At 37.6% G+C, this 72,089-nt stretch overlaps 3 protein-coding genes across 6 annotated transcripts; 2 read left to right on the plus strand and 1 right to left on the minus strand.

The window, feature by feature from the left end:
• The first annotated feature begins 6,805 nt into the window (after positions 1-6,805).
• Positions 6,806-25,582, plus strand: LOC110618646 (homeobox protein HAT3.1). 4 transcript variants are annotated; one of them, XM_043958635.1, is made up of 9 exons: positions 6,808-7,321; positions 14,348-15,917; positions 16,722-16,887; positions 17,051-17,174; positions 17,284-17,396; positions 17,493-18,050; positions 18,785-19,093; positions 24,639-24,724; positions 24,856-25,035. In XM_043958635.1, the coding sequence occupies exons 2-9, from the start codon at positions 14,668-14,670 to the stop codon at positions 24,857-24,859; spliced, it is 2,610 nt and encodes an 869-aa protein (XP_043814570.1). In that variant the 5' UTR covers positions 6,808-7,321; positions 14,348-14,667; the 3' UTR covers positions 24,860-25,035. The 4 variants fall into 4 exon arrangements, with proteins under 4 accessions (XP_043814569.1, XP_043814570.1, XP_021617517.1 ...); XM_021761825.2 differs by having other exon boundaries at positions 6,812-7,321; positions 24,639-24,728; positions 24,856-25,582; XM_021761826.2 differs by having other exon boundaries at positions 6,812-7,321; positions 14,358-15,917; positions 24,639-24,728; positions 24,856-25,582.
• Positions 25,583-31,162: 5,580 nt separating this feature from the next.
• LOC110619375 (TIP41-like protein) lies at positions 31,163-38,933 on the plus strand. Its single transcript, XM_021762783.2, has 8 exons — positions 31,163-31,442; positions 32,089-32,274; positions 35,961-36,051; positions 36,587-36,700; positions 36,796-36,855; positions 36,984-37,025; positions 37,394-37,522; positions 38,709-38,933. The coding sequence occupies exons 1-8, from the start codon at positions 31,300-31,302 to the stop codon at positions 38,817-38,819; spliced, it is 876 nt and encodes a 291-aa protein (XP_021618475.1). The 5' UTR covers positions 31,163-31,299; the 3' UTR covers positions 38,820-38,933.
• A 1,131-nt stretch (positions 38,934-40,064) lies between these two features.
• LOC110619377 (zinc finger protein 4) lies at positions 40,065-41,264 on the minus strand. Its single transcript, XM_021762784.2, has one exon. It carries the CDS (start codon positions 40,999-41,001, stop codon positions 40,420-40,422), a length of 582 nt encoding a protein of 193 aa, XP_021618476.1. The 5' UTR covers positions 41,002-41,264; the 3' UTR covers positions 40,065-40,419.
• Between the last annotated feature and the right edge of the window lie 30,825 nt (positions 41,265-72,089).

Genomic DNA, 72,089 nt, shown 5'->3' on the forward strand with positions numbered 1-72,089 from the left:
TAATGCCTCGTCGAAGTCTTTGCAGTTTGTAGGGCAAAATCTTACCCTTAGTTCCACGTAGAAAATTCCCTGGGTTGTCTCTTTCCCTTCCTCCTTATAGGTTTGATTAAGCCATTGACACCACTGATTTGCTTCTCTTTCTAGATGGAAAGAGGCAAATGAAAATCTTTTATGACTATAAAGCATTTGATAATAAAAAAATTTCCCCACCTTTTCAAACTACTCAATTGGATCATCACTTGAGAATCGAGGAAATTCCAATTTAGTTAGTTTTGAAGTAAATAGCTGTCGACCCGGTCGTGATGATTATGGGACTCCTCTCTAGCAATGTATGAATTGAGACTTGGAGGATTAATAATCGGCTCATTGCTAGTGCTACTTGATGGTGTTCATTTAATTTAGGAATTTTGCTCAATTCAGTCTTCATTTATTTCAACTTGTCAGATATAACTTCTTCCATTCGAGAGAAACTATTCTAGAGTACCCCGAGGCAAGCTTCTAAGTTTTCAATCCTTTCTTTGTTAATGGACATAACTTTGATGCCAATGTTAGGTCCTAGTCAAAGCTGTAAAGATGTTTTGATTGCAAATGAATTCTACTTTTAGCTAGAATAGACCAAAGATTTGTTTCTTAGAACATGCTTGCGTTTTTTTGAAATTGAAAAGTAATTTAAATACAAGATAAAAGCCGCCAACTAGGTGGGGGAATGAAAGGAAGGGAAGTAGGAAGAAACTCGGGTTGTAATACCCGGCTAGACTCCGGTATCGGAATTCCTACTGTCCGATAGAATCTCAGATGTCGAAAACCTCTAGAAGGGTAAAACCATGTTTTTATAAAATGTTTTAATGTATTTTACGATTTTAAGTAAGAAGGAAATTGAGTTTTGAATGAAAAAGACCAAGGAGGCATTTCCAGGTTCGGCCGCCGAACGTGGGATAGTTTAGGAGGGCAAGTTAGGCTTCCGAAAGTGGCTCAGGTTCGGCCGCCGAACCCCATGTTCGGTAGCCGAACTTGCATGAGTTTTGGAGGCACTTTAGGCTGCCGAAAGGTGGTCTAGCCAGCCCCTATAAAAGGGCTCCATGGCCGAAACGGATGAGTTTTCTCCCCATTTTCGGCCAACGGTGAGTCCATGCTCTCCCATGGTTGATTTTTGATGTTTTCCTCCAATCTTTCGAGTTTTAACAAGTTTTATCTTGGTTTGAAGATATTTGAGCAAAAAGAGCAAGTTTTGGAGCTTGGAGACCCAAGGAGTGAGATTTCTCCCATCTCCGAGTTAGATTGCCTCTCCTCTCGATCTTCAAGAGGTAAGAGTAGATCTTTAGCTCATTTTATGTTTTAAGCAAGTTTTATAAAGGTTTATGGGGTAGAAATGCATGTTTTGGTTTTTATTGAGTGCATGGATTTATGTTGAGTTTTTGGAGCAATGTGAGTTGTATATGTGTATTTGATGTGTTGTAGTTGGGGTTTAGGATAGTTTGAAGCCCCTAGGAGCTTATGTGTGTGTGTATGCATGTTGTGGAAGTCTTGTGTTTGAGTTGAAAGGGTTGGGAGGCAAATGTGCATGTTGGAGGCTGAGTTCTGCCCTTTGGAAGAACTCAGGTTCAGCAGCCGAATGGACTTTCGGCCGCCGAACCTGCCTGTGAAGGCAAGCCTTTGGCTGCTGAACCCTGCCCCCGAAAGTGGACTTTCGGCTCTGGAGGGAAGTTTCGGCTGCCGAAGGTGCCGTCGAACATGCATGAGTTTCGTCTCTGGAAGGAACCTTCGGCCGCCGAAAGTGCCGCCGAAGGTGCATGACTTTCGTCTCTGGAGGGACTTTCGACCGCCGAACCTGCCACCGAAAGTGCCTTGTTCAGCCTTCCTTTGCATGATTTTTATGATTATTTTAAGGTGTTTTAGGGAGTTTTTGGGGAGTATTTTAAAGTCATATTCATGTATGTTTGGTCCCTCATTTGAGTCCACCTATATAGGTTCGGACCCAAGGAACCGAGGACCCCCAGCAGTGAGCTAGCTGCTTCAGAGTCAGTTAGAGGTGAGTAGAATAAACCTTTATGTTTTAAATAAATGAAAGATTTAGCATGACTCATGCATCACGAATGCCATGTGATATTATAGGTTGTTTGCATTAGAATCCACGAATATGTTGCATTGCATTATTTGATGTTGATGTGGATGGATGTTGGATGATCCTTTAGTCCTCATATGATATGATGATGATGATACGGTATGGAAGACCAGTGAGGCCCATTCTACGCCCCTGGCACAATGTAAGAGAAAGACCAGTGAAGCCCATTCTACGCCCCTGGTATAGTTGGAATGTTATGTTATGTTATGTTATGTAAGAGAAAGACCAGTGAGGCCCATTCTACGCCCCTGGCATAGTTGGATTATGTAGAGGACTACTGGTGACAAGTCCATCCTTGATGTGATTTGTCTGTGATGTGATGCATTCCATTATAGTATATGTTTTAAATATTTTATTATTTTGCTCACTGGGCTCTAGTAGCTCACCCCATTTCCCTAATCCCCCAGGTATGCAGGTACGGGATAGGCCAGGAGGTCAAGAAGAGTAAAGTTATGTCTATGTAATAGTTAGATGTGGACATGATGAATTGTAAAGTATTGAATAGTCATGTAATAATGATATTGAGGATTAGAATTGTGCTTGACCCTATGTGTATGGTTATCCCCTTTGATACATGATCTATAAAATATTTTTATGATGTTTATATTTAACCAAACTTAATGTATGTTATGATACCCCATTGGAGCATTTGATGAGGGCTCCAGTGTGTGGTTTATGTTTATGGTTATGTGCATGCACAGGTTAAGCTTGGTAAAGGAAAGAGAAAGTTCAAAATTTTTATGTATATGTTGATCATGTATGGGATTAAACAGGTGTACAGGTTGTATGTTAGGCTTGCTACGAGTCCCGGCGGCCTTAAGCCGATCTGGATCCTAGCGCCGGTAGCGGTCCGATTTTCGGGTCGTTACATGGGTATCAATTTGCAAAGGAAGGAAATGTTGGCTAAGTTTGGGGGATAATGAAATAGAGAGGCGGGTTAGGAGAATCAGATACAGATAGGGAGATGGGGAGGAAAAATGAGAGAGAGAGATGAGGATGGAGAGGGAGATAGAGAACAAAGGCTTGATCATGGAGAGAGGATAGAGAGGTGGGTGGGGGGGGATTGGGGAGAGAGAGTGGGATAGAGAGGGAGGAAAAGAGAGAAAATGAAAATTATGGAAATTTATTTTTAATCAAAATTTTTAAAAAAAGTCAGCTACTAGACTATATCAGCTTTTGTTATCGTTAAGTTTCTATTATAAAAGAAGAAAAGATAAAGAATGAAAAAGAAGAAAAATAATAAAAAAAGGCTACATTTTTACAATTTTCACTATTCTTTCATGATATATAGTTCATATTTATAATGAGAAATTATCAAAATATAGATCCTTAAATTTAAAAAGTTATATCCTTTAAATTAAGGAATAAATTTTCTTCTTAATTTAAGAAAAATTTTATCAATTCTAAATTTTGTTGAATTTTAAAATAAATAAAAAAATTAATTAATTAAAAATTATTGTTTCTGAATTTAAATTCTAATCAATTTTTTTAGTCAGTTGATTTTTCTCACAAAATATTAATTTCTATTTCAATTAAATTCACCTTTTTGTAACGACCCGAAAATCAGACCGCTACCGGCGCTAGGATCCAGGTCGACTTAAGGCCGCCAGGACCCGTAGCAAGCCTGACATGCAACCTGTAAACCTGTTCAATCCCATACATGATCAACAACATACGTAAAAATTAAAAACTTTTCTTTCATTCATATTCTCATGTGCCAACCTCAACCTGTGCATGCTCTGAACATAATCATAGACTTAAACATTGACCCCTCAGTGGGATCTCAACAATGCTCTCAATGGGCTACCTAGCAAGCGTTGGGTTGGTCAAACATAGTCATCCATAAACATTAAAATCATGTATATAACAAAAGGGATTACAACAGACTATGGTCAAGCACACTTCTAAACCTCAATATCATCATTACATAACATGGCTAAGCATAACATTACATCATTACATAATTTGTCATGTCCACTTTCTATCTATTACAAAACAAAGACTTCATTACTCTTGCTGACCTCCTGGACTACCCTGTACCTGCAAGCCTGGGGATTAAGGGAGAGGGGTGAGCTACAAGAGCCCAGTGAGCAAAATAGTAAAACATTTAAAATATATGATAACATGAAATGCATCACATCACAGCTAATCACATCAAGGATGAATTTGTCACCAAATAGTCCCCTACATAGTCCAACTGTGCCAGGGGCGTAGAATGGGCCTCACTGGTCTTTCTCTTACATAACATAACATAACATAATCCAACTGTGCCAGGGGCGTAGAATGGGCCTCACTGGTCTTTCTCTTACATGGTGCCAGGGGCGTAGAATGGGCCTCACTGGTCTTCCGTACCGTATCATCATCATCATAGCATAGGGGAACTAAAGGATCATTCAACATTCATCCACATCATCAAACATATTATGCAATGCAACATATTCGTGAGTCTAATGCCAACACCCTATTATATTTCATGGCATTCATGATGCGTGAATCATGCTAAAACTGATTTATTTATTTAAAAGCATAAAGAGTTATTCCACTCACCTCTGGCTGAAGCTCTACTGACTCTGAGGTGACTGACTCACTGCTGGGGTCCTCGGTTCCTCGGGTCCGAACCTACACAGGTGGACTCAAATGAGGGACCAAACATACAAGAACATAACTCTAAACTACTCCCCAAAAACCCCCTAGAACATCATGAAACAATCATAGCAAAACATGTAAAAGAAGGCTGGACAGGGCAGGTTCGGCGGCACCTTCGGCGGCCGAAAGTCCCTCCAGAGCCGAAACCCAGGCAGGTTCGGCGGCACCTTCGACGGCCGAAAGTCCCAGACAGAGACGAAAGTCTCTTTTCGGGGGCAACTTCGGCAGCCGAAAGGCCTGCCTCCCAAGCCATGTTCGGCGGCCGAAAGTTCCTTCGGCTGCCGAACCTGGTTTCTGCCAAAGGGCAGAAACTTGGCTCCCTTTGCACAAAACCTTCTCCCTTCCAATCCAACATGCATATAACTCACCAAAACATGCAAATATACATACATTGGCTCCTAGGGGTTTCAAACTACCTAAAACCCCAACTACAACACACAACAACAACACAATCCAAGCCACATTGCTCAAAACATAACATTAACTCAAAAACCTAACTATGAGCTAAACATGCATTCTACCCCATAGATCTTGCATAAAACTTACTTTAAACATAAAATGAGCTTAAGATCGGCTCATACCTCTTGAAGATCGAGAGAGAGACGTCCTAAACTCGGAGGTGGGAGATTTTGAGTTCTTGAACCTCAAAGCTCCAAAACTTGCTCAAATCTCTTCAAAACGACATAAACCTTGTTAAAACATGAAGGATTGAAGGAAAATCATAAAAAATGAACCATGGAGGAGCAAGAACTCACCGTGGCCGAAAATGGGGAGAAAACTCGCACGTTTCGGCTATGGAGCTCTTATATAGAGGCTGGCCAGTTCACGTTCGGGGGCCGAATGTGCCCCCACATCTCATGCATGTTCGGCGGCCGAACATGAGGTTCGGCGGCCGAACCTGGTTTCCTTCAAACACAACTTTCGGAGGCCAAAAGCGCTCCCAAAACCTATCCACGTTCGGCGGCCGAACATGACTTTCGGCGGCCGAACCTGGTAAAAGTTCCATGGTCTTTTTCATTTAAAAACTCAAATTCATTCTTACTTAAAAATCATTAAAACATGAAAACATTTGTGAAAACATGGTTCTACCCTTCTAGAGGTATCCGACATCCGAGATTCCACCGGACGGTAGGAATTCCGATACCGGAGTCTAGCCGGATATTACACTTTTATTCTAAAATTTTAATGTTTTTCTTTTACATTAATTTTCATTAAATAAACATTTTAATTTTAACTTTAAGAAAAAGAGAATAAAAATAAATTAAAAAAAAAGAGATGAAGAAGATAAAATAAACTCTAAGTCTAATTTTATTTTATTTATTTTTCATGAAAAGATAAAAACGTACTTTTAAGATTTAGCTTTTTTTCACCCTTAGAGTAGAAGTTAGTTAAAATAAAAAGGACATATAAATCTTGACAATTTTTTGTAGGGATTTTATTTGAACTCTTAAATTAAAAAGTAAAAAAAATGTACAGTTAATTCTTATTTTTATTTTTTATACTTATTTTTTAACCTTTTTATCCTTTACATATAATAATAATATATTTTTATTAGAAAGTATTCCATCGGTTTAAAATTAAACCGTATTGAATAAATTAAAAATTAAAATTTTAATATTTATAAAAATTAAATTGAACTGAATTAATCTGATTCAATTCAATTCGGTTCAGTTTGATCGATTTAAATTTTTAATAAAATTTTTTATTTTTTAACCTTTATTTTTATTTTTATCATTTTAAAATTTAATTAAAATATTTTAATTTTAATATAATTTAATTTTCATATTATTAAAAATAATATATTATTATCACTAATAAATTAGATTTAATTTTATAATTTTTTTAATTAAAACTAAATTAAATTAAAATAACTGAAATTTTTAAAATTAAAAATTAAATTAAATTAAATTAAAATAAATAGAAAATTAAACCAATTTTTTAAATTAATATAGTTCCATAAATTTTTTCTATTTGACCCGAACGGTCTCTCCTAATTTCCATTGAAGAGGGGAAGCAATTCTGAAGTTTGCCAAGGGAATAGGGTTTTATTTGTTTCATTTATTTCTGCTGCCCATGCCCAAAACGACACAACTCTATCTCCACCGAACATCTCTCCACCCGATACCCATATAGCAGACCCGCCACCAGCTCCATTCCATCGGCCAAGACCCACGCTCCAGCGTCTTCCCCACTCTCCATTTTCGATCGAGCACCCAAACCCAACTCCACTGAACCAAACCCACGAGACCCACGCTTCAGCGTCCTTCCCTTCATCTCTGTTCCTTCTCTTCCCCTACTCTTCATTTTCGATCGAGCACCTGAGACCCAGCTCACCTCGAGAAACCCAGCTTCACAAACCATTAGCCCGACACCTTCTCCCCCACCTCCTTCTCTCTTTTGCCTTCGGCCAGACGTACAGAGCCCTGACAGTGGGGCAATTTCCTCCAGCGAGCGGCACCAGCAACAGCCCCTTCCATCGTGCATAATATCTATGTGACAGTTCCAGGAGACATTGACGACTTCCACCCGTCGGAGACAGAGCAAAGAACTTGGGTATTCATAGATTTTACTATTAGTTGTTATTGTTCATTTTCAGTTTTACTTTCGTGATTGAATGCAAAACATTCTTTATTTTGGTTCTAAATGTTCTTGATTTGAGACCCATTATGATATTAAATATCTTGTGTTCGAGATTTATGGTCAAAGTCTGGTTTTCTTGCTATTGGAGTTCTGATGCTCTGTAAAGTGAAATGGTAAGGCTGCTATTTCATAGATAGAGACGGGTTTAATCTGTTTTGGGTAGATACCTTTTGCCATTGTTGTGAGGGTAAGTGGGCATGGGTTCATTTGGCTATAGCTGGCTTTGCTTTGTTTATGTAATTTGTGTTATCTCCTGCTGTCTGATACTATTTTGTTGTATTTGGTAGCAAGGTTGAGTCTGTCTTGATTGAATGACTGTATTGACTGTGAGTTTTTGGCAATGGTTTGGCTGGGTCTATCTTGATTGAAGGACTGAGTGCTTAAGATTTGTGAGTAATACACAGATAAAATGAGTTTCTAAGGTTGGTTCTCATTCCCTCAATACTTACAAGTAACAAGTGTTATGAGAATAACAAAAGGACGGACCTAAAGAAATGCATTCCAAGGGTTAGGTCCTGTTCTTGATTCTTCTTTTATGATTTAAGCTTATAGTTGCTAAAAGTCAGTGTTTACTTGAATACAGTAAGTGTTGACCTTAGTGAGAATACTAATGATAATTATAGGTTCCCAAAGTAGTTTGATAGCTTTGCATTTATAATCTCTTTACGAATAATTTAAAATATTTTAAAGGAATACATGTTTTAATAGTCAAATTTCTTTTGAATTTCGTTACGATTGAATATCTATTTGCACTTCTGTACTAATTAAGATTAATCTATTGAACACCTAAACTTAAATTGTAACTTATTCATCATTTGAACTTATAAAAATCATAATAATTAAACATAAATTAATCATATTATTGATAATTTATCGGAAAAAAGTTAAAAATTGATCACACACGTTAATGATTGTATTCTAAATTTTGCTAACAATGCTTTAAATTTTTATAAATTGACAAAATTAGATGAACATAATTTTACCTTTTTATGACAAGTTAGAGTTCAATCAATAAAATTTTGAGTATAGTTAGTAATAAGTCGAACTATTTTTTACTTCTTTATATAAAACATCAATAATGGTTAATTTGTGTTGAATAATTTTTATAAGTTTAAGTGTATAGGTTATGATTTTAGTTCAGGTGTTTAATGGGCTAATATAAAATAGTATAGAGGGGTAAATATACATTTGGCCTTTCATTACTCCAATTCATCTCTAAAATCATAATAAAAATCCTAAATTTAATATTTTGGTTTGAAGTAGAGTCCTCTTTGAACCATTTTAAAGATTATAATAAAAACTCTAAAATATAATATTTTGGTTTGAAGGAGAGTCCTTGAACCATCTTAAAATTATAATAAAAAAACCTAAAAAATAATATTTTGGTTTGAAGGAGAGTTGTCCTTAAACTATCTTAAAAATTATAATTAAAAATACTTTGATTTGAAGGATAGTCCTCAATGAACCATCTTAATGAGGGTCCTCCTTGAACCACCTTTAAAAATATATAAACGAGAAAACTTGAAAAATAATACTTTGATTCGAAGTCTAGTTCTCCTTGGATAATTTGTTTTCTTAGAAGTAAGCAAAAAGATAACTAAATAAACAAAAAATGATAATTAAATACTGAGGAAATTCTAAAACCAAGTTTCTTCAGTCCAAAGGAGAGTCGTCCTTGGATGGTTTTTGTTCTAAAATACTAATAGAAATTATAGAGTTCGAGCAAGAGCCTCTGTCGGATCTTTTTCGTACCTCTTCTAGTTGTTTTTAAAATAAAAAATAATAAACTAAATAATCATTAACAAATAAAGTCATGTCTTTTAGAAAGTAATAACTGAGGTTGGTAGATTTTAAGCTGTATTTTAAGTGTGCGGCATATGCAAAATTATAACATTTTCAGTGCAAGTCGAGTTATTGAAATAGGCAAATACCATGTTTTAGAGGAAAATCTCAGTGACTTCATAAGTGGTAATTTGCATCCACTTTTGCGATCATTTTAAAGTTGCTTAAAGATTGAATTAATATGAGTAAAATCATCAATTAATTTTGCGAATGATAAAACTGGTTCATCGGGTGATGAATCGAATTCTTTAGCTATTAATTAACCGATTCCTTTTGAATTAGAGTCCTAATTGAATTTTGGCCATATTAATTCAATTTCTTAATTGTTATGTTTATGACATTTATATTCCTTTAAAAATTTTTAATCAAATGGAGTGCATATGATTCTTTTTTTAAGAAACAAATTTATTGTTAACTATTGAATTAATATAGGTTAAGATTATAAGTTGATTTCATCGATGATGAGACTTCAGTTCTTCACTAATGGGTTAAACTCTTTAGGTATTAATTAACTTACTTATTTTGAATGAAAGTCCTAATTGAAAGAAGAAAAAAAAATCTTAACCATGTTAACTCAATTTTATTTGTTATTGAATTTTCAATAAATTTCTAAATAATGAATTATGTGCTTAAATTCATGCCAACTTAAAATTTTCAATGATCAAATTAAAATGGGTTGCTATCTCTTATTAATTTTACCGATGATGAAACTTTAGTTTATTGAGTGAGTCTTCACTGATGAATTGAACTTTTTAGATATTAATTAATTTCCTTCTTTTGAATTAGAGTCCTAATTGAAAGAAGTGAAAATCATAGCCCATATTAATTGAGTTTCTTATTTTTTATTCCAATATTAATTTTTGAAAAATTTTTAGAGGAATTTTTAATTCTATTCCAATTTAATTTATCTTTACAAGATTTGAGTATTTATACATAAAGAATAAACCTAATTTAGAAATATTTGCAATAAAAATAAAATCCCTATAATCAAGTTCAATTAGAATTCTAAAGATCTAATCTTTCTAATTAGGAATCTTCTATGTTAGCCAACACTCCCCTCAAGTTGGTGCATAGATATGACACATACCCAACTTGCAAACCAAAGTGTGATAGGTCTTGTTGGCTGAGCCCTTCCCTAAACATATCAGCTAGTTGTTTATCAAAAGCCACATGATCTAATCTCAAGACACCATTTATTAAATTCTCTTTAATAAAGTGTCGATCAATCTCTATGTGCTTCATTCGGTCATGTTGAGCCGAAATGTGAACTATACTGATGGTAGCTTTGTTGTCAAGTGCAAGAGTAGTTTGTCCTTTTTCAACAGTTTCAATTTCTCAAACAATCTCTACAACCATAGGAGTCCACAAACACCTTGTGCCATCGCTCTATATTTCATTTTAGCATTTGATCGAGTAACAATATTTTGCTTCTTGCTTCTCCAAGTGATAAGATTTCCTCCCACAAGTGTGCATTAACCACTAATTGACCTCCTATCATTAAGGATCTAGCCCAATTTACATCTGTGAATGCGTGTATGCGGAGATGACTATGTGTAGAGAATAAGAGACTTTTTCATGGAGTAGACTTTAAGCGGTCATTCCTCCAAGTTCTGAGTGACTGCTTCGATCCATACAAAGTCTTCTTTAGCTTGCACACCCTTCCTTGTATTTTTTCATCAGCAAATTCAAGAGGAATCTCTATATACACTTCCTCCTTTGAGTCTCCGTGGAGGAATGCATTCGCTGAGGGAAGGTGGTGCGTGAGTCACACGCGCCAAGATCTTGGTCACCGAAGGCTAGCGAACAGTTGGTGAAGGGGCTGCGGCTCCAATGGGATAGGTGATGAAGAAGAAAAATAGATCTAGGTGGGTGAGTACCAAATTTGGTTGTCTAGGGTTTTGAAAGTTCAAAATTGAATTGCAATCTTAAATCAGGCAAAAACTTTAATACTATAAAAAAATTTTGGGAGAAATTTTTAATTCTATTCCAATTTAATTGATCTTTATAAGATTTGAGTATTTATACAGAATCAACTTAATTTAGTAATATTTACAATAAAAATAAAATCTCTATAATTAAACTTAATTAGGATCCTAAAGGTTTGGATCCTCCTAATTAGGAAACATACTCCTAATTAGGAATCTTCTATGTTGGTCAACAATTTTATTCATATGCATCCTCTTAAAATGGCAATATGGATCACTTGAATACAACTTGACTCCATTTGTCTAAAAGTTTACATTAATATTAAAGCAATTTATGTAATAAATAGATCATCTTCTTATGTATGCAAAGAGCTTTTTCTTAAATTGTCATTTATCTTATTTTCAATAAAATGAAAATCATATGCCCTCTTTACAAGATTGCTAATTAAAATTAAAATTTTCTTTAAAAACAAGGCTTCCATTTTTTACAATATGGCGCCATTTTAAATTTTATCTCATTTTAATTTTAAGTAAAATTTAAATTTTCCCCATTACTCTTTGCATTTTAAATTTAATTCCAAACAAATTTAATTTTAAAATTTATTCTTCCAAGATTCATGGTCAACTTTTAATTTCCAGCAAAATTAAATTTTCTATTTGTTTTTCAATCACTATTAAAATTAAGCATTATAAATACCTCGTTTAAACTTGTCCACTTGTCAAATTTGGAAGCCTCCTTTTTATAAAAATAATACATTTAAAAAAATTGCATTTTTAAATCTTTCTCTAAAATTTAAACTTTTTTAAAATAAATAAAATAAAATAACTAAATGGAGTCAAAATTCACTTAAAGATTGAATTAAGTACTTACATGTGTATTTGATTCACTTTAATAGTGAAACATTTAAATCAGCATGAGGCACTTGATTATAAAATTATGAATTCTAAGATTGGATCGTTTGGGATCTTTCAAGGAAAACAAGGGAAAGTAGAGCGAGAATAATGCTAATAGCATTTTTGATACACAAGAGAGGAAATAAAAAAGATATGGATGCTTAAGAAGGAGGAGAATCACTCTAGGCATGCTTTCCTTCCAAACCAAAACAAATACTCATTCCATCACTAAAAGCTTATAGAATACTAGCTTACATAGGATTCCTAAAAGTTCAATGAATTGGCCTATTAGGATAGGTATCTTGAATAGAAGAAGTCTAATTATTTATCAGTAGGAATTATCTCTGATGAATACTCACATTTCCTAAATAATAATAAAACTTGCGTTGTTGATAATATCTATCCAATTGGTAGGTATTGAATCACAGAATTAACAACAAAATTAATTATCAAAATTGGAAACTAAATTATTGAAGAATCTCATGATTATGAGAAACCATGCAACTGTCAGCAAAAGTATTGGCTTGATTAGTGCTTTTATTATAAATTTGAAATAAGGTTTTATATATGTCATGGATTTAGGCGGTCAGTAGACAACAATGTAATTCTCTTATTCTAAATTTCAGCATAAGTAAAACAATTTATTTCTTTTTCCCTTCATTGCACATGGAGACTTCTATTTTGTTGCTAAGGAGATTCTTCTAGAAAACCTTTAAGTCATGCACAATACATCTTTGTTTAAGCATGATACTGCTGTGAATCTTCATTTCCCTTTCTTATTTGACTTTCTTGCTTCTTTCAAAACGGTCTAAACCGTTAGTCCTTTGCTGAAATTTTTTAATGTGCTTTGTATGGCAGATTCAGAATGCAAGGCGTTTCATATCCCATTTATTTGTTTACACTTCCAATAGTCTGAAAGTTATATTTGCATTGCTGTTTTACTGAATTGTACGCAGTTTAATTTGAATTTTTGATCATATGTTATTCCCTAGAAATTTTTTGCATTTATATAGATTTTGATATTTTGGCGTTTGTTAAACCAGCACAGAATGATGCATGGTAAACATTTAATCTTGTTTTTTTTTTTTCTGAAATTTAATCTTGTTTGGGCTGGCACAATATTGAACATGTATTTTGCTTATAAGAGCATTTACAATTGTGTCCTTTGAGTAAATTTAATAATATTCCAACTTTCAAATAAAGTAGCTACTTCAAATAGCAGGAACTTAATTTGCTATTTTCTTCAAATAAGAACTTAATTTGCTATTTTCTTCAAATAAGATGAAAGTGGAAGTTATTAGCAGTGTTACATCAATAAAGTGGTAGCTAGTAGGGTAGACACTTCTTATAAGGGTCTAGTGCTATATTTATTTATTTATTAAAATAAATTTGTGTAAAGCCTAGTGTAGCATACAAGCGAAACTACTTGGATGGACCGATTTACCCTCATGGCTCAAAAATTCAAATACAGTCTTATTCTCATTTACTCAATTATGGTCAAAGTATATACTTCCTCCGTCTCATAATTTTTGTCTACTTTGCTTTTTCATACAGATAATAGATTTTGTTAACTTTTCAATTATACCCATTTTCAAGATATTAAATTTTATTAAATAGTAAGAGATGTTTTGAAAGGTTCATTGGAGATAAGATAAAATTAAATAGGGTTATAATAGTCAATTTATATATTACTCTAGTGCAAAAGAGGAAAGTGGACAATAATTTTGGGATATCTAAAAAAGGAAAGGTGGACAAAAATTATAGGACGGAGGGAGTAATAGTTATGTCATTTCCTTCTCTCTCTTAGATACTGTTTATCAATGTGTATATGTATATTAACCAACATGATTTTAGAGTCATATTCCGGTGACCCCTCTTATTCCCCTTCAATCTCTGAAACACAGTTAAGGTGCAGAATTTCTTGGTTGCAAGAGAACCTAAACCCAGACGAGTCAAACTTTCTTAAAATGCATGTAATCAACTAATTACTCATTTTGTTCATAGTACATACAAGTTGCATATCTTGATAAAATCTTGTTTCAAATGAGAACACATTGCATGTCTCGGACTTTGTAGAAGTCCATAGTGTTAGGACCAGTAATGGGAGTTTGAGTTCCCATAACAAATTAACCATGTGAAGGAAGTTTGCCTTTTTCCTAGTATAATTATTGAAATGCCTTTAGACATGCTGTCTCTCCAACTTAGCTTATATGGGTTGGCCTATTGATATATTATCCTTTTGGTCTTTCTCTCAAACATTATTGTCATGTTTCCTCAGTATGTTGCAGGTGTGTGCCTGTGTGGAGTGTTCATTTTGCAACAACATCCAGACTAATTCATTCGAGTGAGATTTGTTCCTTTGACTGTCCATTTTGGAGCAAAACCTTGTAGAGGGTGGATTTTAAATTATATTGTTTTGGTTCTTTTGGCTAAGAATTAACTGTAGACTAATGCCAGTTGTTCATATTTGATGTCATAATGCATTGATTACTAGTGTCTTACTAGCCATACAAAAAGTTTTACCTCAATTGATACTGGAAAAAATTGAGGAAAACTTATTGTGGATAGGAGAGCTGAGATATATTTCTACTAGCTTTTATGTTCAAGGCTGAGCACATGGGTGTTTCTCCAGCACAAGTTACTTTTGATGCAAAAAGTTACTCATTCCATAATCAAAGCACACCAGTAGAAACACCTGAATATGGTGCTGAACATAAGCATATTGAAATATTGGAACAAAAACATCAGATTATGTCAGAAACTGTACAGACTGAACCAGGTGATACTAATACTGTAGTCTCCCAATCTGGTGCTAGTGAAGCATTGCATCAGTCCTCTGAAGATGCTAGTGAAGCATTGCATCAGTCTTCTGAAGATGCTACAAAAAGTTCTCTTTCTGAAAATTTAGAATGGCCATCAGAAGGCACACGCAAGAGTATGTTGACTGATAAAAGTTTAGGCCCTAGACCAATTACAATAGACCAGAAACTTGAGTTTGATTCAGAGGATACATGTAATGGACCATCAAAAGAGCAATATTCACTTCGCTCTGGGATTACAGAAAATCATAATGCACTACCGGCCTTCACTGTTAATGAAACTGCAGATGCAGCCAAGAATTCTCTTACCGAGGATTTGGAATTTCCACATGAAGATGCTCGGAATAGTAGTCAGATAGATAAAAGTTTGTGCCCTCAACAATCTATTCCTGAAGAGATACTTGAGTTTTCTTCTGATGGTGCTCATTGTGAACCATTGATAGAAAGACAAAAGGCTGGCTGTGACATTGTAAAAGGTGAATTGTTGGAAATCAGCACTCCATTGTCTAGTTGTACTGCAGCCAATCATCTGGAGCCACCTCCTGCTCTTGTCGCCAAGAGTTATCCTATTATATGTTTAGGTCTACCTCATTTCAAGAAGAACAATGTTCCTGCTACCAAAAAATTACTAATGCTTCATGATGATATGGATACACGCTCAAAACTTAAACAATCAAAAACGCCATCTAAAGATATGGTTAGTAATTCTAGCCGGATGGGCCGGAAGGTTAAAATAACTGCAAAATCATCAAAAAGAAAATATGTCTTACAATCTTTGGTAAGAAGTGATAGAGTTCTGCGGTCAAGGTCACATGAAAAACCTAAAGCTCCTGATTCCAGTATAAACCTGCCTAAAGTTAGCTCCAAAAAGGAGAAAACAAAGCAAAAGAAGAAAAAGGGACAAGGAATGAGAATTGAAGTTGATGAATATTCAAGAATCAGGAAACATTTAAGATATTTGCTGAATTGCATGAGCTATGAACAAAGCCTGATCACAGCTTATTCTGCAGAAGGCTGGAAAGGACTAAGGTGTGTGCTATTACCAAAAATTTTCTTTAATTTCACCTTTTTTCCCTTAAGAGGACTTTTCTTTGTAATGGTTTTAATATGAGCTCTGATACAAATATTCGCTAGGGCTTGTTTCTAATTTACTATCCAATATGATTGTTTTAACTGCTTCGCAATAGCATTGTTAAGTTCAATTTAACCACTTGAATAAGTTAGATGAATCAGGTTTAGGAAAGAAGAAGAAAATCACTAAATTGAGATATACTGGTTGGATTATATCGGATGTAATGCCAGCGTCTTATGGAAATGCAATAAAAGATGGAACTATAAATTGGATCTGAAGTAATGGACCAACTATATGGGTTGTGTATCCTTGCCGAATCTAAATGCAGTATATATTCACTTATTCAATTCTGAAATTGAAATATTGTTTATGTGTCAACTGGGTATCCTAAGTCATTCCAGTCTATATCATGCTCACTCTTATTTTAATAAAATGGTAATGTCGTCAAAGAAGTGACCCAAATGAGCCTGCAGTACGGTGGATAGTGATGCCCCTACTGTCTGCTTGTTATTCTTGAGTATCAATGTTAAGTGATGCCCCTGTCAACTGTCTCTTTTGCACACATGCTAAACCATTTTATCCAAAATATTATGGTATCAGCCGTTGCATGGTATTCTTGGGAAGGAGATCAATCAACCCTGTTTAGTCTGATCTTGGGTTCTTCTGTACTCATTTCATGTGTATGCTTGTGCACACACATCCATTGTATGTTTTTCACTGGATAACGACAATTTGCATAAACCATTTTTATGATTTTGCAGCCTAGAAAAGTTAAAGCCAGAAAAGGAGCTGCAACGAGCTACATCTGAAATTTTTCGGCGCAAATTGAAAATACGAGATTTATTTCAACGTATTGATTCACTGTGTGCTGAAGGAAAGCTTCCAGAATCTTTATTCGATTCTGAAGGACAGATTAGCAGTGAGGATGTAGGAGATTTTTGTATCATTCTGTTATCTTTAATTGACATTCGCTTTTTGACAGATCTTCTATTCGCTCGTTGCTAAAATTAATACTTTTTTGGATTTCTTTTAGATAATGGATGTCTTTTGAAAAATAGTAGTGCTTAGACAAGAAATTCTTTTATGGCAGATATTCTGTGCAAAATGTGGTTCCAAAGACTTCACTGCTGATAATGATATTATACTTTGTGATGGTGCTTGTGACCGAGGGTTCCATCAGTACTGTTTAACACCGCCATTGTTAAAAGACGAAAGTAAATGCTATTCACCCATATGATAGTCATCAGTTGGATAATAGTTGTTATCTATCTACTTATCAGTTATGCTTTCTTAATCCTTTTATTTTCCTCTTATGGCCTACAGTTCCTCCCGATGATGAGGGTTGGTTATGCCCTGGATGTGATTGCAAAGTAGATTGCATTGAATTGCTTAATGACTGTCAAGGAACAAATATTTCTATAAGTGACAGCTGGGAGGTAACTGATGTTGTCTCTGACCTTGTACATTTGTTACTTACAAAAAGTACAAACTCCTTGATTTTGTTGTTCTTATCACACTCATCTCATTTGCAGAAGGTTTTCCCTGAGGCTGCAGCTGCTGGACAAAATTCAGATCAGAACATTGGACTTCCATCTGATGATTCTGATGATAATGATTATGATCCTGATGAACCAGAAATTGATAAAAAGAGTGAGGGAGATGAATCAAGCTCTGATGAATCTGACTTCACTTCTGCATCTGATGAATTGGAGGCTTCACCTGGTGATAAGCAGAATTTGGGGATTCCCTTTGATGATTCTGAGGATGGTGATGATGACTATGATCCTGATGGTCCAGATATTGATGAGAACGTGAAGGAGGAGAGTTCAAGTTCTGATTTTACATCCGACTCTGAGGATCTTGCTGCTTATCTTGATGATAAAGAGTTGTCCAGAGAAGTTGAAAGCCCTGGGTCTAGTGGACCCCAAGGAGGTGTTGTTAGAGAAGGATCTAAACATGGTGGAAAAAAGATGCAATCTTTACATGGTGAGCTGTTATCCATTTTAGAGCTGAATCCTAGACAAGATGGAGGCACACCCGTTTCTGAAAAAAGAAATGTTGAGAGATTGAACTACAAAAAACTGTATGACGTGAGTGTCTTTTCATCCTCTATTTTGATTGAGGTTCTCTAATCTGGTCGCATTGCCAGTTTATTTTTCTTTTTTATTATGAATGGTTTATCATAATTAGATCCTAATCTTCTGTTAAAAATCGTAGTTTCATTTGCTTATTGTTGTGAAGTGTGAGAAATGTACTGTAGTTTTTCTTCAGCCTAAATATGAACTGAGTTTCTGCCTCTTTCTCATGGCATTAGAGTTGTTATTAGAGCTTCTTTTTTTTTTAAACTCTATATAATGTGTTCACACAGAATACTTAAAACTTTTGGTAGTAGAAATAATGATAATGCTCAGAAGTCACAAGTCAATTTGGTGCATGCCCATGTGTTTGCTTACAGAATGAATAGTTCTATACCATGCAGGAGATCATATCTGTTAGCCCCTATTGTTGGTGTTGTTTTCAATGAAGACACTATTTTGTGAATCTTGTCTACAAAAGTAATATCTAGTCTCTGTAACTGATACAGGAGATGAGGATTCTGTTAAGCTTTTTGCTTAGGTTTGAACTAAAAATTTATTGTATTATATTCCATATGAAATTATCATCCAGCCTTTCTGGTACTTATGGACAGATGCAGTGCAATATGTAGTAAGATTTCTTCTTGCAATGACCTTATAACTTCACATGTTCTAGACAAATCTTTGTGCAGTCCAATGTTCACTCTTCTCTCTAGTAACTTTTCTTGTTTATGTATCTATTTGTGAAGGAAACATATGGAAATGTTTCATCTGACTCAAGTGATGATGAAGATTTCACTGATACTGTTGGACCAAGGAAGAGGAGGAAAAGTACAGAAGTTGCTCCAGCATCAGTAAATGGAGATGCTTTTGTGATCAAGAATGGAAAGCAAGACCGAAAAGAGACTGAATATGCTCCTAAGAAAAGTCAACAGTCTAACATCCAAAATACAAGCATATCACCCGCTAAATCACAGGAAGGTTCTTCTCCATCTAGTTTATGTGGTAAAACAGTTAAACCATCTGCGTATAGAAGGCTTGGAGAAGCTGTAACTCAGGTACTTTCTTGTGATTAATATATATCTACCTCTTGAATTTGCCTGTTGTGTGACTTTTGTCTAGTAAATAATAGAGTATACATTAAATTGAAGAATGAAAGAATTATGGCTATCAGGTTAATATGTCTCATCAAGCGAGCGGGACATCTCATCAACACCAATCGCTTCTCTTGCTCATTTAATAAAATTATTTTCTTTTCTCAAAATGAGCAAAATAAAAATACAAATAAGTCATGATAATTGTGCTTTCTCTACGGTACCCTAGTTTCTTTAAGTATGGATAATCTAGTTTATATGTGAAATTAAATAATTAGTTGACTGGATTCCATACCAGCAAGTACTATAATCTAGTTGAACATTAGAGTAGATTGACCTTAAATAAATAAAAATTGGGAAAATATTTAGTTTTTGAAACAATGATGAAAAAAGGAGAGAGAGAGAGAGAGAGAGAGATTTTGAGAGAATGATACTTGATAATTTCCCTCAAGTCAAGCCCGTTGGAGTATATATACTGCTTAAAAGAAGACAGAGGGAGATTTTGAGAGAATGATATTTGATAATTCCCTTCCCTCAAGTTAAGCTAGTTGGAGTACAAGAATACATAATAAGTAAGAAAATAAATCAATCCCTTAATTAAAACCTAATCATATCCCAATCATATCATATAATCTAAGCACCTAATTATGCACACAATCACTACAAATGTAGGGTATTTATAGAAAGTATCTCAACACACTCTCTCTCAAGATGGAGCATACATGTTATATGCTCCAAGCTTGTTACAAATGTACTCGATTTGTGAATCCCGAAGAGATTTTATGAAAACATCTACTTGCTAATCATTTGAGTTGACAAAACTGGTAGAAATGTATCCTAACTCAATCTATTGCCTAGTAAAGTGATAATCTATCTCTATATGCTTTGTCCTCTCATGAAAAATTGGATTCAATGCAATGTGGAGACCAGCTTGATTATCACATATTAGCTTCATTTGGCCACTATCGCTATATTCAATTCCTGAAGTTGTTTTAACCAAATAAGTTCACATGTTGACAAAACTCTCGCTCGATATTCTGTTCTGCACTTGATCTTGCAACTACATTCTACTTTTTACTTTTTTAGGATATAAGATTTCCTCCAATCATAATACAATATTTTGAAGTAGGTCATCTATTGAAGGAAATCCTGCCCAATCTGCATCAGAACACCCAATAATTTGTGAGTGATCATTGCCTTCATATAGTAGACCCTGTCCTGGAGCTCATTTGATATATCTAAGAATATGAATGACTACGTCCTTGTGACTACTATATGGGGTTTGAAGAAATTGACTAACCACACTTACAACAAAGAAAATATCTAGTTGTGTGATAGTGAGATAGTTGAGCTTACCAACTAGTCTTCTGTATCTAGCAAGATTCTTTAAGTAGCTCCCATGTTCAGGAACAAGTTTGATATTTGGATACATGGGAGTATCCATATGTCTATAGTCTAACATGCTTGTTTCTTCCAAGATATTCAAAGTATATTTCCTTTGAGAAATTACAATACCTGTTTTAGACTGTGCCACTTCAATCCCTAAAAAGTACTTCAATTTTTCAAGTGTCTTTAGTTTAGAAATGATTGAAAAATTGTTGCTTAAGCTGAGAGATTCCATCATGATCACTTCCAACAATGACAATATCATCAACATAGACCACCAAGTAGATACATCTAGCACCATTATGACGAAAAACTATAGAATGATCGAATTCACTTTGAGTCATTCCAAACTTTTGAACCAAAGTGCTAAATCTTCCAAACGGTGCTCTCGGAGACTGCTTTAGACCATACAAAGATCGCCAAAGACGACATACTAAACCTGACTCCCCTAAGCAACAAACCTTGGTGGTTGCTCCATATAGACCTCTTCGGCTAACTCACCATGAAGAAAGGCATTTTCGATCCTAGTTGATGAATGGTCTAGTGATTGATTGCAGCCAATGAGATAAAGAGACGAACATAGGCAATTTTGGCTACTGGAGGGAAAGTATTACCGTAATCAAGTTCAAATATCTATGTAATCTTTAGCTACAAGATGAGCTTTGAGCCTATTAATTTTACCATCCAACTCTATTTTAACTGTGTAAATCTATCAACAATCAAAAGTAGATTTACCAGGTGGTAAAGGAATCAGTTCTTAAGTTCTATTATTATGGAGAGTAGTCATCTCCTCAATCATAGCATTGCACCATCTTGGATGATCCAATGCTTCTCTAACTATCTTGAGTAAAAAACAGAAGACACAGTGGAAACAAAAGTATAGGAGACAAAAGACAAACAATGATAACTCAAATTATAAATAGGATTAGGGTTTCAAGAAAGCGAATACATTTGCAAAGAGCAATAGGAGTAGTTGCTTCTGTTGAAGGCATGACTGGAGGAGGTAATGAAACTGAATGTGAGTCATTAGAATGTGATGAATTACCTGTGCCAGGAAGAGAAACATCATTTTTGTTAGCAGGGAGATGAGGACGACATGAGTAGACTTAGAGAGGTGGGATAAAAGTGGAAGATGAACACACTTGAGGTAAAGAAGAAATAAGTATCGGAGTTATAGGTAAGGCTATAGGAACAAAAGTTGTGTGCTAGGTCAAAGGAAAAATAAGGAGAAGTTGCAAAAAAGGTGATATCTGCAGATAAAATATTTATTAGTAGCAGGATCATGGCATTTATAACCTTTTTGAAGCCAGGAATATCCAAGAAAGACACATTTAATGGATTTTGGTTGGAGTTTGTCTTTGCCAATATTATGATCATGAATAAAACATATGCATCCAAAAACCCATGGGGATAATTGATTCAAATTTCGGGTAGAAAATAAACCAGAATGAGGATTTTGTTACTGTAAACTAGACGAAGTTATTTGATTAATCAAATAACAGGCCATAAGGACAGTTTCCCCCAGAACATCGTGTTAGAGGAGTACTTAGTAAGGACTATTTCAATCAAATGCCGATTTTTTCGCTCGGCAAACCCATTTATTGTGGGGTATGAAAACAAAAACTCTGGTGAGTAATTCCCTGAGTAGATAAGAAGTGAGTGAACGAGAAAGACAAATATTCACTTGCATTATCACTGCCTAATAACTTAATGCGAACACCACATTGGTTATGTATTTAGGTTTAAAATTTTTGAAAAATAGAGAACAACTCAGAACGGTTCTTCATTAGAAAAAGCCAAGTGCAACGAGAATAATCATCAATAAAAGAGACAAAATATTGAAATCCTATAGTTGTACTAACTCAACTTAGATCCCAAACATCTGAATGAACAATATTAAATATAGAAGTGGCCCTATGATGGACTCGCTGGAAAAAGAAGATCAAATTTGTTTTCCAAGTTGACAAGACTCACGCTCTAAAGAGAGTAAGGAAGAAAGACAGGAAGAAAGACTAGGAATCAATTTTTATAACTTGATTAGATTTGGATGTCTCCAACGACTATGAATGAGTTCAGCAGAAGTGGTAGACATAAAAGCAGCCGGAGGGTTGAAAGTGGAAAAATGGTACAATCCTTGTGACTTATATCCTACTCCAATCATCTTCCTAGTATTCTGGTCTTGCACAACCACAAAATCAGCAATAAATGTAATTGAACAGTTAAGATTTTTAGTCAATTTGCTAATGAAAATTAAGTTATACGGACATTCAAGAGTAAATAAAACAATAGTCAATGAAATAGAGGGAAGGAGATGTGCATTACTTATTCCTTTAACTTGAGTTTGTGAACCATTAGCCAATGTGATTTTAGACGGTGTAGAAGGTGAAACAAAAGTAGAAAAAAAAAATTGTGATTACCAGATATATATGATTAGAAGCACTAGAGTCTAGAATTTATGAACCAATAGGTAAAGACTTAGTTAGATAAGCAAATGAGTTACTAGAGTGAGCAATGTATTCTTTATAGTCTGTTGCATTTAGAGTGACTGAATTTGATATTTGTGACTTATTGTCTGGTGGTAAAAATGGGCCGGCCATGTGAACTGAATTGATACCAAATTTGAAGGAGTTTGAAATTGCCAGATCCGAAACATAGATCCAATCCGTGAATAGTAGATCCGAAGCTACTGTTTACGAGGGATGTAGAAAGAAGGGTTGGGCAGGTGACTTGATGTAGAGGGATGGAGTCGCCTTTCTCTGGCAAGGCTGGGGGAAGGATCGCCGGCGTGAAAAAAGTCGCTGGAAAGATCACGTGCCGGCGTGTGGCTGCTGGTCCAGAAACTTGTGACTGGCATGTATGGCCGGACAGACGGCTAGGAGTCCGATGCTGGGATTCTGAAAGGTGACTCGCCGACAACCCCCAAAGCTTCTTAAGTAGGCGGTGAGATGAAACACTCACGGGAAAGAGAGACCAAGAGTAACAGTGGCCTTCTCCTAAGAAACAAAAATGGGACTTGGGGAAATCAGACCAACTAGGCTCTGATACCATGAAACAATGGTGAAAAAAGAAGAGAGAGAGAGAGATTTTGAAAGAATGATATATTTGATGATTCCCCTCAAGCCAAGCCAATTGGAATATATGTACTACTTACAAGAATACATAATAGGTAAGAAAATAAATCTATCCCTTAATTATAGTCTAATCATATCACATAATCTAAACACCTAATTATGCACACAATCACTATAAATTTAGGGTATTTACGGAAAGTATCTCAACAGTTTTCAAAACTGGTTCTCACTTGATCCCTTCATTTGAATCTGAATTTTAATGAAGTTTGTTAATGGATTATTACTTCCTGGATTATGTCTGCAAAGTCTATCTTTATATTTGCCTCCCATTCCTCCCTTTTAGTCCATATTTGAGGATTTTGTTGGTTCTCTATCTGAATTGGTTGAGAAGATGGCTCTTGAGTGCTTCTCCATCTAAGTTGAAGTGTTATCTGCTAGTAAATTGCTTGCATAATACAATTTTATTTCTCCACTTCAAAAGCAAATAATTTCCTTCTCTTTTTTCCCACACTTATTTAATGTTTGCTCAGTTCCTTTGCATGCATTTTTTAGTAACCACATTATCATGCACCACTGTATAGGTAGTAACGATTTGCTTTTCAGATCTTTTCTTGTTGTTTTGGAGATTCATCCTACATAATGATCCTTGTTTGACTTTTAACCTACACAAGCAATCAATTTGGAGAAATCTGATTTTATTGGCAAAGAGAATTATTTATTTACTTCTGTAAACTTTGAGAAAATATGATTGTGGAATTTGGTTCTGTTCTCTCTCTCCTCTCTGCCCCTTCCTCCCTCCTCCTCCCCTCCTTTTCCAGGTCGAAAGGGGGTGGTGAGAAGAGGATTAGAACCTCAGAAAATTATAATCACAAATTGAATTCTTACGTAGTCTGGATATCATGAGTTTCGCCTTGCTTATTATTCTAGCTTGGTGATGATGAAAAAGAATAACAACTATCATATTATGCCATTCTTTGTTTTTCTAGATTTGTTTTCATAAATATACATGCGCACACAGTAGAGACTAAGTTAATGGCCATTGTGCTTTGCAGAGACTTTACAAATCCTTCAAGGAAAACCAATATCCCGATCGAGCTACAAAAGATAATCTGGCAAAAGAGCTAGGAGTCACTTTCCGGCAGGTCTTATATTCTCTTGTCGCCAACCGTGAACTCATGCTATTTTTGATTTCTTAGAATAACCTTTTACCCCCTTTGAGTTTAGTGAACATTGTTTCATTTTCTTTCATTTCCTTATCCTATTTTGCAGGTAAATAAGTGGTTTGAAAATGCTCGATGGAGCTTCAATCATTCATCATCTATGGATGCACTGGTCAGAAAAGCTTCAGGGAAGGATTCTCCCCTACCTAAAACAAACCCAAAACTGCCAGAAGGACGTCAATCTGCTGGCAAAGATGCTACGTTGGATGGAGCTCACAGTGAGAAAACACCCAAGATTAGTAATGCCACACCAAAAAGCAACATTGGAGATGCAAGGGATGCTAAATTGGGTAGTGAAAAAGGCAGCAAACAGAACTCTAGAAAGAGAAAATCAGGAACAGATTCAACAGCAGAGGCGGCAAAAAAGCTTCCAGCTAATTTACCAAAAGATCAAGAAACTCGAGCAGGTGGCCGAATGACGAGAAGTAGATCTCTTAGATGATTATTCTTCTTTACATCCTCCTATAGGATAATAGAGACCATGATACCTACTGGAAAAGCAAGATATATAGAGACAATCAGCTGCCGGCGTTTGCCTTCAGCCCGGAAAGTGATCCAACATGTGGCATTATGTTTTCGGTGATGTGATAGTGCTCCAGTTTTCTTATTCCATAGAGTTGCTTGGTTTAATGCTACCTCTTTATAGTTTTTTCCCCCTCAGTATTAATTATTACTGTCCTCTCCTTAATCCCTGCATTTACCTTAGCTACCTATATGTGGGGCAAATCAGCTCTGCTAAAATTTTTTAAGAAAAATTCAAAATATTTATTTTTTAATTTTTGAAGTTTATTTTATGTTTTTAATCTAATAATTTATATGACTAATATATCGATCAATTTTATGTGAATAAATTTTATTCTTGTAAAAATTCTCAATGTCAAAAGATAAATGAGCGATAGCATTCAAAAATGCAATTCGGTGATCTATAAGTAAAATTAAATGATTCAGAGTTTAAGGATCTTTTTTTTTAATAATTTTTGCAATGTGTACTTGTTTAACATTTTTTATTTTTGTGAATTTTTAATGTTGAAATACAAAATATATCTATAGTAAAAAAAATAAATATATGGCCTACTAATAATGAATATATATTATTAAGAATATTAAATTGTTTTATGTTTTATTTAAGGGATAATTAAATATCAAATTTAAATAATATATTATAATATTAAAAAATTAAAAAAATTACTATGAGTCTTTGAATTTTAATGAAATTTATCAATTAGTCTTTATAATTTTTAACTTCAATTAAAATGTCATTAATATTTTTAAAATACAACTGTTATATTCTTCGGTTAATAATATTAAGATATTCCCTTGAAGATATAAAAATTTTAAATACCATCACCTAATTTCTAAATGTAAAAATCATTTTTCCTTTTCCTCTTTCTGATCCCCTCATCCAATGTAAAAAAAAATTATCTTCCTGGTCCACTCATCTACATCGCATTGGGATCCATGCGCACTAGAGTTGACAAACCAAGACGTTGCGATGTTGGGGTCGATGGATGATGCAATGCTACTGGGGCCAACGGATGCTGCGATTCGTTGGCCCTGCGATTTTAGAATCGACCGACGCTGCGACGACGGACGGACGCTGCGACGCTGGAGTCGACGAATGCTGCAATAATGACATTGAAACACGAGAGTGCACTGTGTTTCTGGATTTGAGTCTTTTTGTGCTTTGTTTTATGGGCAACGACGTCGATGATGAAAGGGGAAGATGAATCGTTGAGGATACGAGAGCAGCGGTTAGACAAAACTTTTTCATCCTATTACAATCTATTCTTATCATTCATCGTGCCAGAACTTGGATTCCTTGAAGATGTTGGCTTTTGGGTTTGATAAATGAGTGATATTATTTTTCTTAAATAAATTTGGTTTTGATAAATGAATTATATTGATTTTGTGGAATGAATTTGGGTTTAATGGATGAATTATATTGATTTCGTAGAATGAATATGGATTTGATGCACGAATGAATCTGTTTTTGATACAGTTAATTTAACTTTGATTGAGGAATGAATCTAGGTATCAAGAGTAAATTTGCAAGGGTATTAAGGTTAATTTTGTAATTTCGAATATTCTCTCTTATTTGACCGTTAAATTTCATTTTTGACAATTATTATAGAACGTAATAGTTGTATTTTGAAAATGTGAAAAACATTTTAATTAGAGTTAAAAATTATAAGGATTACCTAATAAATTTTATTAAAATTTAAAAATTTAATAATAATTTTTTTAAAAAAATTTGAGTGATAGATATTTTAATTTTAAAAAATAGAAATACCTTTATCAATTTTTTTATTTCAAAATTGATAATTTAATTTATATTAAAATAATATTAATTACCATGTTAGTAAATACGAATAATTTTTAGATAGTGATATTGATATGAGAATTATATTAGAAGATATTCATTTATATAAATTGAATTATAAATTTAAAAAAAAAGTGAAATAAGATTATATTTTTTTATATTTTTTAATTAATAATTATATTTTGATTTTAACGTTAATATTTATGGTTAACTTTTGGAAATTAATATTAACGACACAATACAATAAAATATTATTTTAATATAAATTAATTTATATATTTTAAACAAAAAATAATGAAACGATAAGATATTCTTTTTATATATTTTTTTTATTTTGAATTAAAATAAAGTGGACATATGGATAATTTCCTATTTTTTTTTAAATAGTAAATTTATATAAACTAGAGGTATGCTCACACGGTTGTGCGAATTTTTAAAATATTTAAAATTATTATTGTGTAAAGTTATAAATATGTTACATAATTTTTATCATACTTTAATTATTTATATTTATTAATTTTTCATAATTATTTGTTCGATAATTATCATTATTTTTTTAAAAAATTATCCAAACAATGAATAACATTTTAAGTTGAAATTTTTCATGTAATTCTTTTACTAATATTATTGTTTAAATAATATATTATGCACATAAAAGAGATTCTACTTTTTTTTTTATTAGTCAAAAGATCTATAGAGAAATGGAAGCATATATATAAGAGATGAACTCTTTTTTTCCTCTAAAGTTGTGAATTTTTTTCAGGAAGTGCTCTACTATTCTTTTTCTCATCTACGGTCCATTTGGCTCCAGTTTGGGGGAAGATCGGCCGCTTGGCCGTCGACCTCCTCCCATTTTTAGTTTTCTTTTCTAGTTTGTTTTCTTTAGTTTTCTCATCTTTGTGGTTTAGTCTCATTGACAGAGTGTAAATTCCTTTTGGGGTTTTTGAGTTTCTTCTCAAGTTTTATTTGATGATCTGCTTGCATATTTGGAGATCTTCCCTCCAAGATGGTTATGAAGTCTCTACGACTTTCTACGTTGGCAGTGAAAGGGAGGATTCGCCACCCGCTGCCTTGCCATGTTCCCGGTTGATCCGGCCAGATCGAAATCTCTATGGTGATGGTTGCTACATATCCTTCCTGTTTCCATGGCTTTGAAGGTAATGAACAGAGAAGTTCTTCTCTTATGTTGATTGCTGGAGCTTTATGAACAGAGAAGTTCTTCTCTTATGTTGATTGCTGGAGCTTTCTTCCTCATTAGTGGCCAACACTGAGTCGAGAATATAGAGGCGTTAGTGAAGCTTCCTAATTTGTTGGGGGTTCATTTTGCCCATCTCCTTTTTCAAGGCTCTAGCTGCTTGTTTTGGTTTTAGGTCGGATTGTAGTTTTTAGTTCTTGTATGGGTTCTTGATCTGCATTTTAAACTCTTTCAATGAAATGAAATGGATTTTTTGAAAAAAAAAAAACTCAATTTTCATTGCTTTGACCAATATTTATAAATTTCTATAATAAAGGGGTTTTTCTTAATGAAGAAGTCCAATCTCTCTTTTTATTCTTATGGCTGTTAACACACAAAACATTTCTCATATCTATAATTTTTAAAGAATGAAAAAAACATTGGATTCTTTACCTTAATATTTTTTTAATTAGCTTTGGAAACGTTACATGTTAAACTCTTTGCTTTGTTTATAATATTGGGTAAATTATAGTTTAATCCCTAATTTCTATGTTTTATAAAAATCTAGAATTTAATTTTTAAAAATTGAAAAAAAAAATTTAATTCATAACGTTAGAATTAGAGTTAATTTACCGATTAATATTCATGAAAAGGACTAAAATATTATTAGTCTCCATAGTTTAAATTTAAAAAAATTAAAAAAATCAAACTGCTAAATATTGAATTTATTAAATATTGCATAATTGGATCGATGAATTATGACTACCACCATCATGACTTAACTAACAATTAAACTTAATGGTGGGTCACATCGACACGAGACAATTAACGATATAGTCTAGTCGAACATTAACAAACACCGAAAACCAAATAACCATTACTCTTTCATTGGCCACCATTCTATAATATATTATTGTGACTAAAGTAGATATTTCATTAAATCAATAATCTATATTCCAGTTAGATGAGCTAGGCTTCAGAGAGGCATGAAAAGCGAATGGTCTGGCAAATGAAATGGTGTGGAAATATTAAACCAAAGAAACCAATGGATTTTTGCCTATTCAAGTCAAAGTATATATAGTGCAACTTACTGGAGTGAAATATGTGGCAAGGCTTTTATTCTAAGGATTGGCTATTAAAAAAAAAAATTAAGGATTGAAGATTTATAAAGCGCATATGTGGCAAGGTATTTACTCTTAATTTCATCTTATAAAATAATCACACCTCTTTAAAAAAATGTGGAGTTAAACTTGTTTAATTGTTTTATCGTTTTTTTAAACTTTTATAGATAAGAGTTATTTTATTATTATTATTTAAAATTAAAGTTTAAATATATTTAAAAATTTTACTACTTTTTATAAATGGCCACTTTTCTATCAAATTTTTTAAAAATATTTCAAACCAAAATGTTACTTTTTATTTTAAAAAAAAAAATATATTTTTTTACTGTATAATCATATATTGTATGATTACTAAAATCACAGCAAAAATTACAAAAAAAATTACAAAACAGAGTCTAGCGTTTAAGAATTAATTATAAGCCAATCATGAGACATAACATTTCTCAAATAAAGTTTAGCCAATAAATCAACAATTTTATTACCTTGTCCACTTACAAATTCAAATTAGATATTAGATAATTTATATCACAAATCCATAATAGCAGTAATAATAATTATAATGTCTAAAGGAGGTGAAAAACTAGATTTAGAGAACTTTTGGCTCCATAAAATAAATAAATGAGCGAGATTCTTTATCTAAAACTAATTAAAAAATTTCAATTCTTTATCTAAAACTAAGGAGAGTAGCATTAACACATTTAGCCGCCCATCTAACAATACACTATTATTATCCCTAACCACTATAGCAGTGGCAGTAGGAAAGAATTGATTCTTATGAGCCGCATTAATATTAAATTTTAAAATTTCAGAAGGAGAAGGAGTAGGCAACTAGACCTCCTGTCTAGACTGACGACAATAGCAAAATGATGGAGTAATAAAAATACCATATTACTAAAATTTTAAAATTTTATACGATTAAAATTAATGTGAGATATAGTAGAGAAATATGGAGAAACAAATTCAAATATTCATTTATTACATGCCTTTCATGTATTCTAAAAAGTAAAAGAAATAAATTGTATAATAGCCCCACAATCCAATTTTCGCTAAAAATGATGCCAAATGCACATTTTCCACTACACTGTAAAACTTGAAAAATCTAGTAATGTTACTAATGTCATGCTTATAAGAGCAAAAATTAAGAAATCAAGTGGCACGTGCATGTAGATAAAGAAAGAGAGCATACTCTATTGTTTTTATTTATACTAAGCAAAAGGAATGAATAGAAGAAATTTTAATTTTATGCAGTACCAAATTGTATAAGATAGAACGTCACTATGTAATATACAATAAATGTTAAAAAAAAATTTGAAGTTTAAATTAAAGTGAAAAGGACTAAGTACGTTGTTAGAACAAATTTTAAAAGACAAGTAGACGATGAAAATTGTGAAATAAAAACTTAGCCTGAGAATTATTGAACTCCCCGCTGCAAATTCCATTTATTCATGTAAATGAAAAAGTAGACATTAAAATAGTTTTTTGTTTTAATTAGTCGTAAGAGATGTTTGCATTTAAATAAAAAGATTATATATTCAATTGATATTTTATTTTATATAGAATAAATTTATAAAATAACAAGTAAATAGAAATTTAATGCATAAACATAGTCGATTAATAAAATTAATAATGATTTAATATATATTTTTTAATTTCGAAAGCCACCGTTATATTTGTAGAATATATAATTATAAAATATTTATATTTGCCATTCCTGATAAAATGGACGAAGGAATGTATCACATTATTTTTCCCACAAAATTGACGCCCAATAAAACCATCGGAAACCAAAAGGGAAACACGGACAAAAACGAGATAAACAACTGGGAACCGATGTAATCGGTAATTTTCGAAAAAAGAACACAAAACAATCTCCCGAAGATGGCAGTGGAAGTCGACGAGAAGGACCTGAAAGCCGCCGGCGCCGAGCTATTGAGCGACAGTGATCGCCGTGGACTACGTATCCACGGCTGGGAGATCTTTTCACTCAAGGGCTCCATCCTCAACTCCTCCACTCGTCTACAGTAATTGCTCTCTCTCTCTCTCTCTTCCTTTATTCACATATTAATCTTTTCGATATGTTGAGTTGGTTTAGTAAGCAAACTCAGGAAGTACTTTTCCTGTTTAAGTTAACCAAATTTCTAAGTTTATGTTGTTGTTTTTCCTTCAAATTTGTAGGCAAAAGTCGATTTGGCTGATCACCAAGTAGAATCGAAGCCTATTCGTTTTGGAAATTTGGATTGTTTAGGGTTCTTGTGGGTTTTGTGGTCTATTAGGGCTATGATTTAGTTTCTGATTTCAAATGCTGCAAAATGATTTACTTTCGGCTTGGTTTCGTGTCTCTTGCTTGTGATCTATAGTTTGGGAAAAATAAATATTCAGACAAAGTCTTCTCTCTGTAGAATGTGGCTAGTTACTACTTGGTTAGATCTATCAAATTGATATATACCCACTGTGGATGGTTTTGTTCCAAAATCAATTGCAATTTTTCTATTGTAATCTAAAGTTTGGAAGAATCTCAGTGAATTTGTGAATTGTTAGTCTGCATGATATTTACAAGTGACATGTAATTTTGTTATTCCTTTTGCACGAATGAATTTTAACAGAAATTCATTCCCAAATTTTGGAAATAATTTGAATATAAGTGACTAGTCACTGGTGTGCTTGCAGATGGGAGGAAAAGCTTCAGACATCTCACTTACCGGAGATGGTATTTGGGGACAGCTCTTTAGTTCTTAAGCATGAGAGTAGTGGCACTAAAATCTATTTCAACGCATTTGATGCCCTTGCTGGCTGGAAGCAAGAAGCTTTGCCACCGGTTGAAGTTCCTGCAGCAGCAAAATGGAAATTCAGAAGGTAATTTATCTCTCTCTCTCTCTCTTCTCCCACATTAGCCTTTCTTCCAATATCACAGTTGATATTTCTTTTTTCCACTTAATGATGCACGAATATTCATTTTCTGGAGGATCTTTTTCCTTTTTGCCTTTGGTTGGGAGATATGTCAAGTATCAGAACTCGAACAGAATCCTGAAATAGAATAGGGAGTTAGCAACCCTAGAATAGATTTTAGAAGAAGTTGAGATGAGTATAGAAATATAAAGGGAGGACAGAATCAGAGAATGAGGAAGAATTAGAGACTTCTGCTTCCCTTTATTCATACAGTTATATAACTGTTTCTAACGTCTGTAACTGCTTCTCCCTAACATCTGTAACTACATTCAGTAAAATATCTATTCTATGAAAAATAGATACCGTCTGAATCCATTGCATCTCAGCTCCTTTATTGACTATGGTTGATAAGTTGATACTCACTCTACTTCTCACTTGCTTTCTTCCTTCTATAATATGTGACAGAATAGTTACAAAGAAAAAGGCTTGTAGTGAATGACCAGTTTTAATTAAAGGGCTAATGTTTAAAACTTTACAATTAATACAGCTTGAAAAATTTATGAATTTCAACTTAAACCTTAACAAACTTCTGAATCTACAGTTCTATCTTTTTTTAGACAAAATTGCTCTGGGATTTTTATTACCTATAAACTGAGCTTTAATTGACACATGGTTTGCATGGAATAAGTTGTTTACTTTTTGAAACTTCCAAAGAAGTCTTAGATATGTGGTTGTATTTTAACTGTAATGGAAATATTAATAGTTGTTGCTTACTTATCTTTAAATTCCTTATGTCCATTATTTTATTGAGTTAGTCAGAATTTAAGGGAAAAGAGATTCTACTGGTATTCAATTTCAATTCTTAAATAGTTCAAGGTTCTAAATGGAATTTTTCAAAATTGAGCCCGTATGTGTGCATGCATGCATATATAGTATAAAATGTCACATTTAACATAAAATGTCCTTTTAAACAGTCTTACAAGTAAAAAAATAAACATTTAAAAGAAAGAGCATATTATTTGCACTAACATAAGAGAAATAGAAAGTACTGCATGCCTAGTCGTCTACATTCCCAGCTTAAGCATTAAATAAGATTAAAACTGTAAAACTGAAAGAAATATCTGTATCATAGGTAACAAACAATATAAATAATAATATGTTATTGAATAAACTACTCATCATCAAATTCAAGCTTTCCAATATATAAATAAAAACTATAATGAATAGAAAAAGTTAACCATCTAAATGCAATAATACATAACATGACTTCTAACTAAAATTACTCATGATGAAGTTCCTAAAATCTTTATCTTTCATTGTCAACAGCAGCGCACATGAATTCTTCCTCCTCTGCTACATTGTCAACTACTCATAGAGTTTCAACTAGAGTTGGATCTTGCAACCAACCTCGATTCATAACAAGATTCAAAAACTTTAGCTGCCTAACCAACATCATCCCAAGTCAACTTCTCATCCGCAAAAACAAGAGCATTATCATCACCTTCATCCTCATTACCTTTCTTCTAGTTCACCAAGTAGCCACTCATTACTTTGATCAATATTTTCCAAATCAATAGGTGTAGTGGTATCCCCAAAATTGTATCTGCATAGCAATGTCCTGTTGTGCATGACATATACTAAATTATTCAAGCGTTGTTGAGCTAGCTGATTCTTTTATTTACTATGAAGCTGTCATTGATTTTAAAGTAACAAATATATTAAAAGATTAAAATTCAAACTCAAAATACTTGGTTAAAGTAAAAAAAAAGTTAAAATTCAAACTCAAAATACTTGGTTAAAATAAAAAAAAGTAAGAATAATATACTTAATAATTTTTATATTGTTACTTACATGTCTAAATACACTCCAATGGGCACTTGCACTACTTGTGAGACTAAGAATTTTCACGGCAATCTTTTGAAGGTGTAGAGTCGAAGAACCAAATGTTTTCTATCAAGTAGCTATTAAAATGTAGAACCAATGATTATTAAATTAGCCAATTATATACTTTAATAAATAAGCGAGATGAAAAATTACTAAGAATTTAAATTAATAACTTAGAGATGTGGTTGTTCTTCCTCTAATAGAAGGAGGTAACCAAAGATGCTTGCAGCTTTCTTGTACTTCTCAATTACATGAAGGATAATGTCAAATATTGTGGGATCTTATTTCATTTTCTGAATGCATGAAATCAAGTCCATATTCACCTCTTCATGACCTTCAATACTAATCTTGTTTGGATAAAAAATTCAGCATGTAAGAAGTGTCTGACAAATGCAAAGGATGATGCACTTGAATTCACCATCTAGCATTAATAATCTCAAAATATTTTGAATTTCTTTTCATTGCCATTGGATGCAATTGAACACCTTTCAACCATTAGCATTCGTCTTTTGAACAACTGCATACCAACCAAAAGCCTGTCTATTAGAGGCCTTTAATCCTTCTACAATATATTCTGGTAGCATATAATCTTACAGGTTCTATCATATTTAACTTCTAGCTCTGCGACATATTTCTCTTTAGCTTTGGTAACAGACATGTGCACTGCTACTTTCTGTGAATTTCCTGAATCGTTTTACTTTATATCTACATTAACCTTCCCATGTTTCTGATATGAGCCCTTTCAAACTTGCCTATAAGTTGTTACTTTGAGCCTGCATGATAGATGTTATACAAGTCATATGACTGGTAGGGTCTTAGGAAACTCATCGAAGCAGGGTGCAAAAAACATGTCACCTGTTTAGGTGGATTTTATATTTCTGATGTCTTTTCCTCCATACAAGGCAATCCTATATTTAGAAGTGAAATAGAGTATGCATGTTCATAAAGTTCCTGAACATTGAACAGAATCGATTTCAGTTCTTTTTATCTTATATTTAATCCTAATTTCCAAGACACTAAATCCCCAAAATTTAGTCCTGCCCGCAATAATTGTAGTGTGGCACTGTGGCTCTAATCTCCGTATTTGAGGTTGTCACTGTCAAGTTCTTGATGAAATGAAGATTTATTTTCATGGTTTTGCTCCGTCTTGTGTTGCTTAATGGGGGCAGAATCTATACAATTGGATTAAGCTTGTTGGCCCCAACTCCTGATGAGTCATAGATGATGATCCTGAAACTTACGCCAATCACTTGAACCTGGCACCTCCTATTTACATTGTTTCTCAATGAGATAGTAAATACATGTATTATTCAGTGGCTGGCATCTCAGTATTCTCTAGTTGAAAAATGTGATAAAAGTAGTTTCCCTGTAAAACTTATTTCATTCACATGTTTGAAGCAGAGGATATGGAATAACAATTTTTAACAAGGAAGTTCTCTCATACTTCCCCTCCTTGTGCAATGTGTCTTTTTATTGGATCAAGGCTCTTGTTGCTTACTAGCTTTCAAATGGTACTACATCCATAGGAAGGTAAAACGGCTGGTTCTAGTTGAAAACCTCTATAATGTGGCAGAGTTGCACGTTGATTATCAAATTGTACCCTTCACTTGTGCCACTAGCAATTTGTCATTCATCCTGAATTTTTCCCCTTAATATTTTTCTCCCTCCTTCCTGTTGCAGTTGAAGTATTTAAATTGTTATAGCAACATATTAATACCAAAACAAAGAGATTGTTCTTAATTGACATAGCACCTAATGTGAATTTGCAGCAAACCATCCCAGCAGGTGATACTAGATTATGACTATACATTCACGACACCATATTGTGGGAGTGAAACAATTGAGGCAGGCTCAAATAAGGTTTGTCTTGTTCTTAATCTACTATTTACCAATCATTTTTTTCCCAATCAGTTTGCAGTTGGAACTGATAAGTGGATGGATGTCCAAGCAGTAAATTAATGCAGGTTTGGGCATTATTCAGTTTAAACAGAAAAGTGAAATTGAACCATTGCTTTTTGGTTTGGTTTGTCACTTAAAAATCTTATTTTTATTTGGATTATTTCAATTATTAACTGAAACGAACATGTATACTTCTTATATATAACTAACTGATGAATTGAACCAAATTATTTTGGTTTATTCATAATCATGATTACTCTGCTTCATCATTTCATATTTAGAGGTTATGCAATAAATTGCCAAAACTTAGTGTGTTATGTAAGACTCCCTACTTTGCACTTCTTTGCCTCTGGTCACTTGCCAGGATATGTTAGGCTTTTCTTAAATGTAACTGGGGCTGATGTAGAGTTCAGAATTTGAGGTTTTTGCCATTGCTGCCTAGATCAGTTTATTTTTATTTACAAAATAATACCACCAGCCTTTGTCTTGTGATCAGAATGGAAGTGGGAATATCTCAGAGACAAGCTCAAGCATCTGTTGGGAGGACTGTGATGAGCAAATTGATGTGGTTTCCTTGGCATCAAAAGAGCCTATTCTCTTCTATGATGAGGTAGTCAACTTATGTTTGATTATGTTGTAAAGTTCCATGATATCCTCTTTGTATATGTGCCTGCCATGATGAAAGCAGTCTGTTTAACATTACAGGTAGTCTTGTACGAAGATGAGCTTGCTGATAATGGAGTGTCGCTTTTAACTGTGAAAGTGGTAAATGCTAATTTTTAATGGATGTAGTGCTAGATGCACTTCCTTGAAAAAATGTTGGGCTATCTGTGTATTGAGGACATCACTTTATATATATATATATGTATATATATTTTACTTTTATTTTGCAGAGAGTCATGCCTAGTTGTTGGTTTCTTCTTCTGCGATTCTGGGTGAGTTATATGATCTGATTTCTTAAATTCTTCTCCATTTCATATAAAAAGAATAACTCATTCAGAACTCTCTTTCCCTTTCTTAGTCTATGCATGTATGACATATACCTGCTTGTATGCGTAATTTGAGTTCCTTAATCATGAGTCCAGTATAATGAAACACCTTTATTTCTGCCCCCCTTAGTAAAGAGGAATTTTCTTCTATTAGATACTCTGAAGTGACATTTTGAGCTCCTGTCATCCCTCCCTCCACTGCCTGGTCATACACATCATTTTCTACTTTTGTCTCCTTGTTTGGCTTACATTTTTTTTTCTTCTCTGTTCTTCTGAAATGATCTCTTATTGTGTATTCTAATCTTTTATCATAGCTTAGAGTTGACGGAGTCTTGATGAGGTTAAGGGACACTCGCATGCATTGCGCTTTTGGAGATGGCACTAACCCCGTCATTCTTCGTGAAAGCTGCTGGAGAGAAGCCACTTTTCAGTCTATCTCTGCTGTAAGCCCTCTCCATAGACACTTGCATTGTGCACATAATTGTTTTAATATCCTGGCATGTTCCCATCCATCTGTGCATGCATGATAAGTGTGTACACAGTACACGATGGATGAGCTGTCGGCATACCTTTCCTGCTTCATATCTATAGATTCCTTGTGCTGATTTTCTTGCTTTTATGATTCAAATCTTAAAGATGCTTGTTTCACTATGTTGCACTTTCATGGTATCATTGCACTATTTTATATAAAGATATGGCTAAATGATCTTAATTTATACTGATTTTGGTCAATTTTTTAGTCAATTGGCTAAAATTGTTACCAACATCATTTTAAAATTGATAAAAATTTAGATAAAATTGAAAATGCATACAAAGGTCAGAAATTTTATGGCCATTTGGCTTAAATATCTTCTACTTAAAATAGCTTCTAAAATGGTCAAATTCTATCTATAGAAGGGAAATTGAAAGGGAAAAAACAGATAAAAAAACACGAAGACAAACTTTAGGTGCAAGTCTGCACTTTAAACCAAAATTATGTTTGCATCAACTATTACAAACATATTTGCCTTGTGTTATGGAATAAGCGTCTCTGTTGTAATGCAGAAGTTTCTGGTAATTGAGTATGTCTTATCTTATTGAGTTGTGGTTAGTGAATTATCACTTAAATTGAATTCATGGCTTATAGTTCTGCACTGATGTATTGCGGGTACTGTAAAGGCATGGGTAAAATAGCTGAAGTGCACAAGAACTTCTTCCTTTATCCCCCCTGTAAATCCATTAGCACAACTTTAGAGAAGGGCTCATATTGGGGTTCCTGTTGTCAATTTGAAAGCTATTCCCTCTGGTTAAATCGAGAATTTTGTAAGGATTTAATTTTTTTGATTTATTTTCTATAGAATTTAATTCAGTTTTCTTTTCTATATATTCTTTTGTTTGAAATGAAAAAAATTCAATTATCTTTTTTAACTTGAGATTCCAATTTAAAAGAAATTGAACATGTATGTTTTTTAAAAATTCATTTGAAATTTTTTCTTGTGAAATGAATCGTTTCAAACGAAGTCATTATAATGTTATGTTTGTTTTTGTATGTTTTCCCACCCTTCTCAATTGGCCCTGATTTTTTTTGCTTGCTCAATGTGGTAACAAGTGTTTTCTTAAATTCATATGCTGGTGTCTTTTATGGTGCAGAAAGGGTATCCTTCCGATCTTGCAGAATATAGTGATCCAAGCATCATCAGCGAGAGGCTTCCTGTTATCACGCATAAGACACTAAAGCTTGTTTTCCATGGTAATTTGTAATGCTGTTGGTTGCCTTCCTGCAAAAAGATTGTGTATTGTTCACAAGTTGTGGTTAAAGAGAACTCATATACTTTCAGGTGGATTATATTACAAATGCTCTTCTTCTTCTTCTTCTTCCTCTTCTTTCAAATACTTGCGTCAATTTTATGGTCACTTGGGCAAACCAAGATATGGAAGAAGCGTTTATTTAATTTCTGAGTAGTGTTGGAAGAGAAATTGAAATGATATTTAGTGTCTGTGAAAAAAGCATAAACAATAAGGGAGATATTGAAAAGGATACTCTTGGAGGATCAACGTTAACTTCATTTTGATGAGTTAATCCAGAAATTTTTTTAAAAAAATGGGAAAAAAAATACATGGCAATAATACCCAGTTTCCAATTTATTTTGCACTGGTAAAATGATGTCTGCCAACTGTCTTCCTGCGAGAAAACCAAGTTGCATGAACCTGGAGGATTGGTGTGTGGCGAAATGCTAAATATAGAATTTGCATGGAGAGGAAACAATTGATACTCAGATGAGAGTTATTTGCAGCAGTACTAGAGAAAATGATTGAAGTTATATGTTTCCGAAGAAGATGGAAAGGGATAAAAGAAGGGAGTGAGCCTGATTAAAGATAATGATTAATCAATAACATGAAAAATCTCTTTCATGGCCTTTTTGTTCTTTGTTTTGAGTGATGAATCTTCTGGATGGCTTTGTTTTAGGGACATGGCTGATTGCTCGACTGGTGGAAGTTTATTTTGGTAGGCAACATTTGGGAATTAATTGGTTAATTTGGGGGGAATATGTCATCTGAAAGTATGACATCTCATGCATGGAAAGCAATTTAAGAAGCATAAGTAGCATCATCATGACTCAATTGTTCTTTGTTTTTATCATCTGGCACATTTGGGCACTGTTGAGTTGGAATGTTCTTAATTAAACTGTGCAGAGCAAATCAAGAGCCTGCATTTACCATTTGCTATGTTACTGAGACTTCTAATTATTTAGGGTGATCAGAAATCTCCTCCCAGTCAGCTTCTGTTGATATACTTTTAGTATTTCCTTGCTATTTGGTTAACAATTAACATCTATGACGATTCTCAAACCATTAAATTAAACCAATATTTCATTTCTGCACCTTCCCTGGATCACTACCTCATCATAGTCGCTTTCAGCACTTACGGTGTTTGAACAATAGCTGATATATACACCTGGTATATACACATATAGACTTGTGGATCGGTGCACCTTGCAGACAAAATTAGAAAAAATATATATAATATATATATAGAGAGAAAGGAACTGAGGTGGAACACAAAAGCTGGACAAGCCAAAATTACCATAGCATTAAGGAGATATGTAGGCAGGAGCAGAAACTGCTGTACTTGGTAATTAGGATTAAAAAATCCTTAGCACGTGCACTGGCATTTATTTTTCAGGATGCAATTGAAGAGCAGGGTTATGCTGCAAGCTTTCTTGTACTATGGCATGCATACATGGAAGGTCCTTCACCATGTTTATGATTTGAATTTTTCAATATGGTTGGCTGGTTTCCCTCCCATATTAGTTTCTATTCCAATACAAGCCAACATGAGGAGAAATTCTGAACTGGAAGTTCAGAGTCGAAGGTTTAGGTCAAGCTTGAGTGATTCTGATGGTGGTGGCTCTGGTGGTTGTGAATCCAACCGAAAGCTGCCTGGCCACATTAAATCCATTGCATCTTCAAGCATAAAGGGCACCCATGCCATTCCAATTCCTGTATTAGCTTCATTAAATCTTGCTGCAAGAGTAGCTCCTTCTCTATTTGGCTTGTGCACAAGCCCATGAGGCCTCACACCGAGTGATCTGCTCATCGGTGTATTTAATGGTAATCCCATCATCGTCATCATCCTCTGGGAATGGAATCTTCTGGCTGCACCTCTCTCTCTTTTGTGAGCATTCTGATGACCCCCTAAAGCCTGTGAGCTGTAGAACTTTCTTCTGCAGAAGTTGCATGAGAAGACCTTGCTAGAAGTAGTAGGTCTTGACTGTGAATCATAGTCTCCTGCTGTTGAGACTGAATTGCTAGCTAAGCTCAGATTCAACCACTCTCCTCCTGGATTGCAGGCTTCAATTCTTTCAGCGCTGTTGCTGCTGATTCTTAATTCATCTTGGTGCTTGTTGGTTGCTGTTTCAATGGCTTCATCTCTGAAAATCATATCTCCACGAATCTCAAACAATTTCTTTGGTGAATGTAGAGGAGAGTTAAATGGGTAGAAAAGGTGGAATTATTGCGAGAGGCTTTGAAGAGATAGACGGAAGTGGAAGACAAAGAAATAAGTGGGAGATGGATATGATATTGGAAAGAAAGCTAGACTTGATTTTTTATTTTTTATTTTTATTTTTAAATTACCAGGTTTCAATTCGGCCGGCCCCACTGGGCGGATGCTTGGTGGTGTTCTTCCAGGAGAAGATGCTTATGTCATGCTTTACTGTTGCAGTACTCATCAGAGCTTAGGATTCTCTCCACTTTCATCTTCTTCCTTCATATTTTCATCTTTTATCTTCTCAAATCAAACTAACTTTGCATGGTTCTCTTTTGGAGTAATTCAAGGTTGACAATCTGACAAAGGTGATATTGATGGTCAAAATCATAATCTCACAATTAACCAAAGCTCCTGTGCTTGTCATTTATTACATTCTTATCCTCTAGGCTGTACTGAAACAAATGTTGTTGCTACCCTCCTATCTCTTTAGGTGCTGGCTATAAGATGCTCTGCCTCCCTATATTTGTTGCAATTTTTAAAGGCAGATTTTTTTAGATTTAAAAAAATAAAAATTTACTATTTAATCTCTGGAAATTGCCATTATTAATAAGTTAGTCCCTGTATTTTTAGAAACTTATTAAAACATCCTTATCTTTTCTTTTTATCAATAAAATAATCATTCCGTTCTCATTTCCGTTAAAAATAAATAAAGAATGAGTTAAAAAAATTTTAAAATTTAATTTTGCGTTCAAATAAAATCTTTTATTTAATCCTTACATATTGCTATTATTAACAAATCAGTTGTTACATCTTCAGAAATCTATTAAAACATTTTTATTTTTTTCCATATCTATTAATACGTCCTCATCATTTATTTCTGTCAACAAAATAGTTCCTCTTCCTCCTCAAAAAAGAAAAAAAAAAAAAGAAGAAGATGATGATGATAAAGGAAAAGAAGATGAAAAAGAAAAAAAAAGAAAAGGGTGATTTACGATTTAGTCCCTGAGTATTGCCATTATTAACAAGTCAGTCCCTGTATTTTTAGAAATCTATTAAAACGTCCTTATGTTTTATTTCCGTCAACGAAATAGTCTTTTTGTCCTATTTTCCGTTAAAATTAGATAAAGGAGGAGAGAGAAAATTTCTAAAATCCAATTTTACCCTCAAATAAAACCATTTATTTAGTCCTTATATTTTGTAATTATTAACAAGTTAGTCCTTACATTTTCAAAAATCTATTAAAATATTTTTATCTTTTTTTATATCTATTAAAACGTCCTTATTATTTTTTTCCATCAATGAAATAGTCCCTATCTTTTCTCACATCTATTAAAACATCCTAATCGTTTATTTAAGTCAACGAAATAGTCTCTTCTTATCGTTTCTTTCTGTCAATGAAATCGTCCCTCCCTATATTTTTAGAAATATATTAAAACGTCCTTATTGTTTCTTTTTGTCAACAAAATAGTCCCTATCTTTTCTCAGATCTATTAAAACATCCTTATTGTTTCTTTTTATCAACAAAATAGTCCCTATCTTTTCTTTCCTCTTCCTCCTCCTCTTCCTCTTCCTCCTCCTCCGAAAAAGAAGAAGAAGAAGAAGAAGAAGAAGAAGAAGAAGAAGAAGAAGAAGAAGAAGAAGCAGAAGAAGAAGAAGCAAAAGGAAGAAGAATAATTGATGAAGAAGAAAAGGAATGAGGAGGAGGAGAAAAATAATTGGGGGTAATTTAGTCTTTTACTATATTTTTAACGGCAAAAATAGACAGAAGGACTATTTCGTTGACGGAGAGAAAACATAAGGACGTTTTAATAGGTTTCTAAAAATACAGGGACTGACTTGTTAATAATGGCAATACCCAGGGACTAAATTGTAAATCTCCCAAAAGAAAAAGAAGAAAAAGAAGGAGGAAGAAGAAGAAAAAAAAGATGATGACAAAGAAGAAGAAAAAGAAGAAGAAGAATCTCCTTCTCCTCATCCTTTTTAAAGAAGAATAATAAAAAGAAAAATCGAATAAGAATCAAAGAAAAAGAAAAACCAAAGAAGAAGAAGAAGAGGAAGAATCGATAAAGAAGAAGAAGAATGAGGAGGAGAAAAATAAGAGGTAATTTAGTCTTTTACTATATTTTTAACTGTAAAAATAGATGGAAAGACTATTTTGTTGATGGAGATAAAATATAATAACGTTTTAATAGATTTTTGAAAATATAAAAACTGACTTATTAATAATGACAATACCTAATTACAATACCTAAAGACTAAATTGTAAATTACCTTTAAAAAATTATAAATTTTCATTTCAAACAAGTTAATTAATAAAATAAAAATTAATTTAATTATCTTTGATTGTTAAGCTACCTCATATATGTTGGAGCAACAACAACCATTAATATATTTTAGAATTTAGACACTAGTACTTTAGTTATCGAATGTTAAAATATTATTTTAATATTGCTAACACAACAATTTATTAGTAATTTAAAATTATTATAAAAAAATTTAATAATATTATATTAAATAATATATTTTAATAAATTATTTTATATTTAATAATATTACAATTTTAGTCAGGAATTTTATATATTACAGAAATTATAAGTAATATTTTATTGTATATTACAATAATAAATACAAATATAACTGTTTTCAAATTATATTTATCTGCGATTATAAATTAAATATATATGATAAAAATTTATAACCGTTATTTTAAAATTCATTATGTAGTAATGCATAATAGAGTGTGTAGTTTCATTCACCTAGAAATTGAAATTGAACTGAAATTCAATATAATTTTGATTTGATTTTTTACTGTTTCGGTTCTAATTCAGTATAATCCTTAATTTCGATATTATTTCCATTTTTAAAATATTTATACAAATTTTTCATGAAAAATCATATTTCAGTTATCATTTTAATTTTAAAGTTAATTATTAATATAAATTATTATCATATATATACATTTTAAGTGCTTTTTTATTATATAATATTTATTTATAAAATTATACGCAACAAATAATTAAATAAATTATAAATATAGTAATATACTGATAATTAAAAATGATAAAAGTGATTTAATATTTTTATAACCAAAGCTATTAAAAAAGATAAATAAATAAAAGATAATAATAATATGTAAATTGTGCATAATTATAATATATAATATAATTATTATATATATATAAAATTAATTTGCGATTCAATTTTAATACGATTTCGATACGGTTTTGGTTCGATTCTTAATAAAAACTAAAATTAATTTACAACCATTAAATAAATTTAATTTAACATGATTTTTCGGTTCGATTCGATTCAAAATTTTAAAAATTATTCACAGCTCCAGTGCACAGTAGAAGACTCAGACTACTCCCAATGCCATTCTAGCACCTAGTCTCCAATAATTTAAGAGGCAGAGACTAAAAACTCCATCTCCATCATCAGTCATATTAGAGAATTACTTGCACTGTTGCATGGTGAGCACTTTGCACTAGCAAACAATAGGCCAAAAGAAAACTATGGAGTGTAGTGAATTGTGTCACGTCAAGTAGGTATTTGAATATAGAGAAAAGATATTAAAGGGTGCATTTTCCTGTTGAGAGAAGTGAGTGAATAATAAGCTTCAATACTTGGATGGAGAAAGGAAAAGAAATGAGTGGAGAGTTTAGTGGAGGATGATGGGTCCCAAAGAATTGCCAATAATGTTCATAAAGTTAAGAAATGAGATGGGGTGTTATCTTGCCGTTTTTAATATTGTTTTTGCTTCACAACAGGAGTATCTATGTGGGTCTCCTCCTCAAACTTTAACACTTAATTGGGCAATGTGCATGTACGATGGAGAACTGCCTTTGAAGTTGCTTCTTCTTATTTTAACTCCTTTTGTTTTTTTAAAAGCTATGGATAAGAGAGATGAGGAGCTTAGTACTCCTTTATCATTTTTATATTCTTTTTCAAGCAAGGAAAGCCGTGGAAAAAGAAAGAGAGGCTTTTCTCTTTCTCTCTTGCTGATATTTAAGTACTAAAATTTATCTCTAATCCGAAAGATTTCGATTTCAAACTCTAACTATAATCAATCATATGTATACATAATTAATTTTGACATAAACAAGTGTAGGTTCACTAAAACTTACACAAAATGAATATGAATCAACTGCGCATTAATGGTTTGGTCACCATTAATGGTTTGGTCACCTTCACCTATTTCTTCGAGTGGATCTTTAATGCAAGTTTGGAGCAAAATCTTATTTTTCTTCCTTATTAAATATTGGGTTCATAGAATACTATCAATAAAATTAGACTGAATATATATTTTCACTTTTAAAATTTATTAAAAAAGTTTTGTGACACCATAAACTTTGAAAATGCATTTGAATTATTCAAAAGTGTGATTAAAATGACATTGCAATCTTAATATAATATAGCAAGGACTACAAACACATACTTATATCCACTCTAATTGTTGTATTATTTTACCATTGATATGACTCAGTAATCATTCGTCTAGTGAAAACTTATTGATCAAGCTTTATTGGCTCGTGATGATGACATGGACGTGATTAACCATCGCCCATTTGACTCGATAATGAGTATTCGGTAATAATACTAGGCCATAGCCCCTCAGACACTCATGACTGGGGGCAATTCAGAATTGCTCATCATAGTCGGATCTGGTCATTATTATTTAACCGTTAGTGATTGTTAATACACAATCAAGATAATCCCTACAAATATAGCCTCTCTGATCCCCTAGTTAGTAACACCAGATTTCAAGAATAATGGACAACTATACTTATCTTCTTTCAATATAAAGACAACCAGAGATTAATATCTAAGATACACAATTATTAAACATTCAACTCATTATATTATTTACTTGTCCGCATTATATAGTTTACTTACTTAAGTATCAGAGTGATTGTAGCAAGGCACCCGCCATATCACCTTCTCTTTTTGTAAATTTCTAGATGTTAAAGAGTCAAAAGGGATCTCTACAAGCGACATTATTTGGTTCCATTATTGGGATCCAAAGAATTTCTGATTTTGCTTGAAAAATCCAGTCGCCCTATCTTCCTTTGACCATTTCTTTCTTTTTCTTTTATTTTTAATATTTTCTGATGGTGGAAAACTCGAGTACTATTTCAAAACCTATTGCGAACAAGATAGTGGGAGCAATTGGATCCATTAATCCAGTGGGAAGTGGCCAAAATACTCCTCTCATAGCCCCTGAAATGGATCTCATGTCCATGACTAATGAGTAGGTGGTCTAATACACCAGAAGGTTATAGTTAATGCTGGATTAAGGCTGGGAAAAAGTCTCTCACAATGCTATCAGGGCAAATACACTAAGAATAGAAAATCTCAAGTCCAAAGGTAAGAGCAAGGTGGAAGATGAGGAATCCTCTAATGAGATTCCCACAAATGTAGACTAAAATCTTGTGCGTGTTATTCGAAAGTTCTAGAAGGAGTAGGAAGACGATTTTGAAATTAAGGATGCCTCGCATTTTTCTAAAGAAATTATAGTCGAGACTTTTCAACCAAAGTTCAAACGACCAAGTCTAGACAAGTATAATGGGACTACAAATTCGAGAAGTCATTTAATTATTTTTACAAGCACCATGCAGCTTTAAAATGTTAATGATTTGTGCTATGTTGAGTCTTTTCATCCACCTTGATAGGTGTGAGTCAAAAATGGTACTAACATTTCAGTCTAGGTTTTATATAAAATTTTACTCAGTTAGCTGTTGCATTTAAGTTAAAGTTTATTATTTGTATCCCTCCAAAAAAGCTCTCCTCAGACTTGTACAAGATTATATAGGGTAAGGGTGAATCTTTGTGGAGTTATATCTTATATTTCAATGTAAAAGCCATACAAATAGAAGACTTAAACTATGAGATTGTGTGTGTAGCCCTCAAAAGGGAATAAGGAATATCAAGTTCATGAATTCAATGATTAAGAATCCTGCTGGCTCTTAAAAAGGGAACTAAGAATATCAAGTTCATGGCTTTTTTTTATCAAGAATCTTGCTGCAACATATCAACAATTGATATAGAAAGCTTAAAAGTACATCTGTTTGGATTATGAAGTCCATGCCTTGAGAGAGGATAAGAAGGCTACCCAAGCAAAGGCATAAAAAGTAGATAGGTAGCATAAAGGAAGAGGGGACAAAAGAAGCTATCGTGTTTCTTACGAGAGACATGACCAAGGTAAGTAGAAAAATTATACTCACTAAATATCTCATGCACATATATTTTGATGTGGATCATAAAAAAAATAAAAAAATTAGAGGCCTGGAAAGCTCAATCCAAACAAGGCTAGTAGGCATGATAATACCAAATACTGTCAATTTCTTAAGGACTATGGACATACTACAAAGGAATATATGCAATAAAATGATGAAATCGAGAGACTCATAAGAGACAGCACGTTAAGGCAATTTGCTCGAAAGGATAAGGCTGAAAAGAGAATTGAACTTGAGGAAAGAAACCAAGGTAGCTTTACCACGATAGCTCTTTTTCCAGTGGCTTTCAAGTTTCTCAACGCTAGGTCTCCCACCTTTAGACTTCTCTCCCTGACTCTTTGGTTGTAGTAACGCGCTATCTTCTGTTGATATGCTGCGGTGCGGACTTGAGCTTCTTCTCTGACTTCTTCTAGGGCATCTAAGTTACTTCTCAGCTTATTGTCATTGGTGCTCTCGCTATTAAATTGGACTCGATGGGTAGGGACTTGCAACTTGATTGGAACTATAGCTTCGGTGCCAAACGCAAGTGCAAAAGGTATCTCTTTGGTGGGCGTCCTGGGGGTAGTTCGGAATGCCCACAGGATACTGTTGAGTTCGTCTGCCCAATTTCCCTTTGCTCCATCCAGTCGCTTCTTCAGTCCCTAGAGGATGGCTCTGTTAGTGACCTCTGTTTGGTCGTTGGTTTGAGGGTGGGCCACCGAGGAGAATTTGTGCCATATGCCCATGTTTGCTGTGAATTCCTTGAAAGTCTTGCAGTCAAACTGTCTGCCATTATTTGATATGAGCACTCTTGGTATCCCGAACCTGCTATAATGTTGCCCCAGACGAAATCTATCATTTTTCTAGCTGTAATTGTGGGGACTGCCTCTGCCTCTAGCTATTTGGAGAAGTACTCTACTGCTACTATTACGAACTTCTTCTAGCCTGTGGTCTTGGAAAAAAGTCCCAGGATGTCTATACCTCACTGTGAGAACGGCCATGGGCTGGATATACTAGATTGAGGCATGGCCAGGATATTGATAGCGTTGGCAAACCTTTGGCACACATCACATCTTCGTACGAACTCCTCGGCCTCCTTCTTGACGGTGGGCTAGTAGTACCTCTGCCTGAAGACTTTGTTTGCCAACGTTCCTGCCCCCTCATGGGCCCCACAGATTCCTTGATGTATTTCTTCTATCACCCTTATAGCTTCTTCTGGGCTCACGCATCGAAGCCATGGGCTAGACTTCCATCTTCTGTACAGGGTCCCTCTTACTGCTTGGTAATTAGCAGCTCGGGCTGCAATTTTCCTTGCCTCGGCTTTGTCTTCAGGGAGCTTTCCCTTCTCCAAATATTCCAGGTACGGGGTCATCCAGTTCTGCCCTTCTTCGACTTCCATCACGGTATTTGCTTTATCGAAGTCGGGAATGTTAATGTGTTGTATGTACACCTCATCTGGGAGCTGCTCCAACTCTTCCCTAGTCAATCGGCTTAGCATGTCTGCCTCCTCGTTTTCTTCCTGAGGTATTCTCTGGTATTTTACCATGATCCCCTGTCTTCCGAGCTCGGTCTCTATGGCCTTTACCCTTGCCAAGTAGTTCTACATGGTTGGGTTTCTTGCCTGATATGCCCCCTTTATTTGGTTGATCACTAGCTGAGAGTCGCTATTTACCTCGAGGTCAACTGTCCCTACCTCCATTGCAATCAGCATCCCGTTTATTAGGGCCTCATACTCTGCTACGTTATTGGAGGCATTGAATTCCAGGCGTAAAGCATAACAAACTTTGAACCCTTCCGGTCCTTTCAGTATTATCCCTGCACTGCTGCCCCCAGCCCCGGATGCCCCGTCCACATACAACTTCCAGCTGAATTCTCGTGGGGGCTGCCTTTCTCTTTTGCCCTCCATCGTTTCCGTGAGTGTCTCTTCCAGTTCTGCTTGTTTTTCGTTGAAAGAGCACTCCGCTATGAAGTCAGCGAGAGCTTGAGATTTTATGGTGGTCCGAGGTCGGTATTCTAAGCAGTAAGGGCTAATCTCGATGGACCAAGCAAGCATCCGACCTGACGTTTCTGGCCTGTGGAGGATCTTCTTCAATGGCTAGTCTATCATCACTACTCCTTGATGGCTTTCTAGATAAACCCTGAATTTTCTGACCGCCAGTAATAGGGCATACGCTATTTTTTCGATGTTCAAATATCTCATCTCAACGTCTTTGAGCACTTTGCTAACATAGAAAACTGGTTTCTGTTCTCCTTCTTCTACTCTCACCAGTACGGCGCTGACGGCTTGTTCTGAGGCTAATAAGTAGATTAAGAGCTCTTCCCCTTCCAACGGACTACTAAGCACGTGTGGAGAACTGAGATAGGCTTTAAGCTCTTTGAAAGCTTTCTTGCAGTCCTCAGTCCATTCGAAGTTCGGGACTTTTCTCAACTTATGAAACGATTGAGCGCTACTACCCTTCCAGTAAGTCTTTGAATGTCCCTGACGCAGGTCGACTCGGGCATTTTCAAGATGGCCTCCACCTTCTCTGGATTGGGTTCGATGCCCTTCCCAATCACCATGTACCCCAGGAACTTTCCTCCCCTGATGAAGAAAGCGCACTTTGCCGGATTCAGCCTCATTCTGTATCGCTCTAGCACCTTAAACACCTCCCTTAGATTTACCAAGTGTTGCTGGAAAGTTGGACTTTTTACAACCATGTCGTCCACGTACACCTTTGTAATACCCGGCTAGACTCCGGTATCGGAATTTCTACCGTCCGGTGGAATCTCGGATGTCGGAAACCTCTAGAAGGGTAAAACCATGTTTTCATGAAATGTTTTAATGTATTTTATGGTTTTAAGCAAGAAGGGAATTAAGTTTTGAATGAAAAAGACCAAGGAGGCATTTTCAGGTTCGGCCGCCGAACCTCAAGTTCGGCCGCCGAACATTGGATGATTTAGGGGGGCAAGTTAGGCTTCCGAAAGTTTCAAAGGTTCGGCCGCCGAACTTGCATGATTTTTGGAGGCACTTTAGGCTGCCGAAAGGTGGTCTGGCAGCCCCTATATAAGAGCTCTATGGCAGAAACGGGCGAGTTTTCTCCCCATTTTCGGCCACAGTGAGTTCTTGCTCTCCCATGGTTCGTTTTTGATGTTTTTCCTCCGATCTTTCACGTTTTAACAAGCTTTATGTTGATTTGAAGATATTTGAGCAAAAGAGCAAGTTTTGGAGCTTGGAGACCAAAGAGTTGAGATCTCTCCCATCTCCAAGTTGGATCGTCTCTCCTCTCGTTCTTCAAGAGGTAAGAGTAGATCCATAGTTCCTTTAATATTTTAAGTAAGTTTTATGAAGTTTCTTGGGGTAGAAATGCATGTGTAGGTTTATATAGAGTTTTTGGTTAAATGTGTGTTCATGAGTAATGTATGTTGTTTATGCATGTTTGATGTGTTGTAGTTGGGGTTTAGGATAGTTTGAAGCCCCTAGGAGCTTATATGCTTGAGTATGCATGTTGTAGAATAGGAAAATGCATGATTGATTGAGTTGGGAGGAGTTATGCATGAGAAAGGCTGGGTTCTGCCACTTTGGGAGGACCCAGGTTCGGCAGCCGAAGGCTCTTTCGGCCGCCGAACATGCCTGTGCAGGCCAACTTTTGGCTGCCGAACCCTGCCCCCGAAAATGGACTTTCAGCTCTGAAAGGGAGTTTCGGCCGCCGAAGGTGCCGCCGAACATGCATGAGTTTTGTCTCTGGAGGGAACCTTCGGCAGCTGAAGGTGCCGCCGAAGGTGCATGACTTTCGGCTCTGGAGGGCCTGTAACAGGCCGGAAATCGGTACCCCTCTGTAACGGCCCGAACCATCACCGGCACTAGGATCCAGATCGGCTTAAGGCCGCCGGGACCCGTAGCAAGCCAAACATACCTCCTATCACTTGGTCAAATCCCATACATGATCAAAACATTAACATAAAAACTTAAACATCTGATGTAAATACCGAGCCTGACCTGTATGCAACATAATTGAAAACATAAAGAACCCCCTACTAGAGCCCTCATCAAAACTCTAGCTAGGTCAACATAACATACATCAAGCCGGAGTCACATCCAAGGAACTAGAACCTAACCTGTGCATGCATCAAACCACAAACATAAGACCTCTACAAGGGTCCTCCATAAAAAACCATAGCGTGGTAAACAACACATGCCACAAGATTAGTTCAAACTCAACTCAACAACTAACATAACATACATCATGTATTAAACAAGGACTAACCAAGTCTTAGGGCCAAGCACAGTACTAATACATAAACACAACTCTACTAAACTTTACATTACATTCTCTTACAAATCATTATCAATATACATGTCCACACTAAAAGTACTAAGCTAATACTATTACATAAACAAAACCTTTACTCTTGAGACTTCCCGATCAACCTCAAACCTGCAACACTGGGGTTAGGGGAGAGGGGTGAGCTAAAAAGCCCAGTGAGTAGAAACAAGGAAAACAGTTCATTAATTACATGCTTTTATGAAATGCGTCACAGCACAAACATTTCACATAACGGATTGGACATGACCACCAAAACTCCCTCTGTCTGTAACATAACATGGTGCCCGGCCCTTCGGGCTCCTCAGGACTTCATTATGCCCGGCCCTTCGGGCTCCTCAGGACTTCATTATGCCCGGCCCTTCGGGCTCCTCAGGACTTCATTAACATAGCATAGCTAGGGCTATTGGGGTCGTCTTGGTCCATCCACATCAACAGTAAATAATGCAATGCGTCATATTCGTGGAACTAGTGCAATCAACCTATTACATATAAACATGATGCATGAACATGCTTTAGGCATTTGATTTCGTAAAATAAAAGATTAAGTTTAGTTCTACTCACCTCTGGCAGACGCTGAACTGACTCTGCAACTGCTAATACTGATGGCCTCCTCGATTCCTCGGGTCCGATCCTACACAGGTGGACTCGAATGAGGTGCCAAACACACTCTAACAACTCATAAGCAACTGCCCAAAAACCCCCTAGAACATCACTTAAACATGAATAGAAAACACCTTGAAAAGGCTGGACAGGGCACTTTCGGCGGCACCTTCGGCGGCCGAACCCTTCCTCCAGAAACGAAACTCGGGCACCTTCGGCGGCACCTTCGGCGGCCGAAAGTCCCACTCCAGAGACGAAAGTCAGGCACTTTCGGCGGCCGAATCCTTCCTTCGGCGGCCGAAAGTCTGCTTTCAAGCCAAAACTCAACTTTCGGGGGCAAGGTTAGGCGGCCAAACCATGCATCCAAAGGCAGGTTCGGCGGCCGAACCTGAGTTCTTCCCAGAAGGGCAGAACTCAGCTTCACATGCATTCCAGCCTCCCAAACCTTCCAAACACCCCAAAACAAGCACCCAACTTTACCAAAACATGCATAAACCCTTAACCATGCACAAAGGAGTTTAAACAAGCTTAAACTCCAACAAAGAACATCAAAAAGTACTCATAGGTAGCTTATGACCCACATAGGCCAAAACCACCAAAACAACCCATAATCTCACTTGCTCTTTCCCAATCATGCATACACTCTCCCACATGCATAACCTAGCCTAAACATTCAACATAACTTCACATAAACATACATAAGCATACATTGGACATAAAACCCACAAAAATCCTAACATGCATATCTACCCATACTCAAGCATTAAAACCTTCATAAAACTTACTTAACACTTCATGGTAAAAGAAAGCATAGATCCACACTTACCTCTTGAAGATCGAGGGTGTAATACCCGGCTAGACCCCGGTATTGGAATTCCTACGTTCCGGCGGATTTTCCGTTGGAAGTCGGGATTCGAGGATGTCGGAGCTTGCCCTAAGGGTATAAGAAAGGTTTTTAAGATGTTTTTAAGTGTTTTTATCATGTTTGCATGTTTTGAGTTAAGAAAATTGAGTTTTGAAATGAAAAGGCCAAGGGGACAAAAGCCAGGTTCGGCCGCCGAAGGTGAAGTTCGGCCGTCGAAAGTTGCATGGTTTTGCATGCACGTTAGGCCGCCGAAGGAAGAGTCGGTTGGCCACCACAAAAGCCCCTTTGCCCGAGACTTGAGTGTTAAACACTCTGTTTTTGGGTCAAAGGTAGGTTCAAGCTCTCCTTGGTGTGATTTCTCATGTTTTCCTCAAATCTTGCATGTTTTAACTTGATTTGAGTTTTGTTTTAGAGTTTTGAGCAAAAGGAAGCAAAGTTGAGCACTTGGAGAGTTTAATTGAGTTTTCTCCTATCTCCAAGCTTGGATCATCAATCCTCTAGTTCTTCAAGAGGTAAGCATGGATCCTCACCTCCCCTTATGTTTAAAGCAAGTTTTAAGAAGTTTTGGAGAGTTTTATGGCATGTTTTGGGGTATAAGCATGAGTTTGAGCATATGTTGATCATATGAGTTTCTATGAGTTTTGTTGTTGTTTTTGAGGCTTGAGCTAGTTTTTAGGCCTCTCTATGCATGAGTTATGTTCTTTGTGAGTTGAGAAGTGTTGGTATGCATGTTATGGGTGTTTGATAGGATTTTGGAGGCTGAGAGCATGAGTTGTGCTCGGATTCTGCCTTTCTGGAGAATCCAGGTTCGGCCGCCGAAGCAAGGTTCGGCCGCCGAACCCCTTGTGGAGGCAGTTTCGGCTGCCAAACCTTGCCCCCGAAAGCTAGGCTTTTGGGTGAGAAAGAGACTTTCGGCCGCCGAAAGAGGGAGTTCGGCCGCCGAAAGTGCATGAGTTTCGTCTCTGGACGAGACTTTCGGCCCCGAAGGTGCCGCCGAACATGCATGAGTTTCGTCTCTGGAGGGAGGTTTCGGCCGCCGAACCAGCCGCCGAAAGTGCCCAGTCCAGCCTTCTTTTGCCCATTTTTCCATGCATGCCTATGATGTTTTAGAGGGGTTTTGGGGAGATAGTAGGAGTTATGTTTAAGTAAGTTTGGTCCTCATTTGAGTCCACCTGTGTAGGTGCGGACCTGAGAGACCAAGGAGGCCCACAGAGTTAGAGTTACAGAGACTGCTCAGCAGTTGACAGAGGTGAGTGGAACAGAACTTTATTTTTAACAGTTAAGAACTGTTTTAGCATGATTCATGCATCATTAATGCCATGTTTATGTAGGATGCTTTGCATTAGTATTCATCAAGTTGATGCATTGCATTATTACTTGTATATGTGGATTGGACCGAGGCGATCTCAATAGCCCATAAGTCTGTCATTATTGTATGTCCTGTGTGAGCTCCTTTGGGGCTGGGCATTTACCTTGGATGAGTCCTGTGAGAGCCCTTATAGGGTCGGGCACCATGAGTAGTTAGTGAAAGACCTGTGTGAGCTCCTTTGGGGGCCGGGCACTGACAGAGGGAGTTTTGGGATCATGTCCAATCCGAGATGTGAAATGTTTGTGCAGTGATGCATCATATGATAGCATGTTTTAAATGTGATTTTTTATAGATTCCGCTCACTGGGCTTTAGCAGCTCATCCCTCTCCCTAACCCCATTTTTCAGGGCCTCAGAGAAGAGAAAGAGAAAGAGATAGCAAGGGTAAAAGGCATATGTAATAGTATAGAATAGTGGACATGATAATGATGTACAGTACAGAGTTTATGTAATGAAATGATGTAATAGTAAGTTATATAGTGAGTTATAGAATTGTGCTTGACCCTAGTACTTGTTATCCCTTTGCACATGATCCTTTTATGTTTTATATGATTGAGATAATGTGGTGATGATGATGAGCTAAGCTTGGTGCATGGTAGTCTTTCTATCTCTGTAGTTACTGTATGGTACCATAGCAGGTATCACTCTTCGAGTGCATACAGACAGAGCATGCATAGTCCAGGCTTAGTGAAAGTTATACAGAAAGAAAAGATAGTCAAGCAAAGAAAAAAAAAAAAGTAAGTAACAGTTTTAAGCTTAAGTATGATCATGTATGGGATTTATCAGGTACACAGAGTTGACAGTAGGCTTACTACGGGTCCCGGCGGCCTTAAGCCGATCTGGATCCTAGTGCCGGTGATGGTCCGGTAAGCGGGCTGTTACAGATTGGTATCAGAGCATAGGGCCTCTAGAGTACGGTGTGCTGAGCTAAGATGCTCAGGGATTCGAGATATCTCACATCGGAAAGAGGTTGTTTTAGAGGGCAAGCACAATAGGAAGATCATGTCCACTAGGATAGGATGTTGAGTCCTGTCTTGATGTGTAATGCCATGATTTTATGCATGTGCATTTAATGATATGCTATGATATGCTATGCTATGAGTTGGGGGTTCATGTTGTTCCATGGATCCTATGATGCTCAAGTTCATGTTATGTTTTCAGAAGCTAAGATGAGAGGAACCCGTCGATCAGCTAGATTGACTGGAGCTCCGCCCGAGAATGAGGGTATGGAAGGGCGTCCCCCTGCTTTGCCAAGAGCTATGTCCCAAAGGGTAGGCAGAGAAACATCATCAAGGGACCCTAGAAGGTCTTTTGATGAAAGCAGGAGGGAGACAGAACAGAGAAGAAGATCTAGTGATACAAGGGAAGAGATGGATGTGGATCCAAGAAGGGATGGAGGGTTAGGTGTTGGCACTACAGAGGAGGATGTGGGATCATCACAGGGAGGCGGTCAGGCCTCGGGGTATGGTTATCCACCCCACTATCAGCCCTACCCACAGGGCCCAGGATATTCGATGGGAGGTACATCGGATTATCCTAGTTTTCACCCATATCCCACATATATGCCTTATCCACCGTATTACCCCCCATATCCACCATATCCCATGTATCCACCCTCACCTTTTTACCCCAGTCCAGCATACTCTACACCAGAAAGTTCTGCACCTCCCACCACCACCAGTGGTACAACCAGAAGCCCCAGTTATCCAAACACCTCAACCTGGCCCATCTGTGAGGAGCAGGGTAAAGATGACTGATTACCTAAAGTTAGATGCTCCTAAGTACCAATCAGGAGATGATCCGTTTGAGTACATTAAAGCAGTCAAGATGATAGCAGATGAGCTAGGGGCAGATGATACCAGAGCCATTCAGATGGCAGGGTTCACTTTAAAATGTAAGAAGGCGAAGGAATGGTTTGGCGTCTATGTGGACCCTAGGTTGGATAACATGTCTTGGGAGGAGTTTGCTAATGAGTTTGCCGGGTGGGCATTCCCAGATAGTTCGAAAGAGCTAAAGCTGATAGAGTTTGAGCAGCTCAAGCAGACAGAGGATATGAGTATTGATGAGTTTACTGACAGGTTTCTGGAGTTGCTGCGGTATGCAGGACAGGCCTATGATACGGAACAGAAAAAGGCTAGGAGGTATGCTATGAAACTGCATTCCAGGTATTCCTCCTTGATCCATGCAGCCGAGAGGGAGAGTTTCCACACCGTGGTGGATTTAGCACGGAGAATGGAGGCGAGTGCCATTATACAGGGTACAGTGAAACAGCAGCCGGCACAGTCCTCTGGTTCGAAGACCCCAGGTAGGGGTAAGTCCGATCCCTCTTCACTGGGTGCAGCAACTTCCAGTGGTAAGAAGTGGAGTGGTTCCACGCAGAAGTCGAGGAAGAATAAGTTCTGGAACAAGATTAAAGCAGGTCTGGGATTGGGCAGTGGCATGAGTTCAGGTTCAGAGGTTCCAGTGTGTAGTCGGTGCGGTAAAGCGCACAGAGGAGTTTGTCGTTTGGGGATTACAGGATGTTACAGGTGCGGCCAGGAGGGACACATGGCTCGTGAGTGCCCTCAGGCATCTTTCACGGCACCATCCCAGCAGACAGCTCCAGCTAGCATGCCACAGCCACCAGTTTCAGTTATGACACAGGGCAGAGGCAGAGGGAGAGGGTCAGCCTCTTCATCTGCGGGTCCCCGAGGTGGAGGTCCGTCAGCTCCGGCGCGGATTTTCACGATGACACAGCAGGAGGCAAACACTTCTAACACCGTGGTGTCAGGTAATCTCCTCATTGGGTGTTCTGAGGTGTATGCTTTGTTAGACCCTGGTGCTTCGCATTCCTTTGTTGCTCCCAGAGCCATAGAGAGAGTGGGTTTGATGACGTCTGGGTTAGAGTGTCCCCTATGGGTCAGTGGCCCTAAGTGTGATCCATCGTTGGCAGAGACAGTCTGTCGACATAGTCCAGTGTTTTTAGATGGTAGATGCCTTCCAGCTGACCTTGTGGTTCTAGAGTTGACAGATTTTGACGTCATTCTAGGGATGGATTGGCTATCTGCATATGGTGCTACCTTGGACTGCAGAGACAAGGTAGTTAAGTTCAGAGATGAGGATGGATCTGAGTTTGTCTTCAGAGGAGACAGGAGGGGCACGCCTAGAGGTCTGATATCAGCCCTACAGGCTCGTAGGTTGCTCAGGAGGGGATGTCAGGGATATCTAGCTCATGTGAGAGAGCTAGACAGTCAGGTTAGGGACCCTAGTTCAGTGCCCGTAGTCAGAGAGTTCCCAGATGTGTTTCCAGATGAGCTTCCAGGACTACCACCTGATAGGGAAATAGAGTTCGAGATAGAGTTAGTGCCTGGTACCAGACCGATCGCTATTCCTCCCTACAGGATGGCACCAGCAGAGCTGAAAGAGTTGAAAGAGCAGCTACAGGAGTTGGTAGATAAGGGTTTCATCCGTCCAAGTACCTCACCCTGGGGTGCTCCAGTGTTGTTTGTCAGAAAGAAGGATGGATCCCTTAGACTTTGTCTCGACTACAGGCAGTTGAACAAAGTCACTACCAAGAATAAGTATCCTCTACCCCGGATCGATGATCTATTCGACCAGCTAGCAGGAGCAGGTTGTTTTTCTAAGATAGATCTGAGATCGGGCTATCATCAGCTGAGAATCAGGGAAGAGGATGTACCTAAGACAGCTTTCAGAACCAGATATGGGCATTATGAGTTCTTAGTGATGCCGTTCGGGTTGACTAATGCCCCTGCAGCATTCATGGATCTCATGAATCGAGTTTTCAGAGAGTACCTGGATCACTTTGTTATTGTCTTCATAGATGATATCTTGGTGTATTCCAGGAATGCAGAGGAACATGCCCATCATCTGAGGATAGTCCTGCAGACCTTGAGAGAGCATGGTTTATATGCCAAGTTCTCCAAGTGTGAGTTCTGGCTAAGGAGCATTTCATTCTTGGGGCATGTAGTGTCAGATCAAGGTATAGCAGTGGACCCCAAGAAGATAGAAGCTGTAGCCAATTGGCCTAGACCCACCACAGTGACAGAGGTCAAGAGTTTCTTGGGTTTGGCAGGCTACTACAGGAGGTTCGTTCAGGACTTCTCTAAGATAGCGGCTCCTATGACCAGATTAACCAGAAAGAACCAGAGATTCACATGGTCTGACCAATGTGAAGAGAGCTTTGAAGAGTTAAAGAGAAGATTAACTTCAGCACCGGTGTTAGCTCTGCCTACTAGTGATGAAGACTTCACAGTGTTCTGTGATGCGTCCCGAGTGGGATTAGGTTGTGTGTTAATGCAGAATGACAGAGTAATAGCTTATGCTTCTAGACAGCTGAAGAAGCACGAGCTGAACTATCCGACACACGATCTTGAGATGGCAGCTGTTATCTTTGCACTCAAGATGTGGAGGCATTACCTCTATGGGGTGAAATGTGAGATCTTTACAGATCATAAGAGCCTATAGCACATAGAGTTTGAGGAGGGGGATCTGGTCTTGTTGAATGTGTCTCCAATGAAAGGGGTGGTTCGTTTTGGGAGGAAAGGTAAGTTGGCTCCGCGGTACATTGGACCTTTTGAGATTTTGCAGAAGGTCGGAAATGTGTCGTATAAGCTTGATTTGCCTATGTCTATGGAAAGAATCCATCCAGTCTTCCATGTTTCGATGCTCAGGAAGTTTGTGTCAGATCCGAGTAAGGTTCTCAGCGAACCAGATGTGGAGATCTTAGGTGATCTCACGTATGTAGAACAACCAGTGCGGATCATTGACACCCAGATCAAAAAGCTAAGGAACAAGGAGATCCCGATGGTGAAAGTCCTCTGGAACCACCATAACATCGAAGAGTGCACCTGGGAGACACGGGAGTCTATGCTCCAACAGTACCCCCATCTCTTTTGAGGTTAGTGTTAGCTTCTTTTGTTCTTTATGTGCTTTATGTTATGTTTTTACTCGGTTTTGAGTTAGAGAGGAACATTCGGGGACGAATGTTCTTAAGGAGGGGAGAATGTAATATCCGGCTAGACCCCGGTATTGGAATTCCTACGTTCCGGCGGATTTTCCGTTGGAAGTCGGGATTCGAGGATGTCGGAGCTTGCCCTAAGGGTATAAGAAAGGTTTTTAAGATGTTTTTAAGTGTTTTTATCATGTTTGCATGTTTTGAGTTAAGAAAATTGAGTTTTGAAATGAAAAGGCCAAGGGGACAAAAGCCAGGTTCGGCCGCCGAAGGTGAAGTTCGGCCGCCGAAAGTTGCATGGTTTTGCATGCACGTTAGGCCGCCGAAGGAAGAGTCGGTTGGCCACCACAAAAGCCCCTTTGCCCGAGACTTGAGTGTTAAACACTCTGTTTTTGGGTCAAAGGTAGGTTCAAGCTCTCCTTGGTGTGATTTCTCATGTTTTCCTCAAATCTTGCATGTTTTAACTTGATTTGAGTTTTGTTTTAGAGTTTTGAGCAAAAGGAAGCAAAGTTGAGCACTTGGAGAGTTTAATTGAGTTTTCTCCTATCTCCAAGCTTGGATCATCAATCCTCTAGTTCTTCAAGAGGTAAGCATGGATCCTCACCTCCCCTTATGTTTAAAGCAAGTTTTAAGAAGTTTTGGAGAGTTTTATGGCATGTTTTGGGGTATAAGCATGAGTTTGAGCATATGTTGATCATATGAGTTTCTATGAGTTTTGTTGTTGTTTTTGAGGCTTGAGCTAGTTTTTAGGCCTCTCTATGCATGAGTTATGTTCTTTGTGAGTTGAGAAGTGTTGGTATGCATGTTATGGGTGTTTGATAGGATTTTGGAGGCTGAGAGCATGAGTTGTGCTCGGATTCTGCCTTTCTGGAGAATCCAGGTTCGGCCGCCGAAGCAAGGTTCGGCCGCCGAACCCCTTGTGGAGGCAGTTTCGGCTGCCAAACCTTGCCCCCGAAAGCTAGGCTTTTGGGTGAGAAAGAGACTTTCGGCCGCCGAAAGAGGGAGTTCGGCCGCCGAAAGTGCATGAGTTTCGTCTCTGGACGAGACTTTCGGCCGCCGAAGGTGCCGCCGAACATGCATGAGTTTCGTCTCTGGAGGGAGGTTTCGGCCGCCGAACCAGCCGCCGAAAGTGCCCAGTCCAGCCTTCTTTTGCCCATTTTTCCATGCATGCCTATGATGTTTTAGAGGGGTTTTGGGGAGATAGTAGGAGTTATGTTTAAGTAAGTTTGGTCCTCATTTGAGTCCACCTGTGTAGGTGCGGACCCGAGAGACCAAGGAGGCCCACAGAGTTAGAGTTACAGAGACTGCTCAGCAGTTGACAGAGGTGAGTGGAACAAAACTTTATTTTTAACAGTTAAGAACTGTTTTAGCATGATTCATGCATCATTAATGCCATGTTTATGTAGGATGCTTTGCATTAGTATTCATCAAGTTGATGCATTGCATTATTACTTGTATATGTGGATTGGACCGAGGCGATCTCAATAGCCCATAAGTCTGTCATTATTGTATGTCCTGTGTGAGCTCCTTTGGGGCCGGGCATTTACCTTGGATGAGTCCTGTGAGAGCCCTTATAGGGTCGGGCACCATGAGTAGTTAGTGAAAGACCTGTGTGAGCTCCTTTGGGGGCCGGGCACTGACAGAGGGAGTTTTGGGATCATGTCCAATCCGAGATGTGAAATGTTTGTGCAGTGATGCATCATATGATAGCATGTTTTAAATGTGATTTTTTATAGATTCCGCTCACTGGGCTTTAGCAGCTCATCCCTCTCCCTAACCCCATTTTTCAGGGCCTCAGAGAAGAGAAAGAGAAAGAGATAGCAAGGGTAAAAGGCATATGTAATAGTATAGAATAGTGGACATGATAATGATGTACAGTACAGAGTTTATGTAATGAAATGATGTAATAGTAAGTTATATAGTGAGTTATAGAATTGTGCTTGACCCTAGTACTTGTTATCCCTTTGCACATGATCCTTTTATGTTTTATATGATTGAGATAATGTGGTGATGATGATGAGCTAAGCTTGGTGCATGGTAGTCTTTCTATCTCTGTAGTTACTGTATGGTACCATAGCAGGTATCACTCTTCGAGTGCATACAGACAGAGCATGCATAGTCCAGGCTTAGTGAAAGTTATACAGAAAGAAAAGATAGTCAAGCAAAGAAAAAAAAAAAAATAAGTAACAGTTTTAAGCTTAAGTATGATCATGTATGGGATTTATCAGGTACACAGAGTTGACAGTAGGCTTACTACGGGTCCCGGCGGCCTTAAGCCGATCTGGATCCTAGTGCCGGTGATGGTCCGGTAAGCGGGCTGTTACAGAGGGTTGCGTGATCTCTAACTCGGAGGTGTGGAGAATCCAAGCTCCAAAAGCTCCAAGCTCCCAAAACTTCGATCTAAGCTTTAAAACTCTTCAAAACAGCCATAAAACTCATGAAAACATGAAGGAGATGAAGAAAAACATGAAAACGGCCAAGGGAGGACAAAAACTCACCTGAGCTCGAGAATGGGGAGAAAACTCGCCCATTTCCGATCTGAGGGCCCTTTATAGGTGGCCTGGTCGAAGACCTTTGGCAGCCTAACGTGCCCCCTAAACTCATGCATGTTCGGCGGCCAAACTTGACTTTCGGCGGCCGAACCTTGGCTCGTTCAAACAAGACTTTCGGAGGCCAAAAGCGCTCCCGAAGCCTTTCCATGTTCGGCGGCCGAACTTCACTTTCGGCGGCTGAACCTGGCAAATGCCTCCTTGGTCTTTTCTTTTCAAAACTCAATTCATTTTCATTTAAAACCATGAAATCAGTAAAAACATTTTAGAAAACACATTTTACCCCTCTAGACGCCTCTGGCATCTTCAGAAATTCCAGATTCCAACGGAGATTCCGCCGGAGGTAGGGATTCCGATGCCGGAATCTAGTCGGGTATTACAGGGCCTTTCGGCCGCCGAACCTGCCGTCGAAAGTGCCCTGTCCAGCCTTCCTTTGCATGATTTATGTGATTATTCTATGATGTTTTAGGGGGTTTTTGGGGAGTATTTTAGAGTCATGTTCAGGAATGTTTGGTCCCTCATTTGAGTCCACCTGTGTAGGTTCGGACCAGAGGAACCGAGGACCTCAGCAGTGAGATAGTTGCTTCAGAGTCAGTAGAGCTTCAGCTAGAGGTGAGTGGAACTAAACTTAATGTTTTAAATTGAGAAATTAAATGAAAGTTTTAGCATGATTCACGCATCATGAATGCCATGAGATATATTAGGGTGTTTGCATTAGAATTCACGAATATGTTGCATTGCATATTATGTTGTTGATGTGGATGAATGTTGAATGATCCATTAGCCCTCATATGTTATGACATGATGATATGATATGGAAGTCCAGGCGTGCCTGCACTACGCCTCTGGCACTATGTAAGAGAAAGACCGGGTGTGGCCTGCACTACGCTCCCAGCACAATTGGTTATGTATGATATGTTATGTATAAGAGAAAGACCAGGTGTGGCCTGCACTACGCCCCTGCATGATTGGAATATGTAGAGGGCTAAATGGTGACAAGTTCATCCTTGATATGATTAGTTGTGATGTGATGCATTCCATGAAAGCATGAACCTTTAATATAATATGTTATTATTCTGCTCACTGGGCTCTAGTAGCTCACCCCACTCCCTTAACCCCAGGTTTGCAGGTACGGGATAGACCAGGAGGTCAAGAAGAGTAAAGTCAGGGTCATGTAATAGTTAGCTGTGGACATGAATATGATGTAATGTAAAAGTATGATATAGAAATGATATGTAATGATGCTTATGAAAGTTTAGAGTTGTGCTTGACCATAGTATTATGTTAATCCCTTTCTAGTACATGATCTTAATGTTTAATGATGATTAATGTAAACCAAACTTAATTTATGATATGTCACCCCATTGGAGCATTGATGAGGACTCCAAGGTGGGGTTAATGTTTATGTTTATGAATAGTACATGCACAGGTTGAGTTTGGTGATTGAATGGAAAGAAAAGTTCAAAATTTTTATGTATGTTGCTGATCATGTATGGGATTAAACAGGTTCATAGGATGAATGTTTGGCTTGCTACGGGTCCCGGCGGCCTTAAGCCGATCTGGATCCTAGCACCGGTAACGGTCTGATTTTCGGGTCGTTACAAATTGGTATCAGAGCCCTAGGTTCATATGGTCGGACCTAGAGTGTCGGGCTCATAGATGTTCTAGAAGGTCAAGCACAATAGGAAAATCATGTCCACTAGGATAGGATGTAGAGTCCTGTCTTGAATGATGATGTGAAATGCCATAATTATATGCATGTGCATTAATGATATGCTATGTATGTGATGTATGTGATGCGGGTTCATGTGTTTGCACATGAACCATTTGATGCTGATGTTGATGTGATGTATTTTGTTTTTCAGTAAACAGGATGAGAGGAACTCGTCGATCTGCACGATTGACTGGAGTACCACCCCAGGACGAGGGCACTGATACCCGTCCTTCTGCATTGCCAAGGGCAATGTCTAGCAGGTCTAGCAGAGAAAGAGCAGTAAGAGACCCTAGAAGGTCTTTGGATCTGGGTAGAAGCAGATCAGTGAGGGGAACAGTTCAAGGAGGAATGTCAGAGGATGTGGGGGATGATATAGATGTGGATCAGAGGAGGGATGGCAGTCTTGGAGTGAGTATGTTGGAAGAGGGTATGGGAGAGTCCCAAGGAGGCACTCAGGCCTCAGAATTTGTTTAGCCACCTTACTACCCACCCTTTTCACATAATCCCGGGTATTCGATGGGAGGTACATCAGATTACCCCAGTTTTAACCCTTATCACTCTCAGATGCCATACCCACCTTTCTACCCACCGTACTCACAGTACCCTATGTATCCACCCCCACCCTACCATTCAGGTACAACAAACCCTACCCCAGGGGATGCTGCACCTCCTCCACCACCAGCAGCACCTACTGTCCCAGAAACCCAAATGCCTAAACCTAGCTCATATGGAGGGAGCAAGGTCAAGATGACCGACTACATGAAGCTGGGTGCTCCCCAGTTTGAAAACGGTGATGACCCGTTTGTGTACCTTGAGAGGGTCAAGACAATTACAGATGAGATAGGAGCTGATGACAGTAGAGCCATTCAAATGGCTGGGTTCACACTAAAATGCAAGAAGGCCCGTGAGTAGTTTAAGAACTATGTGAACCCGAGGTTGGACAGCCTATCATGGGAGGAGTTTGCAAATGAGTTTGCAGGATGGGCTTTCCCTGACAGTTCAAGAGAGTTGAAGATGATTGAATTTGAGCAGTTGAGGCAGACGGATGAGATGAGTGTGGATGAGTATACGGACAAATTCTTGGAGCTGTTGCTGTTTGCTGGACAGAATCTGAACACAGATCAGAAGAAGTCAAGGAGGTATATCATGAAGCTTCATTCCAGGTATTCCTCCTTGATCCAGTCAGCAGAGAGGGAGAGTTTCCATGCCATAGTGGATATGGCTCGGAGGATGGAGGCTAGTGCAATCATTGAAGGGAGAGTTAAGCAGTCAGTAGCACAGTCTTCAGGTTTCAAGACCCCAGGTGGGGGAAAGTTAGATCCTTCTTCCTTGAGTTCAGCAGCTTCAGGCAGTAAGAAGTGGGACAGAGGCCCCAGGAAGTCAAAGAAGAATAAGTTCTGGAGTAAGATCAAGTCAGGTCTGGGATTAGGAAGTGGCTCGAGCTCAGGTACAGATAATGCAGTATGCAGGAAATGTGGGAAGCTGCACAAGGGAGTATGTCTGGTTGGGACAACAGCCTGCTTCAGATGTGGGCAGGAGGGATACATGGCTCGGGAGTGTCCTAGAGCGGCTTTTATGGCACAGTCTCAGCAGACAGCTTCTGGTAGTGTGGCTCAGCCAGCAGTTCCAGCCGCGACTCAGGCTAGTGGCAGAGGCAGAGGGAGAGGGGCAGCCTCTTCTTCGGCGGGTTTCAGGGGTGAGGGCTCGTCAGCTCCAGCACGGATCTTCACCATGACTCAGCAGGAGGCAAACACATCCAACACCGTGGTGTCAGGTAATCTCATCATTGGTTGTTCTGATGTGTATGCATTAATGGACCCTGGTGCATCTCATTCTTTCATTGCTCCGAGGGCCGTCGAGAGGTTGGGTTTGATGGTCTCTGGGTTAGAGTGTCCCCTATGGGTCAGTGGACCCAAGTGTGACCCGTCAGTGGCAGAGTCGATTTGCCAGTATAGTCCAGTTTTTGTGGAGGGAAGATGCCTTTCTGCCGACCTTGTGGTTCTAGATTTGACAGATTTTGACGTCATTCTAGGGATGGATTGGCTATCTACCCATGGTGCTACCTTGGACTGCAGAGACAAGGTAGTCAAGTTCAGATGTCAGGATGGGTCAGAGGTTGTCTTCAGAGGAGACAGGGGGAGTACACCTAGAGGTTTGATATCAGCCCTTCAGGCTTGTAGGTTGCTCAGGAGGGATTGTCAGGGTTTTTTGGCTCATGTGAGGGAGCTGGATAGTCATGTTAGAGAGCCCACCTCAGTGCCCGTGGTCAGTGAGTTCTTAGACGTTTTTCCAGACGAGCTGCCAGGTTTACCACCTGCTAGGGAGATAGAGTTCGAAATTGAGTTGATGCCTGGAACTAGACCGATCTCTATCCCTCCCTACAGGATGGCACCAGCAGAATTGAAAGAGCTTAAGGAGCAGTTGCAAGAGTTGGTAGATAGAGGCTTCATCCGACCGAGTACCTCTCCTTGGGGTGCTCCAGTGCTATTTGTGAAAAAGAAGGATGGATCTCTCAGACTTTGTATCGACTACAGGCAGTTAAACAAGGTCACTACTAAGAATAAGTACCCATTGCCTAGGATCGACGATCTATTCGACCAGCTAGCAGGAGCAGGTTGTTTCTCCAAAATAGATCTGAGATCAGGGTACCATCAGCTGAGGATAAGAGAAGAGGATGTACCAAAGACAACATTCAGGACCAGATATGGGCATTATGAGTTCCTTGTGATGCCGTTCGGGTTAACCAATGCCCCTGCAGCATTCATGGATCTCATGAACAGAGTATTTAGCCAGTACCTGAATCACTTTGTTATTGTCTTCATAGATGATATCTTAGTGTATTCCAGGAATGCAGAGGAGCATGCCCATCATCTGAGGTTGGTTTTGCAGACCTTAAGGGAACACAGCTTGTATGCCAAGTTCTCCAAGTGTGAGTTCTGGCTGAGGAGCATTTCATTCTTGGGGCATGTTGTGTCAGAGAATGGAATCGAGGTAGACCCCAAGAAAGTGAAAGTTGTAGCTAACTGGCCTAGACCCACTACAGTGACAGAGATCAAGAGCTTCTTGGATTTGGCAGGTTACTACAGGAGGTTCGTCCAGGACTTCTCTAAGATTGCAGCTCCTATGACCAGACTGACTAAGAAGAACCAAAGGTTTGTGTGGACCGACCAATGTGAAGAGAGCTTTGAGGAGCTCAAGAAGAGGTTGACTTCAGCACCAGTGTTAGCGCTGCCAACTAGTAATGAAGACTTCTCAGTGTATTGTGATGCGTCCCGTGTGGGACTGGGTTGTGTGCTAATGCAGAATGAAAGGGTGATTGCTTATGCTTCTAGGTAGTTGAAGAAGCACGAGTTGAATTACCCTACACATGACCTAGAGATGGCAGCGGTAATCTTTGCACTCAAGATGTGGAGGCATTACCTTTATGGGGTAAAATGTGAGATCTTCACAGATCATAAAAGCCTGTAGTACATCTTGAGTCAGAGAGATTTGAATTTGAGGCAGAGAAGATGGGTAGAACTGCTCAGTGATTATGATTGCAAGATCCAGTACCATCCGGGTAAGGCGAATGTTGTGGCAGACGCCTTAAGCCGAAAATCACTTGGCAGTTTGTCCCATATTTCAGCAGAGAGGAGGCCAGTAGTGAGGGAGTTCTTCGAGCTCATCAATGAAGGTTTGCAGTTGGAGTTGTCTGGTACAGGTGCTTTAGTTGCCCAGATGAGAGTGGCACCCGTGTTTCTAGAGCAGGTGGCTCAGAAACAGTATGAGGACCCAGAGTTAGTAAAGATTGCCAGGACTATTCAGTCAGGCAAGAATGAAGAGTTCAGGTTTGACAACAAGGGGATCCTCCGCTATGGGAATAGATTGTGTGTACCAGATGACGTAGGGCTGAAGGGAGACATTATGAGAGAGGCTCATAATGCCAGATACAGTGTTCACCCTGGAGCCACCAAAATGTATCAGGATCTGAAGAGAGTTTATTGGTGGCCAGCTATGAAGAGAGAAGTGGCACAGTTTGTGTCAGCCTGTGAAATATGTCAGAGGGTGAAGCTGGAACATCAGAATCCGGCTGGGATGCTTAACCCACTACCTATTCCAGAGTGGAAATGGGAGAATATAGCTATGGACTTCGTGGTGGGGCTACCAGCGGCGTCCAACATATTGGACTCCATATGGGTGATTGTGGATAGACTGACCAAATCTGCTCACTTCATCCCTGTCAGGAGTGGCTATTCTGTGGACAAGTTGGCGCAGGTGTATGTAGATGAGGTCATCAGGTTGTATGGGGTTCCTGTTTCAATAGTGTCTGATAGAGGGCCCCAGTCCACCTCCAGGTTTTGGCGGAGTCTGCAGAACGCTATGGGTACCAGGTTGGATTTTAGCACTGCTTTCCATCCTCAGACGGACGGACAATTAGAGAGGACCATCCAGACAATAGAGGATATGCTCAGAATGTGTGTGCTGGATTTTGGCGGTTCTTGGAGGCAGCATCTACCTTTGGTAGAGTTTGCCTACAATAATAGCCATCATGCTAGCATAGGGATGGCTCCCTATGAAGCTTTGTATGGAAGGAAGTGCAGGTCGCCTGTTTGCTGGGAAGAAGTTGGAGAAAAGGCCTTAGCAGGGCCTGAGCTAGTAGAGATCACCAGCAGAGTGGTGCCCATAATCAGAGAAAGGATCAAGACTGCTGCAAGCAGACAGAAGAGTTATGCAGACATCTGCAGAAGGCAAGTGGAGTTTCAGGAGGGGGATTTGGTATTACTCAAGGTGTCTCCAATGAAAGGGGTGATTCGGTTCGGGAAGAAAGGTAAGCTAGCCCCACGGTACATCGGACCCTTTTAGATCTTGCAGAAGGTCAGGAATGTATCGTATAAGCTGGAATTACCTGCTTCAATGGAGAGAATCCATCCGGTTTTCCATGTTTCCATGTTAAGAAAGTTTGTGTCAGATCCGGGCAAGGTTCTTAGTGAGCCTGATATGGAGATCCAAGAGGATCTCACTTATGTTGAGCAGCCGGTACGGATCCTAGACACCCAGATCAGAAAGCTAAGGAATAAGGAAATCCCGATGGTGAAAGTCCTTTGGAATCACCACAACATTGAGGAGTGTACCTGGGAGACACGGGAGTCCATGCTCCAGCAATATCCCCATCTCTTCTAAAGTGAGTTTTTATGTGCTTTGTATGTATGTTCATGTTTCATGCTATGTTTTATGCCATGCTATGTTTGTTGGTGAACATTCGGGGACGAATGTTCTTAAGGGGGGAAGAATGTAATACCCGGCTAGACTCCGGTATCGGAATTACTACCGTCCGGTGGAATCTCGAATGTCGGAAACCCCTAGAAGGGTAAAACCATGTTTTCATGAAATGTTTTAATGTATTTTATGGTTTTAAGCAAGAAGGGAATTAAGTTTTGAATGAAAAAGACCAAGGAGGCATTTCCAGGTTCGGCCGCCGAACCTCAAGTTCGGCCGCCGAACATTGGATGATTTAGGGGGGCAAGTTAGGCTTCCGAAAGTTTCAAAGGTTCGGCCGCCGAACCTCATGTTCGGCCGCCGAACTTGCATGATTTTTGGAGGCACTTTAGGCTGCCGAAAGGTGGTCTGGCAGCCCCTATATAAGAGCTCCATGGCCGAAACGGGCGAGTTTTCTCCCCATTTTCGGCCACAGTGAGTTCTTGCTCTCCCATGGTTCGTTTTTGATGTTTTTCCTCTGATCTTTCACGTTTTAACAAGCTTTATGTTGATTTGAAGATATTTGAGCAAAAGAGCAAGTTTTGGAGCTTGAAGACCAAAGAGTTGAGATCTCTCCCATCTCTAAGTTGGATCGTCTCTCCTCTCATTCTTCAAGAGGTAAGAGTAGATCCATAGTTCCTTTAATGTTTTAAGTAAGTTTTATGAAGTTTCTTGGGGTAGAAATGCATGTGTAGGTTTATATAGAGTTTTTGGTTAAATGTGTGTTCATGAGTAATGTATGTTGTTTATGCATGTTTGATGTGTTGTAGTTGGGGTTTAGGATAGTTTGAAGCCCCTAGGAGCTTATATGCTTGAGTATGCATGTTGTAGAATAGGAAAATGCATGATTGATTGAGTTGGGAGGAGTTATGAATGAGAAAGGCTGGGTTCTGCCACTTTGGGAGGACCCAGGTTCGGCAGCCGAAGGCTCTTTCGGCCGCCGAACATGCATGTGGAGGCCAACTTTTGGCTGCCGAACCCTGCCTCCGAAAGTGGACTTTCGGCTTTGGAAGGGAGTTTCGGCCGCCGAAGGTGCCGCCGAACATGCATGAGTTTTGTCTCTGGAGGGAACCTTCGGCCGCCAAAGGTGCCGCCGAAGGTGCATGACTTTCGGCTCTGGAGGGCCTTTCGGCCACCGAACCTGCCGCCGAAAGTGCCCTGTCCAGCCTTCCTTTGCATGATTTATGTGATTATTCTATGATGTTTTAGGGGGGTTTTTGGGGAGTATTTTAGAGTCATGTTCAGGAATATTTGGTCCCTCATTTGAGTCCACCTGTGTAGGTTCGGACCCGAGGAACCGGGGACCTCAGCAGTGAGATAGCTGCTTCAGAGTCAGTAGAGTTTCAGCCAGAGGTGAGTGGAACTAAACTTAATGTTTTAAATTGAAAAATTAAATGAAAGTTTTAGTATGATTCACGCATCATGAATGCCATGAGATATATTAGGGTGTTTGCATTAGAATTCATGAATATGTTGCATTGCATATTATGTTGTTGATGTGGATGAATGTTGAATGATCCATTAGCCCTCATATGTTATGACATGATGATATGATATGTAAGTCCAGGCGTGCCTGCACTACGCCCCTGGCACTATGTAAGAGAAAGACCGGGTGTGGCCTACACTATGCCCCCGACACAATTGGTTATATATGATATGTTATGTATAAGAGAAAGACCAGGTGTGGCCTGCACTACGTCCCTGGCATGATTGGAATATATAGAGGGCTAAATGGTGACAAGTTCATCCTTGATATGATTAGTTGTAGTGTGATGCATTCCATGAAAGCATAAACCTTTAATATAAATATGTTATTATTCTGCTCACTGGGCTCTAGTAGCTCACCCCACTCCCTTAACCCCAGGTTTGCAGGTACGGGATAGACCAGGAGGTCAAGAAGAGTAAAGTCAGGGTCATGTAATAGTTAGCTGTGGACATGAATATGATGTAATGTAAAAGTATGATATAGAAATGATATGTAATGATGCTTATGAAAGTTTAGAGTTGTGCTTGACCATAATATTATGTTAATCCCTTTCTAGTACATGATCTTAATGTTTAATGATGATTAATGTAAACCAAACTTAATTTATGATATGTCACCCCATTGAAGCATTGATGAGGACTCCAAGGTGGGGTTAATATTTATGTTTATGAATAGTACATGCACAGGTTGAGTTTGGTGATTGAATGGAAAGAAAAGTTCAAAATTTTTATGTATGTTGCTGATCATGTATGGGATTAAACAGGTTCACAGGATGAATGTTTGGCTTGCTACGGGTCCCGGCGGCCTTAAGCCGATCTGGATTCTAGCGCCGGTAGCGGTCCTATTTTCGGGTCGTTACAACCTTGACATTCCTACCTATCTGCTCTTTGAAAATTTTATTCATTAGTCTCTGGTATGTGGCACTGGCATTCTTTAGCCCAAAAGGCATAGCCTTGTAACAATAGGTCCCATCTTCTGTTATGAATGAGGTCTTCTCCTCATCCGATCTGTCCATTGGGATTTGGTGGTACCCAGACATTGCATCCAAAGACGACATGTAATCAAAACCGGCCATGGAGTCGACCATTTTATTAATATCGGGGAGGGAGTAACAATCTTTAGGACATGCCTGGTTCAGGTCAGTAAAATCAATACACATTCTATACTTGCCATTGGCTTTTTTCACTAGTATAGGATTCGCTAGCCACTGTGGATACATTACTTCCCTAATAAACCCGGCCTCCTCCAGTTTTTGCACCTCTTCTCTGGTAGCCTGCTGCTTCTCTCTTCCCACCACCCTCTTCTTCTGTTTCACCGGCTTGGCTTCTGGAAGGACGTTCAACTTGTGAGTCATCACCTCCGGGTCTATCCCAGGCATGTCAGATGGTTTCCAGGCAAAGCTTGTTGCATGACCTCGGATCAGAGCCATGACTTCAGTTTTCTGCTCTTTAGTCAAGCCAGCATTAAGACTGAAGACCTTATCCGCCTTTGCCTCCGATAAGGGGAAGGTTTTCAACTCTCCCACCGGCCCCGTTCTAGCTTCTTTCTTCTCTTCTCGGACTTCTAGGACTTCTGAGTCAAACTTGCCGAGCTCGGTTCTGAGATTATGGCCAGGTATACTGCTTTTGCCTCTTCTTGGCATCCTCTGACCACTCCCACTCCTGCTTCAGTTGGGAACTTCATAGCCAGGTACCTTATGCTGGTCACCACCTCAAAATTATACAGGACCGGTCTTCCCAGTATGGCGTTATAATTCA

The sequence above is a fragment of the Manihot esculenta genome, chromosome 7 (assembly GCF_001659605.2).
Source record: "Manihot esculenta cultivar AM560-2 chromosome 7, M.esculenta_v8, whole genome shotgun sequence".
Taxonomy (NCBI): domain Eukaryota; kingdom Viridiplantae; phylum Streptophyta; class Magnoliopsida; order Malpighiales; family Euphorbiaceae; genus Manihot; species Manihot esculenta.

Bases quoted from the DNA above. Each gene is read 5' to 3' on its own strand.
- LOC110618646 (XM_021761825.2), top strand. From the start codon at position 14,668: ATGTTCAAGGCTGAGCACATGGGTGTTTCTCCAGCACAAGTTACTTTT. The intron at 18,051-18,784 runs GTGAGTGTCTTT...CTATTTGTGAAG, and splicing joins ACTACAAAAAACTGTATGAC to GAAACATATGGAAATGTTTC. The intron at 24,729-24,855 runs GTCTTATATTCT...CCTATTTTGCAG, and splicing joins TAGGAGTCACTTTCCGGCAG to GTAAATAAGTGGTTTGAAAA.
- LOC110619377 (XM_021762784.2), bottom strand. From the start codon at position 41,001: ATGATTTTCAGAGATGAAGCCATTGAAACAGCAACCAACAAGCACCAA.
- LOC110619375 (XM_021762783.2), top strand. From the start codon at position 31,300: ATGGCAGTGGAAGTCGACGAGAAGGACCTGAAAGCCGCCGGCGCCGAG. The intron at 36,856-36,983 runs GTAAATGCTAAT...TTTATTTTGCAG, and splicing joins CGCTTTTAACTGTGAAAGTG to AGAGTCATGCCTAGTTGTTG. The intron at 37,026-37,393 runs GTGAGTTATATG...CTTTTATCATAG, and splicing joins TTCTTCTTCTGCGATTCTGG to CTTAGAGTTGACGGAGTCTT.